The following is a 65,494-nucleotide window of genomic DNA, read 5'->3' on the forward strand; positions in this document are numbered from 1 at the left end:
GCATAGAGCAATAGGAGAACTACACTATCAAAGTAGATTTGAAACTCAATTAACTAAACAAGTGTCTTATTTTATGACCATTTTTATGAATTGTTGGCCAAAGAAAAGACTCATAGTGTGTTAAAGAAACAAGATCTTTTGTCATGGTATACTATAGACCAGTTAGTGCCTCATGGTAGTGTGACTGAGCAATACAGGGCCAAGCTATTTGCAAAAGTTTAACAATCTTTACGGCCAATCATAGTTTTTGTTGACATATCTAATAAGTATCCATTTAATGTATGCATGCCAATCACAGTTTTTATTGACCTATCTAACAAGTATCCATTTAAAGTGTGCAAACAATGCTCACCTACAAAGCAACTTGAAATGATGAGAACCTTGACTGCTTGGGATAGATCAACATCTAATAATGTCTACAGTGAAGTGGTGCAAAGTACAGTTACATTTAAATCTATGATTGTTTACAAGCCACAATTTTATATTTTCTTTCTACTATAAACGTAGCAAATTCATTGAGAACAAATTAGTTCCATTGAACCAAGACCTTAACTCCTTTGGTCTTGAAAATGAATAATTGGACGTCAAGGTTTATGAATATGGAGTGTTGCTTTTATATCAATAGGACAGTGCTGTGCACTTACACAATTGCGCCATGACATACATATGGAGATAGACAACAACATTTTGAAAGAGTTTTCATGAATTATCAACAACTAAAAGGTAAAATGTTTGACCATTAGTTTATTGTCTTCATTTGTGATAATAAGATTCATTGTATTTATTTGAGATGTAGATGACTAACAAAACATTGAAACAACTATTGCACAGGAGAGAAAGCAAAATATAATGCAAAAACATACTTGGAGGGCCTGTCTATATTACCCAAGCCTCATGATTTTGTGTATGTACAATATCTCAATAATACAAATGTGAGACGATGAGCAACAACCACCATCAAGTAAAAAGTACATGCATATCTACACTACTAATTGAAATCCATACATCATCATGAATGGACTAAAACCTGTAGCTGAATGTTTGGCAATGCTATATGCAAATTCTTCTATATGTAGATACTGTTCCCAATTAGTTTGCTCTTTACTTACATATGCTCGAAGCATATCCTCAATGATATGATTGACCCTTTCAGTTTGACCATCACTCTGTGGATGATCCGCAGTGCTCATATTCAATGAAGTTTCCAACCTCTTAAACATAGCCCTCCAAAAATGGCTGTTAAATTTGCTATCCGGATCACTAATAATACCGATTGGTAGCCCATCCAATCTATAGATATGCTCCATAAATAGCCTAGCTAATTCGGGAGTTTTAACATCATTGACAGGAATAAAATGAGCCATCTTGGTCAACCGATCCACAACTACCCACACAGAGTTATGCCCTCTCTGTGTCCTAGGTAACCCCACAATGAAATCCATGGAGATGCTTTCCCATGTGCCAAATGGAATCTCCAATGGGTGTAGGAGACCTCCTAACTTAAGGCATTCAGCCTTGTTGACCTGGCATTTTTGGCACTTCAATACATAATCTTGGATATCCTTACCTATTCCACGCCAAAAGAATTATCTTTTCAGAAGCACATATGTCTTCTATATTCCTAGGTGTCCAGCACTCGGACTATCATGACATTCAAAAAGGATTTGGCGCCTAATGTCATTATCTTCCGAGACACATACTCTACCCTTGTACAGCAGGTAGCAATCTTCTATAGTATATTTTTTCCACTTGAGTCCTTTATCAACATGTGTGGTGTGTCGCCATTTCCATGCGACTCCTCAGTGAAAGCCTCTCGATTTGTTGGATTCCTATTTTTAATTGCTTTCCATATTTCAGAGAAGTGAGAATCTCACATTTTCCCTTTAAGGACTCTAGGAAATCATTTTGAAATTGAGTAAAACTCAATTCATTAACAATTGGCATTCGGATAAGAGAGTCTGCTACCACATTGAACTTCCCTTTCCTGTATGTCAATTGTATATCAAACTCTTGCATTAACTCAGCCCATCTAGCTTTTCTACCTTTAAGCTATGGCTGATTACAAATCCACTTAATGCTCTCTTGATCAAAGATTATCTCAAATTTTGCACCAGCCTCCACTTTTTTAAAGCATACACTATAGCATATAGTTCCTTCTCATATAATGAGTAATTCTATTGGGCACGATCTAACCTTCTGCTTTCAAAAGCCACTAGTCGACCTTTTTGTATAAGTATCGCCCCAACAGCAAAATCATTGGCATGTCTCAACCATGAATGGTTCATTGGTATCCACTACTTTTAAGAAAGGAGCTGCCGCTATAGCTACCTTTAATTTTTCAAAACTTCTCTTTTGAGGTTCATCTCATATGAAGGTGCTTCCCTTCCCCTTAAGCTGGTCGGTCATCGGAACATCAATTTTAGCATAATCTTGGATGAATCTCCTATAGAATCCTGACAAACCTAAGAATATCTGTAATTCTTCTAGATTTGTAAGATGTGGCCATTCCAATATGGCCCTTACTTTGTCAGGGTCCATATGAACCCCTTCTTGGGATATTATATGTCCTAAGTATTTCGCTTCTTTTGCTAAGAAATGACATTTGGATTCTTTAGCAAAGAGTGAATTATCTCTAAGCAGTTGGAAAACTTTTTGCAAATGTTCCAAATGCTTTTTCCTGGTTTTACTATAAATAAGGATATCATCTAATACAACAAATTTTCCTAGATATGGCCTTAAGACACTGTTCATAAGTGTCATGAAACTTGCTGGAGCATTTGTTAATCCAAATGGCATTACTTTAAATTGATAATGCGCATACGTAGTATGAAATGATGTCTTAGGGACATCCTCTTCCCTAATTCGTACTTGGTGATATCCTGATCTTAAATCAATTTTAGTAAAGTATTTTGCCCCTTGTAATTGATCAAAGAGCTCATCAATGCGAGCAATAGGATACTTATTTTTTATGGTGATTTTATTTAGTGCTCCGTAATCTATGCATAAACGCATAGTACCATCTTTTTTCTCTAGTAAAACTGGTGTAGACCAAGGTGAGCTACTTGTTTGGATTTGGCCCTTCCTAAGATATTCCGTTAATTGTCTTTCGACCTCATGTTCCTCTGTTTGACTAAGCCTATATGGGGGTTTACAAACAGGGATAGATCCAAGAATTAAATCTATTTTATGATCTACTTCTCTCTCAGGAGGTAAACCATCAGGTAAATTAGACGGAAAAACATCTTTAAATTCAAACATTAAATTATTGAAAGAAGATTTATACTTTTTAAAATTATCTAAAACAACATTACTTCTTTTCGATGTAGAAGACATAAAATCACCAATAAAAGTAAGTTCACAAAAATATACCTTGCATTCTTCTTGGTGTAGTAGTTGTTCCAATTCCATTGAACAAATAAGAGGAGAGTTAGACACATCATGTTCTCCTTGAATCTGGAAGACTCTACCCTCTTTTTCAAACATAATGGAGTAATTAAGATAACTCCTTTGTAAGCTATGCCCAAGACTATACAACCATTCTTGACCAAACACTACATTTGTTCGGTCGAGATGCATGATTTGGAAATCCAAGGCATCCTGATAGCCTTGAATATCCACCTCTACACCATATATCATGGTGTCCCAAACTTCTTTATCACTGCCCTTCGCCAAAGAGACCACATATTTATGGGCACTGGGACTCTTAGGCAATTTTAATTTCTTAACTAACGAGTAGTTTAAGAAATTATGTGTTGCACTAACATTTGAAGCGAAGATTTCTTGCCTGGCTCTTTCATAATCCTCTTTCTTCAAGAGAGGATAATTTTGTGTTTGAGGTTTCTTAGGTGGTGCCTGAGGAACCTCCTTCTTAAAGTGCCCCTTCCTTTTCAAATTGGAAAATTTATTAAACTTTGGAACAAAACCTGTTTGCTCTGAAGTTACAACTTTGAATTTCCCTGTCGTATCATCATATATTTGGGCATACTTAATGGCTTCCTCAAAGGTTTTAGGAGAATTTATTTTCACCTCAACCTTATAAGTGTCTTTGAGACCTCTCATGAAACCCCTTATCTTTTGGAATTCATCAATTCCCTTCAGCTTAAGGACTGCCTCCCTATAGTTTGCTATGTACTGGACTAGAGTGTTTTTACCCATAGTGCAATTAACCCAAGCCTCCCACGCTCTTTCTAATTCATTTTCTGGTAAAAACTCTTTTAGGAAGGCTTGTTCAAACTCAATCCAATATCTAGGAATTCTATGACTCTCCCTGAGGCTCATCCACCATTTATAGGCTTTATTTCCAAGGAAAACACTTGTTTCCATGACTTGATTTTCAGGAAGTGTATTCCTGAGTCGGTGGAAGTCTTGCCACTTTTGCAAGAACGTATTAATCGAATCTTTATTATGCTCCTTTTCTTCCCCATTGAAAATTGGCGGTTTTAAGTCCTTAAGAATATTCAATGTTTCTCTAAGTCGAGGGGTAGCCCTCTCAACTTGATTAGGAGGAATTGGTGATTTTTTAGTAATAGATACCGATTGAGAATCGGTTATCTTAGTTATAGCTTCAACTAGGATTTTTAATGTTTCATTGATAACCCGTAGCTGTGTTTCTATATTTTGCATTCGAGTTTCAAGTTTAGTGAATTCCGTATATAGAATTCTATAATCATCGTAATCAATATCCTCAATTTCCACATTATCCTCTTGATTTTCGATTTGTACCTCCTCATGTGTTTCCTCTTTGACTAATGGTTTTCCCTTTCTAGCCCTTTCCTCGGCCTCCCTAATCTTACCATCCCTTTTTAGAGTGGTAATTATATGAGTCCCCAAACCTCGAGGGCTTCTCTCTGCTAGTCCACCTAGCCATGGATTCTCTCTGGAGCCCTTGAAACCTCCTCTCTTTTTTGGCTCCCTTTAGAATCCTCCCTCCTAGCCCACTGCATGCCATGTGGACTTCTAGATGCCAAGTGTCCTTCTAGGGGACCTTAGTCTTTACCTCTTCTTGATATCCCTTTCTAATGCTAGGCCCCACTTGTTCCTAGCCATACTTAATTACATCCACCGTTGCATTGTCAAGCCCTCTTGGTTTCCTGCCTCACCATAATCGCACCAGTCAACTCCGGGATTATGGCTGACGTAACAAGTCGGCACAATAGTCTAACAAATTAATATTTGAGAGATAATGATCCAATGCAGCATATAATCTCTCCAGACATTTGTGGTTTAGATACTCCTTGTAAGTAGTTAATAAAAGAAATCCTCTATAGAATTTCAAAGTATCATGTAAAAAAGATCATGTACAGGTCAATCTCTCTATGAGTCCCATTGATGGACTTAAAACAGAAGCACTATCTTTGCTGAATATCAATTGTTGCCAAACTCCAATGTTGATTGCAATAGAAAATGCACACATAGATTCAAATTAACAGCACTTGAAGCTTGTGTAAAGCGTAGTTAAATATGCACTTACTCTAAGTGGTATGGAAGGATCATTACATCCACTGAAGAAAAATGAAAATATATGAACCACTTAGCAATCTGACCAATTGGTTCCCTTGGAGTTCTTAGCTTGAAGCAAATTATAGGATCTACCATATGTATAGTGTGCTAAATTGACTCTAGCACTTTAACTTAAAAATGCTGGAAAAACAAGGAACTGGTAGGGCATGATAAAAGAAAAACATGGCTAGTTTATGTGTTTCAAAACAAGCAAAGACTTACTAGAGCTGCAAGGATGATGGAATCTATCACTTCTCTATTTCTTTGCCTTCATGCATGTATACAATCCTTGCCCAGGTCAAATTCTTTGATTCAATTAATAACATTTGTAAGGACCTTGGGTCACCAAGTTTATGTAAAGAATCAATTTTCTTTATCCATGTTCTCTCTCTCTCTCTCTCTCTCCCCCTGCAATATTTTGATAGAGATTGTTTTACTATCATGCAACTAAAATTAAATTTCTTAACCTTACTATGTTTTTTTCTACGTAGACCTTCTATATGAGAGGTTCACCCTTTGCTAATTGCTATTGTTATTTTAGCATGCCATCAAGATTTTGGATCTAAGTTGAAGAATGATTGCAATTTGAGTAGGCAACAACATGAATAAACTATAGTTTTCTCTCTCTCATGTCTTCTCTCTCTTTCTTCAAACAATGACACCCTTTTTATTTCGAATAATCTCTGGGGCTTTATCTTCTAAATTGATCAAAATGTTTGATCCTAGTTCCCTCAGTCTGTACAGAATCACCCCCTCTTGTGCTGGAGTCTCATTGTCAAGGACTATGGAGGTAGGCTCTCTCTCCTCTTAAGTGATTCTTCATATGCCACCTTGCTCTAGTGCCTACATTGTGTGTAACATCTTGTACTTTGATCCCTTCATGTACGGCCTCCTTTGAAAGTGGTATAAGTAGTATGTTCCTCATCTTAAGATATGTCCAATCTCTGAGGTTGAGTTGCTTGTCATACCTATAACGTACTCTTTTAAAAGTATCTGTTTCCTTGACCGTCATTGTAACCCTATGATAATAACTAGCATTGTGTCCTAAAAGAACTCAATATAAAAATCCTTTGTAGTCTCTTAAAGTGTGAGTATAGATATTCTTTGCCACGTCAGGCCCATGTTCCAATAGTCACAAACTTCCTTCACCAACCTCTAAAAGGGTGCCTTATGGATGGCAAAACTTATGGCTTTTTGAGCTTTCCTAATCTCTCTCAAAACTCTCACACTATGTTTAAATCTTCTTGTCTTTGCTTGTTGGAGGATGTGCATGGGCTTTTTGTTTCTAGCATGTCGAGCTCTTCCTTGTTGTATGGGGGGTGGTGCCAAAGGGTGTGTACATGGGATGCTAAGGGGTGTCCATTTGTGGCATGAAGGGATATGAGACTCTCTATGTATATGGGTTACATGCAATGCAACGAACACCCATGGTTATCCTTCTTCGTCTTGTCTTGTAACTCTTCTTACTGTTTTGAGAGTCGTGTATGTTTTCCCTGTTGGGCTCTAGCCCCAACACATGGCGACCACAAGTTGAAACGAGCCTGCTTCTTTTGGTGATGACACAGGTGTGAGTAGCGGACGCAATGTAGTGAGATCTGGCAACAACAGAGCGGAAGGTGATAAGCAATGGGCAAGGTTTCTTGGAGTCTCAGTGCAGTCGTTGTGGATGTGGATATTGTTGCGGGTGGTTGCCGCGAGATGGTTGTAGGTCATTTGTGGTCCTTTGCGCATGCAGTGGGTGGATTCCAACCTTGAGTTTCTGGTGGAAGGCACTGCTATTGAAGATATGATGAAGCCAGATCATGTTCTCATCGATGGCCGGGAGACGCCAGAGGGCCAGAAGACCGTCGCAGCCTTGGAGGCTATTTATGCTCACTGGGTGCTAGAAGATCACATTATATCACAGGAACCTTTGGTTTGCCGAGCTCTCTACGTTGGCCACTAATGCGATATTGGTGCAACGGATCTCGTCTGTCCATGCAATGTCCATGCTCTGTGAAGCTACGGGTGTAGATGTCTCAGAAGTTGCCTATGCTGTGGGCAAAGATTCAAGAATTGGTCCCCCTATTTTCTTTTCCTATTAGGTAGAGGGGATGGTGCTATTGTCAATCTTTTAATTCCTTGCCATAATTCTAGACAAACACCAAGATTGCATAAAGAAAATTTGGGCAATGAAACCAAAGGACCATCAAAACAAGGTAGAATAGGAAACTTGGAAGAAGAAAATATGCAAAACTCTCTTTAAGAAATTGTACAATAGAAAGTGATTTGGGCATTTTTAAATGTTTTTTTGTGCAAAAAAAGGGTTGTATATTAGTTACATATCAACTTTTTAACATCTTTGGAATCTTTAAAAGATTTGCGAAAAATAATCCTTCACAACTGAAGTAAGCATCCAGAGAAAAAGAGCTAATACAAAAGACTCTAGGCATCTTTTAGTCATCTTCATCTTTGACTTTTTGGTCAAATGCAACCTTTTTCTTGTTAGCATCAGGAACATGTGATCCTGTTCTTTTCTTTGGGGAGAGATCACGCAAGGAAAAATTGAGCGGAGCTTTGGAGGCATCAGCAGTACACTGACTAGTGTTGTCCTTCATAGTAGCATCGGGTTCCATGAAGTCAAGTCATTGAGCAGCGAGGGTGGGGGATCTTGTTGAGGGTTTTCTTAGAGAAGGGGGTCTGAAAAAAGGAACAGCACGGGGAGAACCCCCTATAGCCAGTGTCAAAGCATCAGGGACAGTAGTAGAGATCAAGGGAATCTCTTTGGATGTGATGTGTTGGTCAACTTAAATAGGTACTTTGACTACAATAGTGTGAGAATATTCAAGGCAGCTAAGTGCATGTAACTCAATCTCCATATTCAGCTAGGTATGTGCTTTGTTGTACAACTTGATTGCATTGCGGAGATGCTTTTGTTCCTATCCTACCATTCACCAAACAAAATGTTAGCAAACAAAATAGTGTTATTAAACTGAAAGTTGTTTTTGGCAATCCACATAAACCAAACAGCTAGTGCTCCAGTCACATGCCACGCATCCTTTTGACTTTGGTTGCATCCCCTACAAGAACAACCTTCCAGCTTAGAGGTTAACCCGTAAGCATGTGGACCAATTTCCAAACTTTCCAAGAATGAGGGCATGCCACAAAAAGGTGGAATATGTCTTGTCTCACTCCTTGGGCATCTTTTGCATTGACCACCCCTGTTCCCAATTCTTAGGCTCTTGGCATTTATCCAAACTGCCGTGCCATAACAAAGTATAAAATTTTCCCAGAATGCTCTTAGCCCAAATGCTATGAAATCTTCTCTTCCAAGTTACTACATTAACTCCAAGTTTCCAGCGTTTGTTGAGTTCTTTGTAAACGTCATCAGTGGTGGAAATTGGTGTAGGGATGGGAAAAAATAAAGAGCTACCCACCCAACTAAACTCTTTCATGTAGACTAGTTGAGTCCCCCCTTGCCAGAACAGCAGAGCAACCTAGTCTGTTCATGACTAGATCATGCTGATTATTGGTAAGAGAGAATTTCCTTTTGATATTTGGCAAGTTTCTCCACTTTAGGTTGCCTTTGTCTCAAAGCTAACCCCATCACTGCAAACCCTTTCTGAAAAGGAGGCTGGCTCTAATTGGGTCTCCATCATTCAAAGGTTTAAAATTTAAAAACAATGGAGACCCAAATGGAATCAAGAACCATAAAATCACCCTTTCTAGTGAATACAATATAGCTCTTAATTTGCTCAAAATCAGACCATAGAGACCTCCATAATGGACTCCCTTTAGTGTTACAGGGTTCGGGGAAACAAAGGGAAGAAAGAAGCGGATATGTTTTCCATTTAGGTGCCCTGATGGGATGGATATGGACTGCATTTTTGAGTAATAATTGAGCCCAATACTCAAGGAGATTAAGAATAGCTTTGACAATCCAGAAGGCTGAGAGCTTATGGGTAGCTTGTTCAATATCAACAATATCCAGACCTCCCTTACCCTTGGGTTTGTTGTAGAAAGACCACCTAACATTTGATAGTCTAGAGGACCTCCCCACAAGAAGGACCTACATAACTTGATAAAACTTTCTAGCCGAGCTCTTGAAGGTGACCAATACGAGAGGTAAAAGATGGCCATAGGGGAAAGGCAATGATTAAGAACTAGTTTCCTCCCAGCTAAGTTAGCTTGATACCCTCTCCATTTGTCAAGATTTTTCTTGAATTTGTAGAAAAATGAGTTCCATCTTTGCTTCATTAAAATCTAGAATCCCATTGGTATTCCTAAGAGATGAAATACTAAGCCATGTTATATTATCAAACATCCAAGATCTCTCAAGTCTTCCCATTCCTTACCACTTAGAGTTCCATATCCTACTTTTGAGTGATTGATGAGGGATCCCGAGGTCTCACAGAAAACATCAAGGCATTTTAGAACTTTTTGAATATCCTGTCGTTTGTTCTTTGGAGTGAAATTTGGGCAATTTGAGATTGCTCAATAGAGCAAATTGCTTTCTATTGTATGGTTTGTAAAAAACTCTCCATTCTACTATTCTTATCTCACTACACTGCCTTTTCTTCTTAGATTCTTGTAGTCAACAATTTTTAGTCTTCTTCAATGCATTGCCACGGGCCACATCTCTACTCTTTACATAGTTTGAGCCTGCAGTAAGCATTTGTTGCCCACCCATTCTTTCCATGTTGCCAACTTCATGCATAGTGTGCCATGTGTCTATTGTACATCCTGATGTCTACACCATAGCTTGGCCCGATTGTGTGTCACTTGTCATCGATGGTCCAACCACCTACCTTGACTTTATGCCATGTGGCACTCCTTTAACACACACGTGTTTTTCATGAGAATCTGAAAGTGACATTTTCATTTGCCTAGTCTTTATCTCACTGCAAAAGCCCTATGGCTTGATTATGGTGAGGCAGGAAACCAAAGGGCTCGACAACACTTGCAAAGCAAGGCCTAGAGGGCTTGGGATCTAGCGTCACACCTAGGCTTAGGAAATAAATGAGGACGTGCAAAAGAAGACCAAGAGAGGGTCATATGCTAAGGTCCTTTGGGGACACATGGCACCAATTTGGAAGGCCACATGGCACGTGTTGGGCTTGGGGGAGGATTCCAGAGGAAGAGCTCAAAGTGGAAGGAGGTTGACAAAGGAATTTCATGAGAAGAAGAGCAAGAATCCCTGGGCAAGGTGGACAACAATCTATAGACCGCTTTGTTGTCAAATGTATTAGAGCACAACACATACGTTCTGGGAAGAGAATTTGGTTGCTCAATTTAGTTTTCTTCACCACATCAAATTGACAAACGAAGAGATGATATGGAGGTCAAATAAATGAACCGTAATGAAGAATGGATAATCGTTTTAAAAGTTGGTTGATTGGGGGTCTTCCTCCACTCGTTCTGGGGGGGGTTCTCCAAAAATTCATTCTCTTTGAGCTGGCAGTACAAGCAAGGTTCTGAGAAAAGGGAGGGGTAAAAAGCCCTCAACCTCTTGTATTATTCCCTTGTAAGAGGAGGTAGTGTTTGTTCCAGATGTTTGGGCCCAAGGAGATGTACTTCCATCACTTTCTTTGGCATTTTTGTCATTTTCTCTATTGCTCCATCACCATGTCCCCCACTTATCTTTTGAGTTGGTAGGGGGGGGAAACGTGCAGCAAAAAAGGTTTCTTGGTCGAGGAAATCTTCGGGAAGTAGAGAGTCGCCATCCTATCATCATCATGTAGATGAGGTCTGATGAGGCTGTTAGTCCCATCAGTGAATCTACCCATTGGCAATACTTCACTGCTAGTTCTATCTCCAATATTAGGGTCTGCTAAGATAGAGGTATCTGTCACCGGTTGAGAGCTCCAATAGGGTCTATCTCCATCTCTCCTCTTTAGTCTCCTTGGGTTCATTCTAGTCATTCATCTATGCCACTGGATCTTGTGGCTAATAGTCACCTAGTATCTTAGGCTTGTATCACTATATAAGGGTCCTCCCTCATAGAAGAAAATATGCAGTTACTATATCATAGTACTCACCAGTATGGTCCGAGATGGTGCACTATGCATATCCTCCATCATAGTTGGTTGGGGAGGGCCCTGTAACTCCATCAACAATCTATTCTACCAAGCAAATGGATTCACCATATCTGCTAGGTTTGACAGCCAAATCTCCCTATCATCTTGGAAAAAGTCTCTCAAATTTGAGGTGCTATACCGAATGAGTGGGGGAATGAGATCAAACTAAGCTAGATTTAAGAGCCATAAAGGCTCAAAGATTTTGTTTTCACCCATCTCTCCATCAAACCTCATGGAGTCTTCCAAGCTAGAAATATCAGCATGGAATGGTCCATGTATGGAATGTGCGCTTAGTGTTGAATCCCATGATAGGATGGATGAGAATATAGGTAATTTTCTAGATAGGATATTGTTGGAGGCACTATCTTTAGGTTAGGCTTATTTGTTGCAAGCACCCTTCCAGACCTTAGGTGCATGTAGGTGGATCAGTGTAAATGAATATCTAGGGCAACCACTGGCAGTTCAGGTCAACTATTGTCAACTAGCAATCAATAGGCTAATCCAATATGCACTATATTAGGCTTATCCTTGGGGTGGCTGAATTGGCAATTTAGCATGGTGCAAATTAGGCTTAATTTAGTGAGGTGTACACTTGGCAATTTTAGGATTTTAAATTGATAGCTCCATGATTTTATGTTATATTATGTAATTTTCTTGATGTTAGTAGTTCTCAAAATCTCCCAATTTCATAATCTTCCTTTAATACAACTCGTTCAATTTCTTATCCCTTTTTTGCAATTGTTGAGTTCAAGTTCAATGTTTCAAGGGTGGATGTGAACAGTGAATAACTGACTAACCCAAATGGTCAAAGGTGTGCAGTTCAATTCTAGTTCAAGTCCTGACTTGTGCTGACCTACTAATTCATTATGTGTTGAATTAGCACTAATTCAACATGCATTGAACTTCTAAATTAATGGTTGACTTTTTCTTTGAGTGTGAATTGGCACATTCAATGTGCTAGCTACTAGTGGTCCTTGTCAACTAATTCAGCATGCTTGCCTAAGCTAATTTAGTGTGCACTGAATTAGTAATTTAGTGTGGCATGGAGTTAGATTTATAGTCCTATTCTTGCACAGTGTCACCAATGGAATTGTTAAGATTCTGTGATGGTTGATGATTTGTTTGTTGTCCTAGGGGGGTACTACACTACCTATTGCAAACAAGAATCAACCAAACAACAATTTAACATGCAAAATGGGGTCATTTTAAAAAAGGGGACACTTTGTCATTCCCAAGACCTTGGAACTCAAGATGTCTTTATAAAATTTGATAGCACACAAAGCTTAGCAATGATCTCAACTACCTTTTCCTAAGTTTGGACAACTAAAAACCTCAAACCCATCCAAAAAACAACTACTCTTTTCAAATCACACCTTTTCTATATGCCAAAACCAACCTCTTTTCACTAAGCTACTTAAGTGTTGGGAAACGAGAAAATCATGAGAGAAGCATGTGCAAGAAAAAGCGCAACTATAACTCCCCATCAATGGCGAGGATTACTTTCGACCTGGTGGTCTAACAAATAGAGAACATCACCAATGGCACATTACTTGATCCATTTAAGCACAAGCTATTGATATTTTTTTATGACCTAGCATTCTATCATCTCACATCATCAACACACTAGGTGCACACCAAGACATACCATATGAATTTCTTAGTATGTCATGCAGAAGAACTACCATTTGGCCTTCCTCCAATCCATTAGGCAAAGAAAGCCCATGGAACTAGTAACATGGTAGGTCTGACTATCGGAGTCACCCAACACAGACCCACCTATGACAAGCCCTTAAAGACATGGTCAAGAGGGCAATCAGAGCTCAGTTCGTGGTAAGGAGCTCAAGAAAGCAAACCAAATTCACGGTGTCTTAGTAAGAGGATCAGTGTTGCTTTCCTTTTTCGAGTTTGGAAGCAAATCTCTGCAGGTAGCATAGCAGGAAAGTGCAAGAGTGCACTAGTGAAATGACCTTGCTGATTTGCCCTTCCTCTCTAATTTACTTGCTGCTTGAAGCAATCCCTTGCAATATGGCCAATCTTCCCACAGTAATGGCATACCTTATCCTTATTGGGCTGATCCACATGGTGAGGTGGCTACCAAGCCCCTCTACCTCGTGATCTAGATCTCCCCCTGCCTCAGAGAGATCCTCCTTCTCTATGAGGCTGATTTTGATTGCTGCAATTATGGGCTTGAGCCTGTGATGTATATCTGACATCACCTCTACCATGAGAGGCACTCTTGCCTCTACCACCTCTACCTCTCTGATTAGAGTAAAAAACAACATCTCTATTTCTGGAGCTACTAGCACCAAGCTTCACTTCTTCATGTATCAAAAGAGCAATCGGTTCATTGAAATCTGGCATATCTGGCCTCGCCGAAATGGAAGTGTCAAAAGACTTATATTCAAGACCAAGTCCATTCAAAGTGACTGTAACCATGTCATCATCATTCACAAAAGCATCAATAAAAGCTAATTGATTAGCTATGGTTTTGATTTCAGTCACGTACTCCTATATTGTTCTACCCCGCCTTGACATATTGTTGAACTTTTGCTTCAGCTGAATTTTCCTGGCACTTGTAGTTGTGCCATTATATCTTGTCAAGATATCCCATGCATTCTTGGGAGACTTGTAGTTCAGAATTTGCATAACTATGGCATCTAAAATAGATATTGAAAACTAGTGAAGCATCCTCCGTGCTCTTTCCAGCCAAGCTTACTTGTTCTACAATAACATTTCTTTCTGGCAATTTAGGCTCTTTCTCAGCCATATTTGCGTTGTTGGTGGCCATGATGAAAACAGTTGCATCTTCAACATGTGCAACAACCTGCCTCTTGACCTTAGCAATACCAACCTGCACCCATGCCAGTGTACAGGCAACCAGCACTTCGAGGGTAAATCATGTTCCTATTCGGACACAAGTCCCACAATTACTCAAAAGTGTGGTTACCTATAGTGATGAGAGATTTTTCTTCACTGGTGAGTGGTTGTCTATGTCAACCCCATGAAAGCCCAAACCCTTCTCACACAGTTGAATTTGTGCCTATATCTTTTTGAGGGTCACCAGGCCGATGGGCTATGGCAATGCCTATATTGTAACCATCTATTTTTTCAATGCTTCCAACTAACAATAACAATTTAGCTATACTAGAAGCACCTTCTAGCCAAAGCAAAGCATTTATTTTTTCTTCGTGCATAACTTTTTCTATCCTTGAGGTCTCTTCGTTTCTAGCAAAGCTGAGTTTCACAGTCACAAGAATTTAATTTGCCTCCCTGAGCTCTACATGTTTAACCAAAGGTAGTTTAAGCTTCTTCTCTTTCACATGCAAAGGCTTGCATTCTAGACTCTCCTATGTGGGCATTGACCTCCTTGCACTAGAGTAAACTTTTACTAGCCCATTGGCCTTCCTACAATTTTCCATCTTCCTATTGAGGGCACCCACTTGGGCCATAACCATCTTTAAGACATTTTCACTAAAAATTATCGAGGCAATTTGGTGTCCTTCTCAATCATCTTTGGCTACTTTGCATTTTCAAATGCAAATCACTTTGCAAACTTGGTGGTGAGCTCATTGTTGGGTAAAATCCCTTGGTAAACTCTTTGATAAACTAGCCAATACTCATCCAAAAATTTAGCGTGAACCATGCTAAGGAAAATCTTGTGGCCCTTTATGTGGCTATTGGTGAACACCATCAACCACTGAGCTTCTTCAGAGAACACTCTGTGAAGCAACTCAAGCAATTTTGTCAAACTAGATTTGCCACTTCTTTTCTAGTTCTTGCTAGATTGTTGGAAGCACGTCAAGCTTTAGTCGAGACTATTGCTAATAGATGATGGGCAAATTGGCTTGAGAAGAAGATGTAGTACGCAATACCAGGCTCTTCCCTTGGAAATATTAAGTTGTTTGTAAATTTTGACTACAGAGGGCCAGGCTAACATATGCCAACTTCCCAAAACGTTTAGTAGCAGTGTGCTTTACCTTTCCAGGGAGAAAGGAGGGCATCTTTGTCCTGCTCCTCAAGCATGGATCACTTTGGATACCCTTTTTGGAGCCCGATCTAAAAACTCTAAGATTGCACTTATGATCTCATTCTTTGATCTACATATGCAGGAAGGAGCTACTATAGCCTCTCATGTCAATTATCTTCGCAGTCTTATGGTTCAGCTTGCGTCAGTCAAGTCTCCCATCTCCGAAGATATTGCTATTGCTGTGCTTCTCAAAAGCTTACCTGACACCTATGCTACTCTTGTCACTACCTTCAAGTATCATAATAATCCTTCTCTTGAGGGTATCATCAATGCTCTCCAAGAGGAAGAAAGAACTCAACAACGAAAGGTAACTGACACTGCATTTTTAGCAAAGAAAGGAAGTTCTAAGGTAAGAAATCCTTGCACCCATTGTGGCAAAACTAATCATATGGAGAATGACTGTTTCAAGGCTCATCCATGCACCATTTGTGGCCGTGATAATCACCGGGAGAGGGACTGCTACTCCAAAACCTCTACATCAGCCCCTGCATCTACCTCAGCCCATGTTGCTGCAACATCTCCATCAGCTGATCTTATTGTTCCTTCCTCACATGATGAGAAGTAGGCTTTCTGATTACTTCTATTTCTTGTCTACCACTTTGACCACCAATGATGTAGGTCAAGGGGTTCTAGTGTCTTGGTCTTTCTGTTTGTCTACAGTCAGTCTTCTGTCTTTCTAGTCTTGTTTGTCTCTCTATTTGTCTATCAATCTGACTGTGTTTAGCTTTAGATCCATCTTGTCCCTACCCTTGTGGACCCATATGAGGATATCACTTGAGGAGGGGTGTCTCAGGATCTTTTGTCTGTCATGTCTTCTGTCTTGTCTCTCAGTCTATCAGTCTTTATGTCTATTTTCTAGTCTTGTCTTTCTGTCTTACTCCTGGTGTCCACTTAAGGCGGGTGTTGGAGATAAGTGCACACTAAGTGTACTATTTCCTAGTCTCAAATTCAAAAATTTCCCCTTGAACAAGGCATTAAACAATAATCCATCTACCATGGCAATCATTGAGAGCCACAACAAGTTGAAGGTCATGCTTTACCAAAAAAGCCACACTAGAAAAGGAGTGCTCTCCAACATAGAAGATATCATAACCAGCAAAATAGCCTATCTGACCACCAGCATACGTATGCTGATTATGCTCTTGCAAAGCAACTATATCAGGTTGTAATTGCCTGATATACATCCAGACCAGTTTCCATTTGCGGCCATCACACATTCCCTGTACATTGAGAGTAACACACTTCAGATGATCAAGCATATTAATAGTTATGGGACACGTATGTACAGCAACTAACGGGCTGTCTACAATCGCATTTCCACCTCAATGTCCGAGCCTTTGCCCTGGGATGAAGCATCAGCCTGAGGAGAGGACAAAAGTGCAGAACTTTCTCTTCAGGAAACAAGGTACGATTTGCAGTCACAGCAGCCCAGGTCAAGCCAACACCAGAGTTCTCAGCAGGTGTTTTCTCATGAGAGGATGCACCACTCCAAGTCCAAGAAGGCAAAGGTCGCCTGGGGGAGATCACTTTGCGAGGAGTTTGCCATCCATTAGTCAAATTTTTATCCTTCCCCTGAGGTGGAGAGGACAAAGGCACAGGAAGAGAAGCATTACCATTTGAGACAGCTGTGGCTTTGCCTTTGTCTTGAGCAGAGAAAAACTGTTTGACCCCTTTGTTTTTTACCACAGAAGAGGCATTTGCATTCTTATTCAAAGGCTGAACCATTTCAGCTTGCACTGGCATCCATGGAGCTCGGGAAGGGCATTGTGAAGCCATGTGTCCAAATTGCTTGCATTCAAAGCAGCACCTGCAAACAACCCCCACTTGAGTTTGTAAAAGGTACTCCCCATGGAAACATTATTCACAATAATCGAATATGAAGCTAGAGTGGGATGATCTGTGTCCCACAAAATGCAGAAGCAATTGGGTCGCGGTGGACATACCACCTTACTAAGGGAAGCTGCAATTTTAGGTAGAAGAGAAGACAAGCATTGAGGAAAATCCACAACTTCTACCCAAACAGGGCAACGATGCCGAATCAATGCCTGATAATCCCCGGTGGGAGACCAGGGCAAGACATGTACCATCTACTAGCCATAGAAGAGAGGAGACTGCTCTAGCAAAACCTGATGGTGCTCTTCATCAGCCATGATGATCTCAAAAGAACCCCTCGCTGCATAATGAACTTTTTTGACATAAGAACCTCCCAGGGTTCGAGTCAACCGATTCCCAACATCCGTTGCAGCAGGCATCCATCCTGGGAAGAAAATTATAATGGCATGCTTTGCATACTCCTTAACTGGATCAAAGATATCATCCACTTTCACCATAATGCCAGTGGTGGGAAGTGGATCTTTCCAACCCTTGCGGGTGTCTTCAAACCCTTTATGCACAACCTCATAAACATTGAATTTGTCTATTTTAAAGGTAGCCATGAGAGGGTCTTACCTTTATAGTGTCTGCTCTCTTACAAATGGCTATAAATCTCAACCATACAAGTGCTTCCTTGTTTTTTACCACAGCCTTTTCAGTTTCAGCTTGGATGAGGACTAGCTGACCCATCACCAGATGCATATGAGTTTCTCCTTATGGAGATACACAGCATTCGTGTACGTGAGATGAAGCTAACTCGCTTCACACAGGAGCAAGCCCGCTTCACTCAGGAGCAGGCCCGCGTCAATCGAGAGCAGACCCGCGTCATTCAGGAGTAAGCTGGCTTTATCTAGGAGCTAAGACAGGACAGGCAGCCATCCATGCGATCCCAAGAAGTACCCCAGTGGTCGAGGCACAGATTACGAAGACATCAAGATGGGTAGATGTGGCCAAACGAGAACCTGCAAAGGCAACCCTTTCGGCCACCCTCATGGAGCGAGCCAGTAAGGCTCTCAACATCAAAGTCTGTGGCATTTCATGCACCGAGGCTATACTAATGAGCGATGCGATGAGCGATGCGACTGCATTTGTGGCCACTTCTCTTGGAATAGTTGAGCATAGGATTGAGAGGGCTTAGCGGATGGGGAGAGACCCCAATCGAGAGCAGCCCCTTATCATATGATTCCATGATGCTTATGCATGACTCTCAGCTCTACGATGCAGATCAGTCTAACGGGACCAGCCACCATTGATATCCATGGATAAGGATCTCACCCCTTTACAAGTTGAAGAGAGGCGCACTCTGATACAGCAGCAGGATCAGGTCAAGGGTCAGGTCCGCAAGGATGGAAAGTGGGCAATAGTTCGAGATGGATAGCTCCTTAGAGGCCCCTGTCGGGCATCTGCCCCTCCTCCCACATAGGGAGACAGGGTCTATGAGACTCAGCCTACCGGGACCATGTCCTGTACCATTTGGAACTGTAATGGTACCTTACATTCAAAACTAGAGAGCTTCTCAAAATCTTATACAGGTCATGACATAGTCTTTTATACAGAGAGACATCAGAGTCCAGAGCGCCCACTACTAGTACTTAGTGGATACACATGGGAGTTTGCTTATAGAGATGAAACGAGGGACACAAGGGGTACGAGGATCAAGAGGAGTAGCAATTCTTTATAGGTCCGCCCTTTTGTGGACCATTTTAGTAGAGTAGAGAGATACACACTCCAAATTTCTCTAGATCTAGCTCTGCTGCCGACACATAGATAGTCGAGATTTGTTTGTTGCAGTATGCTACTTCCCCCCCAAGACCTCCCACTTTGCTGGAGATGTCCGAGAGGAGACGGAGACATCACCATATGCAGCTCTCTACCAAGACATTGTCGACTTCTCGAGATGTGGGTCCTCTTAGTTGGGGACTTCAACGTGAGGACAAGGGTCCGTCGGGAACCACTTCTCGACTTCAGAGACGATTCCATTTACAGCCAGACATTGATCTTGAGGATGCAGGTATGATGCAAGTTTCAGCTGATAGACGAGCTCCGGCCACATCTTACGGGAAGGCTCTGCTAGATCTAGGCAGGATGCATGATCTTATTATTTATAATGGTGTTGATAGATGGCCCTCCTCAGGTGGTTTACGTGCTTCCCACATGGAGGGTGCTCTAGCGTTGTTGAGATTACATCATGGGATCCCCTGCCTTCTGTTGGAGGTAAGTGCACACTAAGTGTACTCTACATTTGTCTAAGTCTAGTCTAGTCTTTATGTCTTGAGTGTGTGCCATGTGGCACTTCTACAATTATCCCATAAGCACTCTTGCTTTATGTCTTGTACTTTGGCCCATATATTCATGGGTCACATCATTGCAATCTATCTGTCTAGCTTGTGTCTTGTCTACACTCTTCTCAAGGTATTTCTTGTCTTTCAATCTTGTTATTTCATTTCTAGTTTCTAGTTCTTGCTTCCATATTACAACATGGTATCAGAGCTAGGTTGATCCCTCCTCTCTCCCCTCAGTCTGCCTCTTCTCAGATCCCTCCCCTGCTGTAGATCTGCCCCTCTTCTCAGATTTCTCCCTCTTTCTGCCCCGTCATTGCGCGCCAGATCTGTATATTTCCGCCGCTCCAGATCTGCGCCAGATCTCCGCTCCAGATCTGCGCACCATTTCTGCCTGATCTGAGCGCCAGATCTGCGCAGTTCAGCCACAGATCTGAGCGCCTTTTTTGCCAGATCTGAGCGCCAGATCTGCCAGTCCTGCTGTCACTCCTGCACCCGCTCCTACTGTCGCTCCTGCATCAACGTACCTGCTGTCCGTACAGATCAGCACCGACCGTACGCCGTACTTCATACATTGTCGATCGTACGCCGTCCGTACTCTGCTGTCCGTACTCTGCTGTCCGTACAGTCCGTACGACTGTATGGAATCCGTACCTGCACAGGCCGACTTCTCCAGTTGCTGTTCGAGATATCTGCTCCATCTTCACAGAGATCTGTGCCATCTGTTCGACCTCCTGAACTGTGCCCTTTTTTTTGCACCTCTACCTCTGCCTGGGATTAAGGTACTGTGCTTTGCCTCTTTCAGTTTGCTGAGCAGTCTCTCTTTTTTACTGGTTCCTCCTGCTTCGATGGGCTGTCATATGCTATGGCCTTGACAAAGTGGTGAGAGAACTGGCTTCTTGGATCTCTCCTTTCATTTATTTCTGCAATATTGTAAGGGAATAGACACTGCCCTTGCATCCTAGCAAGAGGTAAGACCTTCCCACATGGCATCTTCCTCTCATTCTCTCATATCTATCGACAAATTCAATGGGTCCAACTTTCATACATGGCAAATCAAAATCAAGTGCCATCGACCCTGAAATTTATTTTATTTTAAAGAAATGGATGTACTCTCTTTAGATTTTGTTGGATTGGTGGGATGTAAGAGTGATTCATTGAGACAAGGATATTAAAATTGCTTATCACTTCCCATATTAGAATCATGCATGAACAATGAATGATAGAAACAACTTACCTTGCAAAAGGGATTTTGATGACAACACTTCTATTCCAATGTCATGAAGGCACAAATACTTGCTAGCACACTTTCTCAAAGGAGTTTTCATTTAGTACAGCTACCTCTTCAGGATGTCATGAGAGAGAGAGAGACTATTGGAACAACTATAGATGCTTGCCACATGAGAGAGAGAGAGAGAGAGAGAGAGAGAGAGAGAGAGAGAGAGAGAGAGAGAGAGAGAGAGATTTGCAGGTGAGGAAGAACAAGAACCACATTCAAAGTGAAAGAGAGAGACAGAGAGAAGCTCGAAGAGAGAGTAGAGTGAAGTGGAGGGTATAGTGAAGTGGATATTAGAGTGAAGTGCAAAGGCTAGTTGGGAGATTACTGTGTGTGTTTAAAATTAAAAGGTGCCATCATTGACTGAGTCATACAGTTAAATCCATCAATAGGATAATTTATTTAAAATAAGACAATGATAATCAAGACTCATCGTACAGTGAGACATGGAGCCTTAGAGACACTAAAGAAATATCCAAAAACATTTTTATTAATAATTCATGCCTTTGAGATAGTAATATAGGAATAACATCTTTTCGGAGTTCCAGGTACCTTGGTTAGGGTCCACTTACTTGCCACCATCCACAGAAAACCATTTGTTAGAACAAATTTGGCATCAGCTAGGAAGACAAGTAATGCATGTGTTCCCTAGCTTGTTATCACTTATACCAAAGATACTTTAGAACAACCAAAGATTCTAAATGTGTACAAGAAAAACAAAAAATGGATGCCATAAGTTATCTATTGTTTCTCACATTTTGCTTTTCGAAATAAAAATGGTATAGTTCTATTTTTTTGTCCAATAGTTTGCATTTCCTTTCATGCATCCTCCATCTTTTGAGAAATATAGGACATTTTGGCAGAGTCTGTGATTGTGGACATCCTAGTGGTCCTATAGAATTTGTTCGAGTTATTCACTAGAATTTCCTATCAAATTTAGTTGTCAACCAAATCAGGGGGGTTGTCCATCACATGGGTAAACAAGATAATAAAAAAGAGGGGGTTAATTCATAATCAAGATTAAGAGACCAAAAGATTAAGAGTGTGGGTAATCTGGGGGGGCTAAAGTAAATGAATTCAAAAAGGGGTCCATCCACACCCTTGTGAAAAAAAGAAACCATTAGACATTTTTCCTTTGTCCACCAATAGAAGAGGGGAGAGGCAACACCATTTTAGTGTTCTTGCTTCCTGCATAGCACGTTGTAAGGAATGTGCCCTCTCTACTATGCAAACACTATGCATCCTTGATGCCCTCCCCACCCTATTCTATTGGCAAAATAGGGGGAAAGACTTCATTATGATATGGGAGAGACCTTGTATCTCTAACATCCAAGCATGTTGAAGATCACTTGGATGGCCTCCCTACCACTAGATATGGGAGCGACCTTGTATCTCAAGTTGAGAAGCTTCACTAAAATATGGGAGAGACCTTGTATCTCATGGTTGCTCATATGCTTTACTCATGGCTGCCCACAATGCTAGATAGCCTCTCCCCCTATTTTGCTAGCAGAATATGGAAGGGAGGCCTTGATGAAAAAAAACAATGGCCTATTTGCTTAGCTCATGGATGCCCAAGATCATGGCTTCTTAGCTCAGGGATGGCTAGTTCATGCATGCACAAGCTCATCTATGCTTTAGCTCCAGGCTGCTTAGCTCATGGATCCCTAGCTCATGCATGTCCAAGTTTATCTATGATTTAGCTTATGGCTACTTCAGCTCATGGCTCATGGCTAAACAACCACAACAACAATACATGGGCAACCATAAGGTGATGCTAGAAAGCAATAAGAAACATTTGAGAGCATATAGAGCAACCATTAGCTAAAGTGTATAGGGCATTCATAAGGAGATGCTAGAAGGAATATGGAGTAGCAAAGAGCATATAGACCAGCCATGACATAAAGTAGCCCTTTCAGTGAACTTTAGTATGCTAAGTAGAATCTTCCTTGGTAGCTAGGTCAAAATACATTGTAGCTGGACTAGGATTGTGGAATAGCCAAGCTACAAGCTTGGGCATCCATGAGCTAAAGCATATAGGGCAAGTGATGTTAGAAACAAATATGTAGCATTTGAGAGCACATAGAGCAGCAATGAGTAGCCATTCTTGCTTTTCATGAGAGCACATAGAACACATGGAGTGTGCATAGAGAGTAGCATTTGAAAGAACATAGAGCAACCATTTTTTATTTCATGAAGGCCTCCCTATCATATTCCACTGGCAGAATAGGGGAAGGGGCTGCATTCAAAAGATTGTAGAGGCTACATTCCACTATCATTCTTAGTGTATCAGCCACATGGATATGTGCAAGTATATCCTTTTGTAGACATCTACAACTAGATGTAGACTGTTGTAACTTCCCATTGCTTCAAATGCTCCAACTGTAAAATCTTTACTTTCATAATTCTCTAGTTGCTATGCCAATAATTATTCCTAGCTTTACTTCAACCACTATATGCAGGTTGTCATTTTTGGGGGGAATGGGATAGAGGTCCTAGCTCCTTAGGAATTTCTCCTTTTGTAATTTCAATTTGGGTGGAATAGGGGGATTGTGCATTAGTTTTTTCTCACATTGTGGTTTCTCTTTGCTGTTCTTATGCTCCTATGTCAATACATGTTCTTGACTTTCTTGAATCTCTCTTTGTAGAGTGTTGGTTGGAATATTGGAAACTGAATTGTTTGTGGTATCAGCCCAAGGTCCAAGATCACTAGGTATTTCTCTTTTGTTCAGTTGCATTCTTTGATTCATTATTCACTCAATGGCTTGCTTTTCCTCAAAGTACAATAAAAAATGAATGGTGGCTGAGATCTAATATCCAATTTTCTTTTGTGTATGCTAGAAGTCATGACTAGGTCAAGAAAGAGAAAATCTCCAATAGGTGGATAGGTTGGTGGTAAGAAGAAAAAGACTACTAAAAAGAAAGAGCAAGCACCAACAACACCATCCCCCACATCTTCTGACACACAAGCCAAATCTCCAAATGCAGAGGAGGTTGAAGAGATGTCACTGGAGAAAGAGTATGCTAGCAAGAACGACAGTGGAAAGGCTAAGGGTGATATGAAAGGTGATGAATTTGTCCCTGAATCAATGGATAGTAATGTTGGAAGTGATTTCATTGAGTCCATAACTATCAATAGAGGAATGGTACCTCCTCGTATCCCTTTGTGCAGATTACTTATCAACCCTAAGGTGAGACAACTTAGGAATGACTTCTCCATTCTCAAGAGAGCATTTGAGATAGAGGAATATGTCCCCACAAAGGGGTCCTTTATTATTTCAGTTGGGATGTCTGATGGGACAACCAAAGAGGTGGATGATGAGATAAGAGCTTCATGGGATAAGCATTGGCATGCTGTGAATGATGAGATTGAGCATGAGCTTGTTGAGAGTTCACGCTCAACATCATGTGATCATGTGTGCATAGCACCATTACGTGATCATATGTGCATAGCACTAACCTTATAGAGTGCTATAAAGGAAAGGGTTAGCTCCCCTAACCCTAACCCTAAAAGGGTTTGTATATATTCTATTTTTTCAACTAATTCTAGTGTACAGTTAGTCATTTGTGGTGTGCTCTCTAGCTGTGCCCTCTCTCCTCATCTCCACTCTTCTCCTCTCCCCTCTTCATATTTTGTCATGGTATCAGAGCATGGTTCTGCCTTCCGTTGAGGCGCCATCCTTCTTGTGAGAGTGATTGAGAGATTGAGAGATTGAGTGTTCCATTCTCTTCCGTTGAGAGAAAATTCCGTCCATCGGAAGAAGATTTCCGTCATGTGTTCTTGAGAGATTTCCGTCATTTGAGAGAGTTTATTTGAGTGTGTCTTGAGTGGAGAGAAAAGAGAGTTTTCAGAGACTATTGAGATTTGTGAGAGTTTCTTGAAGAAGAGCCTCCTTCGAAGAACGCAGCTCCTGCAATACTTTGCATTGCATCTCCTACGGCTCTTCTATCGACCAACTCGCCATCTACGCAGCCACCGGCAACGACCAACGATCTCCTACGGCTCTTCTATCGACCAACTCGCCATCTACGCAGCCACCGGCGACGACCAACGCTTGAGGACCTAGCGGCCTCCTCAGCCTCAACGAAGCGACTCCTCCACGAAATCCATCTGCTTGACAACCTGATCAAATTGCAGCAGTAGCCGCCAGCTCCAACGACAGCTTCACCGAATTTGACGCCGTTCTTGGCCAAGAGCTCGGGAGTGACGCAGCCAAGAGCTCCGAGCATAGCCCATCGAGCGTGGATGACCTCCAACTCACGATTCTTGGCAAACGTCTCAGGGTCAGCAGAGAGGCCAGCCGTGTCCCAGCCGTAGTCACCCGGGAACTCGCCAGTGAGGTAAGACGGGGGAGATCCAGAGAATGGGCCAAGGTACAGTGGGCGGTCAGGGCCATACCAGATGCTGCCGGAGGGAGCGGCTTTCTTAGACGAAGTTTTCCTCATCGAGATGCGGGCATCACTGGAGCTGACCTTGCGAACGAGCTCATTGCTCAGCTTGAGTGAGGTTTGGCCGACCAAGGAGGAGGAGGACAGAGCTGCAAACTCCATCGCATCGACGACTTGAGGCTTTCAGCAAAGCGACGAACGACCGCTATCTACGAAGCTGCAACGAAGAAGAAGACGGAATCTTTGAGATTCCGTCAGAATCTCAAAGATTCCGATCGTCGTCATTGTGACACGTGGCATCTACCTTATCACCAACCCTATCCACCCAGGGTCACCACACACACAGGTGTGGTCAAGGATCAGCCACGTGGCATCCTTATCCACACTGCCACGTCACCGACTGCCACGTCAACTGCCACGTCACCGACTGCCACGTCACGTGCCACGTCATCAGTGACACGTCATCACTGCCACGTCATCACTGCCACGTCATCTGTGCCACGTCATCTGTGCCACGTCATTTGCCACGTCACTTGTGCCACATCATCTGTGCCACGTCATCAGTGCCACGTCATCAGTGACACCTCAGCACTGCCACCTCAGCACAGAGCTTCACTGGCACACCTCTTGCTAAGCACAGTGCCACATCATCACTGCATGTGACTCACAGTGACACATCATCATTGAGCACCATTTGCACTCCTTTTGCCCCTCCACCTAGATCAAGTCATATCTCTTGATCCAGGAAGAATTTGAGGGTGCTCCAAAAAGGAAAGTCGCTCGATTTTTCGTGCTCTACGCGCTCGTTACATCACGCGCACATTTCGGCGCAAGTTACACTCACATTTGAGCTTCGCCGACAAAACCACTTCCTTCACGCACATTTGCCTCTACATCGACGCATCTAACCCAGCACTTAAAAAGAACAAAGGAAAAGGAATTATTTGCTGCTCTTTCATCGATCGACGGTTGGTTTAGATCTAGATCAGAGTAGACTAGATCGCCATAGAGGGGACGCTTTGAATTCCCCAAGTTGCCAATCTAAGCCATGCCCGAAATTCCCGACTAGTACCTACTCGGAGTCAGTCCATACGCTCACATCCGATTTCACATCATTACATTACCTGAAATCTTACGTTCATCAGTTCAGTGAGCAGACTTCAGAGTTCAGAGGCATTGCAGATTGATTCAGTGGGCAGATAGCACTTGATTTCACACACACATGCCACCATTGTAAAGCCTATTTGGCTATCTCACGGCATCGTGCACATCATTTTTCAGCCTTGTAAAGCCTCTTGGCTATTCCCGGCATCATTGCCACAAGCCTTGTAATACAGGTCAGATCTTATTTATTGCAGTTCTATCTTCACCGACGGTACAGAGATTTCACTTGGCATCTTCAGTGTATTTGCAGTTGATTCATACAGAGTTTTCCAGGACACTTTTTGAGTACATTGTTTGCACCATGTCGACTAGCAACCTCAATCTGGAGGCATCTGCTAAGTTAGACAACTCCAATTACGGTACATGGAAATACCGAATGGAGACCATTCTTGTGCTTCAGGACAAATGGGAGTATGTCGATGGATCCATACCTAGACCATTGGCCGATCCAGCCACCAGTAGCTCTACTCCATCTGTTGTCACAGCACCAGCAACGGGATCTACATCGGGATCTACATCTACACAAACAGTTTCCGCACCAGTAGCAGATCCTGCCATTGCCCGAGCTCAAGCAGAATGGGATAAGAAAGACAAGTATGCCTATCACCTGATCAAGCAGAATGTGCAAGATGTCATGCTAGCACAGCTCAACACAGTCAAGACATCAAAAGAAGCATGGGATATGTTCGCAGCTCTCTACGAGTCCAAGAACACATCCAGGATTCTCACCTTGAGAAACCAGATCAACCAGAGTTTCCGCAACAGCAATGAAACCGGTCATGCTTATGTACTCCGCATCAAAGACTACAACAATCAACTTGCAGCAGCAGGAGAGACTATGAATCCCGCAGAAATGGTTCAAGTAATCCTGAATGGACTAGGAGAAGGATATGAGAATCTAGTCCAGAGTATTGCCATCCAACGCCAAATTCCAACACTTGAAGAACTTCAGTCAGTTCTACTTGGTGAAGAACTCAGGACTCAGGCCATTCAAGCACGTAAAGGTCATTCTAATGATCAGGCATTCACAGCTTCAGACAGAAGCAGAGGCAAAGGCAGAAACAGAGGTAGATCATATCAGAAAAGTGGTCAAAATCAAAGTCAGAATCAGCATCAGCATCAGCAGCATCCTCAGCAACATCAAAATCAGCAAAGAGGAAATCATTCCAACCGAGGAAGATTCCAAGGACGAGGGAATGCATCCACCAATGTGTCAAACATTCAATGCAACTATTGTCACAAGTTTGGACACTATGAAAGAGATTGCCGCAAGAAGCAGTATGACCAAGGCGGTCAATCCAGCAGTAATCGAGGGAATTCTCGAGGAAGAGGAAATCATCGTGGTGGACATTCTAGTCACAGTCATTTTGCAAATGAACATGGGAATATGTTTCTTGCAAGTGAGGAATTGCATCAGACTGATACAATGCACCAAGACACTGATTTCAATCCCAAAGAGGATTTCAGCTATCAAGTCGACCAAGTGGAACAGGATCCTTGGTACATCGACAGCGGTGCATCATCTCATATGACAAATCATCAGGAATGGTTCACAGAAATGAAGCCATTAGAAGGTCAAAAGAATGTCATCTATACAGCAGACAATACACCGAATCCGGTTCAAGGGACAGGTGTTATCCCTATGAATAATTTCACTGGTACAAAAGGATTAGTCAAAGATGTGCTCTATGTTCCGAAGCTCAGCAAGAACCTTTTGTCAGTAGGTCAAATGACGGAACACAACTACAAAGTCATCTTCGACGGTGATGAATGCACTATCAGAGACAAATCCAAAAGAGGTCAGCTAGTAGCAAAAGGTGTCAAGGAAGGACGCTTGTACAGGATGCTAGCTACAGTACCAGATAAGCATGCCATGTCAGCTCAAATGCAACAGATGCCACTATCTGCAAAATGGCATAAGAGATATGGTCATGTCAACTTCAAGTACTTGTTAGATCTAAGGAATCAAAATATGGCAATTGGGATTCCGAAGCTACAGTTTCTTGGAAAGGTTTGTGAAGCATGCTGCTTCGGCAAACAAAAGCGAACCAACTTTGTCAGAAGTACCTCTCGTGCACGAGGTATTCTTGATTTAATTCATACAGATGTATGGGGTTATGCCCAGACCCGCAGCATCAATGGTTCACTTTATTACTTGACCTTCATCGACGACTACAGCAGATATTGTTGGGTCTACTTTCTGAAAGAGAAATCTGAAGTGTTTGCCAGATTTCAAGAATTTAAGGCCATGGTAGAGAACCAAACAGGCAGAAAGATCAAGGTCATGAGATCAGACAGAGGAGGTGAATACATGTCTTCAGCCTTCATGAACTTTTGCAAAACTCACGGCATTCGAAGACAATTCACATGTGCAGATACTCCTCAGCAAAATGCAATAGCTGAAAGGAAGAATGGGACTTTAGCAGACAGTGCTAGAGCAATGCTTAGTGAAAAGCATCTTCCGAATCAGTATTGGGCAGAAGCAATAGCTACAGCTAACTACTTGCTTAATCGGCTTCCTACCGAACCGATACAAGGAATGACTCCTTATGAAGCATTCACTGGACACAAGCCACGCATTGGGCATCTCCGCATATTTGGTTGCATAGCATATGCCCACATACATGATGATCATCGCAGGAAATTGGATGCGAAGTCACGCAAATGCATCATGGTTGGCTACAGTGACGAGAGTAAAGCATACAAATTGTATGATCCCATCAACCGCAAAGTCATTATCTCCAGAGATGTAATCTTCGATGAGGAATCAGAATGGAAAACCTCACCTACACAGGAGATAGAAGCATCGACTTCACAGTCATCTACAGAACAGGTTGATGAAGAAGAGCAAGAATTGCCAGCAACACCCCAATCAGCGTCACAGCAGCTCAGACGGTCTACTAGGGAAAGCAGACCACCAGCCAGATTGACATATGCTCAGAAAGGCAAAGCAATTCAGGTGGAAACCACCAACTATGCTCTTATGACTACCATCATGGCTACAGAAGAGCCAGTGTACTTCGAAGACGCAGTAGATAAGCCCGAATGGCAAACTGCAATGAATGAGGAAATGGATGCTTTGTATAAAAATAACACTTGGGAATTATGCGACCTTCCACCAGGAAAGAAGGCCATAGCCAACAAATGGGTATACAAAGTGAAGTACAATCCAGATGGCAGTATTCAGAGATACAAAGCCAGATTAGTTGCAAAAGGATTTGCACAACAATATGGTCAAGATTATGATGAGACTTATGCTCCAGTAGCAAAGATGGATTCCATACGGTTCTTGATATCACTAGCGACACTCAGTAAATGGAATGTGTATCAGCTCGATGTCAAGAATGCATTTCTCAATGGTTATCTAAACTGTCTACATGCAACAACCAGCCGGTTATGTTGAACCAGGAAAAGAGAACCAGGTTTGCCATCTCAAGAAAAGTCTCTACGGCTTAAAGCAAGCACCCAGAAGTTGGTACAGCAGAATTGACAAGTATTTTGCTGATTTGGGATACATGAAGTCCAATGCAGATCATACTCTCTACTACAACGTTCAAGGGGAGGATATTACTATTGCACTTTTGTACGTAGATGATCTGATTGTGACAGGAAGCAAGGATAGCTTCATCAGAAAGCTAAAACAAGACTTATCTGCAGAGTTCGACATGAAAGATCTTGGACTTATGCACTATTGTCTTGGAATTGAGTTCTGGAGAGATTCAGATAGCACATTTATGAGTCAGCTCAAATATGTTGACAGTCTCCTGAAGAAGTTTCATATGGCAGATTGCAAGATTGCAGCCACTCCCATGGAACAGAGTTTGAAACTTACTAAAGATTCAGAAAAGCCTACAGTCAATGACAGATACTATAGGCAACTCATTGGATCTCTTATATATCTGACAATCACACGGCCAGATATTTGTTATGCAGTAAGCTCACTAGCACAGTTTATGGCAAATCCAAAACAGTCTCACTGGAATGCAGCCAAAAGAGTCTTGAGATACATCAGAGGTACAAGACAATTTGGGATAGAATACAGAGGAAGTCATCCACGGTTGCATGGATACTGTGATAGTGACTATGCTGGAGATCATGAGACCAGGAGATCGACACAGGGATATGCATTTTTCCTTAGTCAAGGTGCTATATCATGGTTGTCAAACAAACAGCCAACTGTTTCTTTGTCTTCGACTGAAGCAGAATATAGAGCACTCACTACAGGTGCATGTGAGGCTATATGGCTCAGAAGACTATTGTCAGAAACAGATTACTTTGATGAGTCAAAGCCAACAACAATATACTGTGATAATCAATCGGCTCAAGCATTGGCCAAAAATCCAGTATATCACTCCAGGACAAAGCACATTGATGTCAGAGAGCACTTCATCCGAGAAAGAGTGTTACTTGGTGACATCACACTGCAGCATTGTGATAGCAAAGAAAATGTTGCAGACATCTTTACCAAACCACTCGGTAAAGAGCTATTCGAGAAACACCGACTAGCTCTTGGTTTGATGCAGAGGAAAAACATTCCCATTAAAGGGGTGTGATGGAATGTAATGCTCAGTCCTTCTTCGATTCCCCAGAATCATCATCTTGAGGGAAGGCCTACTTCATGATGTTGATCTTGAGGGAAGGTGTTGAGAGTTCACGCTCAACATCATGTGATCATGTGTGCATAGCACCATTACGTGATCATATGTGCATAGCACTAACCTTATAGAGTGCTATAAAGGAAAGGGTTAGCTCCCCTAACCCTAACCCTAAAAGGGTTTGTATATATTCTATTTTTTCAACTAATTCTAGTGTACAGTTAGTCATTTGTGGTGTGCTCTCTAGCTGTGCCCTCTCTCCTCATCTCCACTCTTCTCCTCTCCCCTCTTCATATTTTGTCAGAGCTTCAACAAACTCTTGCATGGGAATTCCTATCTTGCAAGATGTTATATGTGTGGGAGGGAAACCATCGAACTACCTCATGGATGGAGAGCATTAGGGAGGTCTTTGTTAATAACAAGGCAAGGCATATCAGGATTCATGCACATATTATAGCTCCAAAGCTTGACAATGAGTTGAGGTTGATTGCAGCTTTACAAAGGTTTAACTTGTGAGTATCATCTTTCTTTCTTCCACTAGTTGTTTGAAGAACATATTTCTATTTTCTACTTTAATGCTAAAACAGATTCCATTGTCCAGATTGAATGAGGAGGCAATTGTCATAACAAATCTTAAAGATTACTTGTATCATACAAGTACACTTGTTAGTTGTGATGCACAAGTATTTCTAGAGGATTTCATGGAAGAAGAGAAGAAAAATATTGAGCTTGTATGGCAAAAGGAGATTGGTCAAGGAAGAAGGGTTTGGTATCCCCTCACACAGGCTATTCTTGGTCGCATGGTTTATGCTGTGAGTTCTTATAATTTCTACCTCATGCTTTCATTTTTTATGATTTGGCTTCATCACTTCCTCTATATAGTTTGAATTTATAGCTTTGCTGCATACTTGCTTTTGTAGGGCAAGTGGAAATCTGATTTTGAAGCAACTTGTAAGAAGCTACCTCTTGAAATGGATAAAGATGAAAGAATTGTTAAAATAGTTGGAATTAAAAGAACAGTCACTTAAACATACAGGAGAAAGGTGCACAAGGTGAGTTTGTGCATTTCCCTTTGTCTAGTATTACTATGCATTGCTTTCAAATGTCATGCTGAATTTCTTTGGTGTGGTTTTCACAGATTTTGTCAATAATAAATCCTACACATGGCAAAGATTGGTTTCACAAATTATGGTCCTTGCCATATGAAGACACAACCGCTAAAATTACACTAGACAAGTTGTATCAAGTGGCCATTGCTTCTTGTAGCAAGGCTAGGTAGCTTTCATTATTATCTTTACTTGGGTCTTATTTGAATTTGAAGAATAGTTATGGAATGCCAACAAGTGACCATGCCTTCATTGGGTGGCTTGCAAAGGAAGTTTTTATGGACCAGATTCTTGTCATAGGTTGTTGTCACAGGTTCCTCAGGCTTCCTTTGTTGGTGTTTCTTCTTTGGATTTGCCAGAGCATCCTACACTATGCAAATATTTTGAGGATATTGTGGCAAGACATCAGAGTGATTTGTATGAGCCTTTTGCATCCTTCATGTTTGTGGCTACTGTACTTGCAAAACAGGTTGACCTTGTGAATGCAAGTAGAAGAGTTGTTTTTAAGTAAGCATTCATCTTTCATTGCCTAATTCTTGAATTTCTATTTCATAGTGTTCTTATGCTTTCAACTATCTGGGTTTTGAATAGGTTTATTCTTTATTTGCGGGAAACAAAAAAGATACAGACCACTCCATCTATTTGCAAGGCATGGAAAGTGCTCAAGCCTCCCACATATTGCATGTACACACAAAGTCTTTCATGAGGACATGACTGCAAAAGGAACTATAAGGCTTTCAGAGTGGGAGAGAAAGCATTGTCCATGGTGGATAGAGATGAGTAGTGGAAAGTGTGTGGAGGAGGAGGCATTAATGCTAGAGTGGTATACTTTTCATGTTGGTTATTTATGTGCCTCTTGTTCTTAACTAGTTTTCTGTGATTGACTTGCTCCATGGGTTTCTTGATAAGGCATTCAAAAGGTCAATGTAAATTTGATTCTGGACCCTCTGGAGACATGGCCGAGGAGCAACATAAAAATCTAGAGGAGCAACAAAGATGTTGGTGAAGAAACAAAAGGAAAATATAGGGAATCTTGATCCTACAAAACCAAGGAGACGGAAGAATACTGACTTGGATGGAGATGGTAAGCTGAAACATATTTCTTAAAGTCTTCCAATTCCTTTTAGTCTAGTATTGTCATTTGATATGTATTATGTTTGTGAATACTCCGAAAGTTGATGACTCTAGGATCGTGAGAAAGCCTTTCTCCATTGAATTTATTTGTGTTCCAGTGTCTTTTTTGCCACACTGGAAATATCCCCTCATACCTAGGAGTTGGGCAAAGGTATGGGAGTTTGACTATATTAAATTGGGCAAAGAGATAATGCAATCACAACTTGTAGATGGATATCAAGAATTATGTGATTTTTTGCACTTCTACACCAACAAGGGAAGAAACTGAACTCTAAACAATGCACATGGAGTGTGGACTATTGCATTGTGGATCTTCCCATAGGGTATGCTACAGGTGGTGAAGGAGAGGTTCCACCTTGGAATGTTATGACAAAAGATCATATCTCCTCTTCCTTGGCCATTGCTAGCAGCTGTGGTGGATGATAATGGGTGGACTTTGGTTTTCTATTCTCCATCTACTCTGCCTACTGTGGAGCGCTATGTAGTAAGATTAAAAATGGAGGTGGCTTGCAGGTAAATTTATTTGTGTTGAACACTTCATGAAGTCTTGTGGGTTATAGGCTAGGGTCTGATTTTGGTATATTTTGATTTGTTTCAAGTAGATGGATAGTACAAAGCATGGAACCTCAAGGCATTTCAGACACACTTGGGATTGGTGTGAAGGTGAGTCTTTAGATGTATGTTTGCTTCTAATTCTATATCATAAATCACATAGAAATTGACTCATGCTTTTTTGAATAGTCTTATGTTTTCCATGCTATGGCTATGAGGAGGATAGGACAAAGACCCACATTTAACATGCAATCAGCAAAGGGTGTGGCCTCCATGATGAGAGGATGAGTTTAGATGGCAACTTGCTTCCACATTACTTGCCTTCAGTCCATCGTTCCAAAAGAGTTGGCAAGGGAGGTACATGGCGTGGTTTCTTGAGAAGAGTCCTGCATTCATACTTATGTTCTTGGAGATGTGTCCTCCAAATGGTTCCATTCTTGAGATGGGGGTAGGGACATGACTAGGATTGAGGGCTGCACTCCACTCTAGTCACCCTTGCTTGGCAATAGATAATGACCTAGAGATATGTAATGGACTACTTCCAGGAGTGGTGGATGCTATTTATGTAGGTGTGGGATCATCTACACAGTAGCATATGCTCATGGACATTGATGCTGAGGAGGAAGAAATCAATGTTGTTGTGCCATTGGACTAGCGAGAGTAAAAAATGTTGTTCTTTATTTTGAACGAATACCTTTCATTTACGCATGTAAGAGAGTTCTAGAGTTTTATTTTGAAGTGAATTGCCAACTTATGCAGAGAGTATGGCCATGCACATGGAAAGGAATGACAAATCATATAACTATGAGTTGAGGGAGAAGAGGAGATGATGGACTTTATTTGTGGATGACTCCATCAATGAGAATTAGTTTATGGTTATACTTTATGGTCTACTATACATTGGTGCTATCTCACATACACAATATTTATTTTTGGCTGTCATTTTGATTCTCAAATTTTGTGACATTATGCGTATGAGATGATAGTTTGGAAAACTTTTTTTAGGTGCACTCTAGTTTATTAATGCGCAAGTAAAATCTAAATTGAGGTACAAATTGTTTTGGCTTTTGGAAACAATCTTGAGCTTCTATTTTGTTGGTTGGCATTATTTAATGTAAGATTCTATGATATGCATTCCTTTTCCTTCATACGTTGTCACTCTTACTTGTTATATTACTTGCATCTGGTAAACTTGTTGCATGTGGTTTGTAAAATATCACTTGGCAGCTTACATATAGATGAGCAAGTTGAAGTGCACACGTAGATTTATTGGTCGGATTGGTTCATTGAAATTCAAAATGTAAATGACGCTTGTGGGTTATAATTTTTAGTGTGTAATCCTAGATTCATGATCTGGATTTAATGTTTTTTCGGTTAGGAATATACTAGGCAAAACCCCACATCTAGTAAAAGTTTTGTGCAATATGTTCAAACCTTGTTCATGGATGGAATCACATACATGAGAGGCCAACTTAGTTGAATTTGGGTGTGAGGAAAATAGAGAAAAAAAATAATGAATTTAAACATATGAATGTTTTGAAAGATAATGTATCATTCTAGTGGGGTTGCAAATGACCTTGGCTTGTTTTAACATTTTCTTTAAATACTATACATGGAAAGTTTGTATTGTTAAAATTGAATAATATAGTTGGTATTTAACATATGCCACCGTAATAGTGTTCCATCATGATTCCTGGAATGAATATGCATAGGAACATGTTGCAAAAAGGCTCGCTCAGACTTCTTCACTCATGGTTTTCCACTTGAATACATGTAAAACCCTATAAAAGGCAAAAGTTTGACTTTTGTCTTTAGTTTTTGTTTGCAAACTTTGGTAGAATACAAGCTCTCCTTTTTCTCATGAGTCGTGTCTTGTTTCCTTCATGCCCCTACCTCTTGTGAATGTCACTCACCTACCTTCATGTTATCTTGCCTCTTGACTTCCCCCTCTGCTTCCCCTTCCCTCTTTCCCTCTCCTCCCCCTCCCTTCTTCCCCTTCTTCTCTTGTGGATTCACAATTGCAAATTGCAACAACTCTTGTAGCCTCTTGCATGACACTTGCAACCACTTTCATGACACTTGTGGATTGTTCATTCTTCCATTTCTCTCACAATTAGTAGCTTGGAGTAGAAGACTTCATCGGCATTCTTCCAAGGTCCCCACAACATGTGAGTCACCACCAGAGACTACACGGCTTAGTTGTTTAGCCATCTTGCATAACTATAAATGTTGTGATTTTGAATTTAAATGTCCCCTTTGTACATGTATATGTAGTAATTATACTAGATAATTGTTGCTAGAATCCCATTCTATCCCATCAATGGCTTATAATTCTGCCAAGTTAAAAATTTCCCTTCCATTAATGAACCTACTAGATTATGCATTTATAAAGCTACTCCCTAGGATTATTGAGAATATAAATTGCACCATTGGTACTACATATGGAATATATGGGACCTTATCGCCTTATCCTCTTACTTGTACATACCTGCTTTGGGTTTAGTCCACTATGACATATGTGGAGTATTGTGGATGATGATGTATACATTCTATAGTAACTCTATGTGTCATGTTACCACTCATATTCTCTCTCTCTCTCTCTCTCTCTCCCTCCCTTGTACTTCAACATAGATAGCATATGTCATGCCATAGAGCTCCAATTTTCTCAATTTTCAGTCCTTTGCCTTGGTATCCTATGACCCAAGATGCCGCTAGATATAACTGCATGTATAAAGAAGATGTTCCTAATGTCATTAGAATTGGAAAGACTTGGATTACATATATCATGCGTTAAGCTCCAATTTCTCAATTTACACTCCTTTGCATTGATATTAAATGAACCAAGATGCACCTTCATTCTAGTTTTATGTCTAAAGCATACTGAATATTGTGAAGAGAGTGGGAGAGAAGTAAGGAGTCTCACTTGCAGCTTTCTCACATACAAAATGGGGGAATACATACAAAGGTGGAGGTTGAAAATAGTTTTCCTCTTCTTAGTTGTGAAAGCCAAAAGAACTCTCTCTCTTTGTAAAAAAGGAATAGATGAACCCTATATGTGGGTCTCAAACCAAACTCAGCTAACCTAGGTGGCATATTAACTGAGCCACTAACTAGAGTACATAAAGATAGTTGTCATCCAGCTATTTCTCATGGGCGGTGTACCAACCGCATCTGCAGCTAACAAGTCCGTGACATAAATGCACAACAGTCACCCTGGCATATCACGAGTGGAGCTCGATATCTCAACACTCACACCCTCATAGGGTGAGTTACTTGGAGCCCTTCTCTCAGCAATAACCTAGCCATCCACCCACCACCCATTTGCCATCAACAATCCTGTTACATCGAGAAGGATTTGGAGAGTGTTTAGGTGACCATCTCTTCCTTCCTTTGGATTTCCATCAAAGTTTTCCATCTGTCAAGTTTTCCCCTCCCCTCCACCCCCCCCCCCCTACACCACCACCCCCTCCATTCCCTCATCCACCCACCCCTCCCCATTCCCTCCTCCACCTCCCCCCTCCCCCCCCCCCCCCCCACCTGCCCTCTCCCCCCTCCATTCCACCCCCCCTCCTCCCCCCCCCCTCCTCTCTCTCTCTCTCTCTCTCTCTCTCTCTCTCTCTCCCCCTCTCTCTCTCTTCCCCCCCTCTCTCTCTCTCTCTTTCTTTTCTTCCCCCCCCCCTCTCTCTCTCTCCCCCCTCTCTCTCTCACTCTCTCTCTCTCTTCCTCCTCCTCTCTCCATGGCCGGAGGTTCTCTGCCGTTCAAAAGTTGCTTTACCCACTTTGGGAATGGCCGTTGCCATTGTGGTTCTGCAGGCTCTTCTTCATCTTCTTTATCTTGCATCCTCCCAAGCATTGTTGGGGGAGTTCGGTCTGCTGTTGGTGGTTGTACTGGATGGATATCCTGGTCCTAGTTGTCTGGGAAGGAAGCATCCTCCTCCATTTGATGCGGCTATTCTGAGAAGACCACATCGCGACTTACTATTACCTTCTTGGTAACAGGGTTATAGAGACAGTAACCCTTCGCCTCTTCACTATAGCCCAAGAAAATAAACACACAAGCGGCTCTCGGATTGTTGCAATGTGTTTCCACGAGAGAAAGAGGGAAGAGGAAGAGGGGAGAAAGAGAGAGAAGGGGAGAGGGAAGAATGGAGGGAGAGGGAGGAGAGAAGAAGAGAGTGAAGGGGGATGGAGTGGCAAACACCAAGGCACTACAAAGGAAACAAGAGAACACCCAAAGACACTCTTGGAAGAGAAGAGGAAGCTTGTATTCCAAAATTGTGTATACAACAATGAAGATCAAAGTCAACAATTTGGCCTTTTATACAAGTCACCTTTTGAAGGGAGGGCCAACCTTTTTCCTTATACCGCTCTCTCTCATCTCTCTTTTGTTACAACCACTTGGGCCCATATGGCACCAAGGCATTCTCTCAACCTCCACTTGTCTTCAAATGGCTCTGTTGTTATCCATATATGGGATCCAAATGGCTCTTGTGCTATCCTTGCCAATTTGGATGATCCCGACACCTACCTCTATCTTAAGCCATTTGAGGCTCAAAACCCACAAGACTAGGTCGATGTTGAGCCATTTGCAACTCAAACCCCATCAGCCCAGCTTGGTGTTGAGCCATTTGTGTCTCAAAACCCATATGGTCCCGTGCTCCCTGTTTGTGGCTATTAACATCCCCCCTTCCTGCTATGTTGAGTTGCCCTTAGATTAGCTACGCTAGAGTAGGTGGGTGGAGAGGACTATCTGGAGGACTGTGTAGCAGCCCAATTGGTGGGGGGTGATCCGTGTGAAGTACTAGCAAAACATCCAAAAGTGGTTGGCATGCATGTCCTCAAAGGTGCCAATGTGATGGCCATGGAAGTTGCAGACTTGAAGGTAGCGGCGGAGGTCATGGAATTGAGAGGGGCCGATGTCAGGGTTGAAGACAATCTGATAGTTGAGATTATGGAGCTTTTCATCAATGGGCCGACTGTGGGTGGGGAGATCACGTAGAAGCAAGAGGATGAGGCGGTTGAAGTGGACCACTGCAACCACCACAAGGTCTGGGATAGTGCCATAGGTGTCATTGAATGGCTGGAGGTGGAAGCAAAATCCCTCCTTAGTCATTTCCTTGGGAACATTGTACTTTGGGAAGTTGTAAAGAATATTTGGGTCCTTTTGTTGGAGCTCGCAGAAGTGGGCCCAAGTCCATCGTCATTCCATGAGCATGTAAAGGGGATGGATCCTATGTGCACTGCGATAGTAGCACAAAAATTGCTCCTTCAAAAAAGGATACACCAATGAGGTTGAAGGTAGGTGTCCGAGTCGGTGAGGGGAACAGGCATGTCAGGGGCTAGGTGGTAACTACCATGTGTGTGCTTTGGATGGGATCACTGCTAGTCATTGAAGGACTAGGTAATGAGCTGAGTGAGGGGGTTAACTTTCATAATTTGGAAGAGATGGACGGTAGAGCCTTTGAGCTGAGCCTTTTAGTGATTCATTAGGGCACTGTCAGGCAAGTCTTGGAAGGACACTATAGATTGAGTCACCATTGGACATCTTTGGGCGGGGATGAGGGGGTGTTGGAGGGACATCATTATCATCCATGGGCATAGGTTCCTCTCGAGTAGTCCCTGTGCATGATAGATCGATGGGCATAGGTTCCAAATTCGTCGACTTCAGGAGTGTGTTGAGCACCTCATCGGGAAGGTCGATAAGGGCATCAGAGGAGATGGACCAAGAGGTCATGTGCTGTGCAGAGCTTGTGTAGGAGGCATTGGAGGAGTACTCCACAAGGTTTTGCAAGGGAGAGGGGCCGAGACGAGATTGGGGGGGTCAGGTAGGATCTATAGGAGGTGGTTGTAGAATTGGGATGGTGGAGTTAAAGATAGCTATGGCTTCCTGCCCTTCCTCCTCAATGACATTAGGCTACATGAATAGTTTCAAAATTGCTAACGAGGGACTCGAGGGAGTCCTGGAAGCCTATAGCACCCGGTTATGTAAAATGATTATTTTGAGGTGATGGTAGGCGGTGGAGCACTAAGCAACTCGGTGCCCTTGCATTTGGATGACGAAGGCCCAGCCATAGGTCTGCATCTCGTTGATGTTATCTTAGAGGCTCTCGAGAGTGCAGACCCATGGGCTGAGTTTGTCATGCTTCGCTAGTTGCATCACTTCATCATCCTGTGGGTAGTTTGTGGACTCCTGATTACTGGGCACCACACCTAGAAGTTTAGAAGGATGGGTTGGGTAGCGAGGGTCTAAAGATCAAAAGGATGAAGGAGTGAGAGACTAGTAGGATGAAGGTCAAGGGAGAAATAAGACATGGCAAGGATGGGGTGGCAGTGGTTAGGATTGCAATAGAGGATGGTTTGGAGTGCATTGGGTTGAAGAGGGGTGGTGAGGTCTATCTGGAAGATCAGGTTCTGTGCACGGAGTGTGTTGAAGTGCATTTGGAGTGTTTGGGGGAAGGTGCATGGGGCAAGAGTGTAAGTGGCAAATTATGTGGAGAACTCCAGATACATTTGGAACTCCTACTACTCCCTGTCTTCCAATGTTGATTCCCCTGGGCGACCACAGGTGCATAGGCTCTCGTTCTTTGCTTGCATGGTGATGTGAGGGTGTGCTCCTATGCTAGGAGATCTATCTGTTGGATCCCTCCTTGAGTCTAGCTTGTTGTTCCTTGACTTGCATCCTATGTTCTTTCCCGACACGAAGGCTGAATTCTGCCTTATCCAATTGGTCCATGAGGTTTTAGACTAGGGATTCACTAGCAGAAAGCTCATCCTTGAGCTTGGTGAGGGACACTTTTAGCTCCTCGATCTTGGCATGATATTCCTTTGCTCTATTGAGGGCTATTTGCTTGATAGCTTGTGTGGTGACCATAAGTGTGTGGTTGTCGTGCACGCTGAGTTATGCTTGGAGGAGAGAGGATGACAGTTGGGAGGCATGATCTTGACTCCTCTGCAAAATTGTTTGCACCATCTGTGAGAGTTGGGTCATCGCATCCAGCAGTAGTAGTAGGCTGGAGCTCCATCTGATCGGCTTGGGAAGCCACTCTGCTAACATGGTGATGTAGCCGACCGAGGTCTCATACTAGGGTGCACTATAAAATTGGAGGGCTTCTATGAGCCCGGCCCATGGGGATGAAGAAGATGCAGTTGTGATGGAGGTGGTCTCTTGGGGTTGGGCAAAAGCTGAGGCCGAGACTTATGGAGCAGAGGTGGTGGCTTGAGTGCCTTGGGCTCCACAGTGGAGGCTAATGTGTACAGTATTGTCCCCAGGGAAATATTCAACATTGATGGGGCACTGGATGGTGGCCTTGCCTTTAGAGAGTGGAGCAAAATGCTTGAGATGGTGCTACCTTCTTAGGAATTTCCACACTTGGTGGCCTTTGTATTGAGCGTGCAGCTGTTGGCTATCAAGGGGGGGCTGAGCGAGATGGTTAAAGGGGGTGGTGCTCGGATCTATCATTGGTTTTTTGGGTATGACTATTGTCTCCTCTTCTTCTATTGGAACAAGTCCTGTGGCTACTTTGTAGGCCAACCCATATCCAATCGATGGTTGTTACTACAGCATGTGGCAGAGCACTAGCATATATAGCATGGGGTTGCCTAGGACCCTGTCGTGAGTCTTGAGGTCTTTCTGCATTGGGGTGTAGAATTAGTTCACCCAATTGGTCATCTGTGGCACTGCCAATCTTGTGAGGATGTTGGTCATGATTGATTGGTGGTGGTCTGTATGCTTTATCTGGGTTAGCCACCACTACTGTAGCATGCATGCCGATTTATCCACTTGGTCGTATTTCATAGAATTGGATGCAGCCCTTGCTCTTCTTTTGGTGATAATTGCAAATCTGGCCAAGGGCCTCATGCAACTTTTTCTTTTTGGAGTACCTTTTTGCAATGATGGGGAGGCCGAAGGCAACACACACCACGTCCACATTGAGGTGGTAGAAGTGGGGGGTGCCTGTTGCATTGCAAAGGATGCTAGCATTGGTGTTTGAGTTGTAGGCCTAGAGGAATTCCATGAGCAGCTTCATGTCAAGGTGACAAGGAAGGCGGCAGTTCGCAATGGGTCCAAGGCCTATCAAAGCTAGAGAGGCTTGTACCTTTGGCTCCTTGAGGGATTGGTACGCAGCCGTGTTGTGGTAGTGGAGGGTGTAATCATGCCCCTAATAGGCATACCTGGAGTGGATTGTGTAGCCATTGAGTTGTTGCAGCCAGCCTTCTCTGAGTGGCGAATGCATCTAGGACCTCACAATCTTGTACTCCCTTGCGTTGGAGTTGGGGTATGCTTCCTAAATGTCTGTGGTCATAGTCGTTGTTGTTGCTGATGGTTCCTAAGAGGCTTATTGTGTCGATTTTTCCTCCTTGTTTGTAGTTCCTCTGCTAGAATGTCAGAGGGCATTTGAATTATCCCTGAGGGTGTACTCTGGGATTTAGAAGGGCTGGTGGGCTGTGGATTTGGGGGGTGGAGGTAGAGTTATGTCTAGAGTTTGAAGAATTCATTGTTAGGGTCCATGGGGAAAAAGGAGGGCAATTGCATGAGAAGAGACTTGGTGGAGGAGGACAAGGCTGAGGACATTCAACTATTACTTTACACAATGTTAGCTGGAAGCAAACATGACGTTTGATATGTGTGTGCCCCGAACATACAGCCATGTTGACAGAGTTTTCCATAAACGTTCCTTGCCATAATTCATGACATGATTGTTGGTCATCCATATGTCGACATGGCCTAATGAACCTATGTATCCTTGTTTTGTGGAACAGATACACTATCCTCTATGCTTTGTGCAATTCAGAATCTTGCAACACCAAAGGTAGCCCTCTGTGGCAATCTCTTTGAAAGTACTTTGAAGCAAGAAAGAGCCAAATAGTCTTCTTTGGCAAGCCAAATTTCATGACTATTAATTCCATTTGGATTTCATTAATCTTAAAAGATAAACCACTCAGTGATAGTGTTTTAAAAAGGTCATGCTACTGCTCAAAAAGGGACTACAATGATGGGGACAGCTTTGGAACAAAGAAGAGATGAGGTGGAAAGTCTCTAGCCTAAGATTAGAAGGGAGTTTGGTCTCACAAATCATGCTCTAGAGTTAGTTATGGGTATATTGGGACTCTAGAATGGAAACATCTAGTGGGAAGGGGGGCCCACTTTCTTTTACAAAGGAGACTTCAATTGGATTGCTGCCTCCAATTCCCAACATCATATGCTAACATAGAGGAGGTATTTAGAGTACTGAACACTAGATGAAACTCTTCTCTATGATAGAAGCTTGTGCTGGAAGGCTGGGTTCTCCAAAATTTGGACCAAGCCATCCGAGAGAAGGGTAGACACCTTCTCTGGCCTATCCTCCACAAACTTGTGTGGACCAATGCCACAAGAAAGTCCATTGAAAAGGGAGATAGAAACTACAAGAGCTATCTTGGATACAAGGAATACATATTCCATATATTTGTGGCTTGCTGTGATGCTAAAAGGGTTTGGAAAATAGTGTAGAACTAGATAGGAGAGCCTATTAATTAGAGGAGGTCTTTAGAGTACTAAAAAATAGATGGAACTCTTCTCTGTGAGTGTAGCATCTGTTGGAATGTGAGGTTCTCCGAAAGTTGGACCAGACCACCATCCCAGAGAAAATGTTTACCCCTCTCTCGCTCATCCTCCACAAACTTGTGTGAACCAATGCTACAAGAAAGTCCATTGAAAAAGGAGATGGAAATTGCAAGAGCTAACTTGGCTACAAGGAATACATATTCCATATATTATGGCTTGCCCTAATGCTAGAAGGGTTTGGAAAGTAGTGTAAATCTAGATAGCAGAGCCTATTAATTAGCAATTAATACTCCTAAGGGGGTTTGCACCAAAAGTCAAACAAGTTTTATGGATTCAAATTAGGGCTCAAATCAGGGCTCATTCTTTGTGGTTCATTTAGATAACTAGAAACAGTTTACAATTCAATCACACTAAGGAGTTTTCCTTTTTGTGCATGAACAAGAACAAGAACAAGAACAAACTAACAAATAGCTTTTGAACTATAATGAAGCCCCCTCTTAACTTCAAAAGGAGCTACATGCTTGTGAGAAAGAATTCTAGAGCAACAGAGTGAATGACGATAAGGATTAAGTCAACCTTGCATCTTCACATGTCAAGATGGAGCCCTCTTGGGAATACAAAATGTGAACTTACTTCTTGTTGAGTTGTAAGTGGTTTCCCATAGTTTTTGTTATCACATGTTGAGCTACTCGCACTAGCCTAGTTTTGTTTTTTTCTAGGTTTGCCACTAGGAGTACAGAGTATTTTATGGTTTCTTCTCAATGAGGAGAATCTTGATTCTTGAATGAACTTCTAATTGTTGGTATTAGTACAAATCTACATATTTTTCTTATTAAAAAAAAACTTTTAAGTTGAGACTTTTATTCCTACATTATTCACCCAAAGCTCAACACTTTGGTGGTGTTTCAACATTATTTTCATAAAACTCATATATATGCTAAGAATATCAGAACTAACGTTAGATCTAAAAGTGAATAACTTTTTGGACAAATTGCTTATCATAGTGGTCATAGATCTAAGCTGTCTTAGGAGACTAAAATTTAAAAGTCAAAGTTAGGGTATATATTTGTAGACAAGTGCGAGTTAGAATTCAGAGTTTGGGTTGAATATTCCTTAGATCAGTGTGAGTGCCTTTTCACAACAAAAGTAAAGCATCTAACTTCAAACTAATTCGATAGATCCAAAACTAAATATATGCCTAGTTTTTGATACCCCTGCACTTCATTAAACAAGATATTCATTAATCGTCATTGTTGCATTTCAAGGACCTAGACACAACCCTTCAAAAATTAGTATGACTTTGCTTTTAGGAATATGTATGCTAACACTTAACTTCTGTCATATACTCATAATATATCGACTATGCCAACCCTCTTATATCATTGTTGGTAAACCCCCTTATATCATTGTTGGTACTTCATGTGCTAACCAACATCACATAGGATCGAGAATATTGGATCGAGCCACTTAAGTATTAGTGTGGCTTTTACAACATCGAGAAAATCCAAAGAAGGAAACATCATGCAACAACTCCATTCTAGAACAATAGCTACTATAGCATGCGGGACAGCTATAGGCTAAGAAGAGGTGTTGAAGCAAGCAAAGGGAATTCAAAACAATCTAGTATAGTACATGCCAGGTTCCAAATTAGATGGCCCTCTTAGAGTCTCATTGTGGCCCTCCATATCCCCTAAAAGCCACTCCATCATGATTTCAAGAGAAAGAGAATAAAAAAAGGCTCCAAGAGAAAGAAAGTCTACAAATATTATGAGAGCATGCATGTTCATTGATATCACTCCAAACATAGAGACCACGCATATCCTGCCTCTTCCACAAATGAGTTCCATTTTAGAGCAATAGCAATAAGGCCTGGGACATTTGTAGTCTAAGAAAAGGTGTCGAAATAAGGCCAAATTGCTTGAAAAAGGTCAGTCCAACATGTGACTAAATTGAATCGAAGTCTCACATCATCCCTCCATGTTATTTCTAAAAACTCCACAATGATTCAGGATGGTGTGTGTATCATACTTCAATAAGCCTGTTTGCAAGCAACTCTCGTAATATAAGGGCAAAGCATATCAAATAGATGCTAACACATGCAAGCATGAACTTTGTCTAAGAAAAAGATATACATAGCATAGAAGTGCTGCAAGCAAGCCAAGAAATGCTATCACATCTAGAAAACAGGGCTTATCCCAAAAGGAATGTGGATGTTGTCCATAAAGATGATCTCTTGTCCAACACCAACTTTGCTTCCATGGAGTAAAGAGTCTATGAAGCCCCAGGGTCCTTGCACAGCTCTCTAGCCTCGAAGTCAGGCATCTCTAAGGCCTTGGAAGTGTTGCTAATCCGTTCAAATATACCCATGTGCCCTTCGCTTTGTAGCTTCCTAGTTTGGCACCAAATTGTTGGGAGTTTTCCTTTATACTCCCATTTCCTTCTACTCTTCATCATCATGAATACCATGTTAGCTCCCAACTACCAGTTGTGACCATATCCCATCCACTGGATGGATCAAATACCAAAAAGTCTTCTAAAATGTTAGCACCTTTGCATTAAATATAATCTATCAATGGGATGGACTAAGTGGCCCATATACATGATTAGAGTACTCTCCATCTTATTCATATTGCTCCATTATGAAATCCATGCTAACATAAAGTGGTCTTTTGTAGTCATTACTCTCATTTTTATTAGGGGTTCAAGGCAATGAAATGTGTGTGTGTGTGTGTGTGTGTGTATGTTGCATGCATGCGTGCATGGCAGCACATGCACACATTTTTATGTGCATGCGTGAATGTGTGCATGCATATGAGTAGGGGTGTGTGTGTGTGTGTTGCGGAGGGCACGCATGTGCGTGCGTAGGCACGTGCATACACGCACGCGCACGTGTGAACACACGATATGTGTGTGTGCGCACGCGTGAGAGAGTGTGTGTGTGTACTGTGTGCATACACACATGAGAATGTGTGTGTGAGTGTGCATGTGTGTGCACACACATTCAAAATTGTGCACCTCGAAGTAGCCATAACCTACCTTAGAGAATAGTCATGGGATAGTGACCTTGGTATTGGTGACACAACCGTTGGGAGAAAGCCCATAGGATGCACACATACATGTGCAATTAGCCAATCACTAATGCTACCACATGGCATTCACTTCAAGCATGGGCTTGGATTCATGCTTCTACCCTACCATATTGCCACTTGTCGTTACTTTAAAGGTTGTGCCAAAGAGCTTATTTTTAAATTCCTCCCTTTTTGTATTAAAATATTACTATTGATCTCTCCTTGAAAGGCAAGGGTCTATGTAACATATATGCCCTGACAGCTACTTCAATGGCTTATGTAAGTTTTTTCTTATTGTATTAATATGCCTAGAGATATTGTACCCAAAAGATTCAACATTATATAATATATATTGATGTTCTAGGTAGGATTATGAGTCAACCCAATACGTTTTTTAGTGGCCTTCTAGGCAAGTTGGACAGTGCAACTGTCAAAGGTTTGATGGCAACTAAACATCATTGCTTAATAAAAAGGTTCACACATGAGTAAAAGAAGGAAATCTTATATGGTTGTTTTTCAAACATTAAAAGGCTGGCTATAAATTCTGGATCAATCAAATTCATTGAAAATCTGGTTGGTGTTAAGAAGAATGCTTGTAGCTTATTGAAGCCTTTTGTTTTTTGTTACTTAACAATATGCTTTAGCAATGGCACATGGAGATAAACGCATATGAAGTTCAAATAAGACGGGCACATTATTTTCACATCTCATGGAGGGACACAACTGAAACCCCAATTTATTTTTCCAAGTTCACCATTCTTATATGCCATCATACGTGTAATTTGCAAGTATGGTTATGACATAAAATTTGTTTTATATATGTAATGATTATGATTGATATTGACTTGTGGATCTTTTGTATGTGGATATGATCTACTTTGGTCTTGAGAGAAGTGCACAATACAACTTTTCCTTGAAGAGCCTTCCGAGTCATAACAAAATTTGACATAATTACCTCAACTAATTTCCATTTTTTGAAAAAATCATATTTTTAAAATGAAAAGGAGGGAGCAAGGTTGGCATTTGAGAAAGTGCATGGCAAGCACACAATTTGGATGTTGCATATGGTTTCTCTATTCTACTAGCAATACAAACACGACACATGGGAACACTTTCGTGTTGAAGAGAGAGAGAGAGAGAGAGAGAGAGAGAGAGAGAGAGAGAGAGAGAGACCCTCCACCACGTAACCATTATGTGGGGCAAAACAAATCAAAGGTATAGACATCCAAAAGAGAGAGAATAGCTTGAATGATCATTAACCAAACCACCTTTAAGGCATTTAAAGTATTTTGGAAAAAGATGAAAACAAGGGCAAAACACAAGTGGTCCTACCAATACATCTTAGACCCTTGTAGGTGAATTATTGTAGTATGTGCAAGGCCCTATCAGCATGGTCCTCTAAATCTACCTATAGCATGCACATAATACCCTATTAATGCTCCATAAAGCTAGGGGAGCTCCCATCTAGCTTTGTTGATTGAGCCCTTGCAAGCATTGGGTTAGTCTGGACTAGTGGTGGATGTGCTCCACGATGTCTATCTGCTTGATGCGTAGCTCATCTCCTTCACAAGGACACTCTCTAGTGTTAGCACGGTAGAGATGGGTTTTTTGGGTTCCTCAACACAATGCCATTAGTGGCAACACAATAGGATCCTTGTTCTTAAGGAGGCATTCTCAACAATTACTAGCGGAAAACTTTTTTGCAACAATAAAAACAAAGTCACTCTCCAAGTCAGCTAGTTTTGGCATCTCAAAACATACACATTTCCCAGTTTTCACACTGAATTCCTAATAAATATCTTAACCAATATTATGAAAACGGGGTGAAATCTGAGCCGATTGTAATCGTGCAAAAGAAGGGTTTTTCCTAGCATATGTGGAGATATGGTGGCGCAAGAGCAAGGGATGGCATGGTAGGTGCTTACCTCACCGCACGGAAGTGCATTGTGAGACCAGGCCAATTGGTGGCTCTATAAAAAAGGCCGAGGAAGGTGACGCCGTGGCAGGTGCTCACCTCATCGCACAGGAACGCATCGTGAGACTAGGCGCTTGCATCAAGAGAAGGTTGACCAAGCCAAATGTGTATGTGTGTGTGTGTGTGGTCTTCGGCCTGCAACCCATCATAACAACACTCTCCATGTTTATAGCCATAGACCCATTTTTGCCATTTAGCCATAGCCATAGCCATAGGCAAGGTTCTTTTGTTCCCTCTCAGTTTTTCTGGACCTGGTTTCCTCTCCAGAGCAGATCATTCTGTTGCCAATTTGTTTCTTGAACTTGATCCTCACAACGAAACTGTAATCTCTGCATCCTTCTGCCTTCGATCTGTTTCTTGGACTTGCCTCTCCTCAGTGGATTCTTCTTCCAGATTTGATTTCTTCTGCTATATATTGCTTCCTGCCTTTGTTTTTCGTCTCCTTTTCTTGCCCCCCCCCCGTCTCGGCAGCTGAGGCTCTGACCCTGGATCGAAAGCGTTTTTGATTCGCATACCAGCGGTGTCACGTATGGCTTATAGATCAGATGACGATTACGATTACCTCTTCAAAGTTGTGCTCATAGGGGACTCCGGCGTCGGAAAATCCAACCTGCTTTCGAGGTTTACGCGGAATGAATTCAGTTTGGAGTCCAAGTCGACTATTGGGGTGGAGTTTGCGACTAGGAGCATTAACGTCGATGGCAAGATGATCAAGGCTCAGATATGGGACACAGCGGGCCAAGAACGGTACGTTTTGTGTATTAATATTCAGCCTTTGCCGTTTGTGCTTCGTAAAGTTCGGATCGAGGTTATGCTTCTGTCAGTGTCAAGTTTAGATCGAGATTTGAAGCTTCTTGGAATTTCTGGCATTCGTCATAAAGGAGTTTCGGTATCTTGAATGAAAAATGACCAGATCTCTAGATGGGTGGTTCCTGGAACAAGAGGCATATTCTAATCTACTTTTCGAAAGCAGGGAACGGTTTTAATATGCAACGGCATGGATGCTGACTGACCGGTTGTTTTTCTTTCCCTTTTTGGGGGCTGAGAGTCGGATTAAACTGTATGTTGCTGGAATCAGGTATCGCGCAATTACAAGTGCGTACTATCGTGGAGCCGTTGGAGCGCTACTGGTTTATGATATGACTCGGCATGTCACATTTGAGAACGTTGAGAGATGGTTGAAGGAGCTGAAAGACCATACGGATTCAAATATTGTTGTCATGCTCGTAGGCAATAAGTCCGATCTGCGACATCTGAGAGCAGTTTCCACGGAGGATGGCCAGTCATTTGCCGAAAGGGAGGGTTTATACTTTCTGGAGACTTCAGCTTTAGAATCAACAAACGTGGAGAATTCATTCAAGCAAGTACTCACTCAAATTTACAGAGTGGTGAGTAAAAAGGCTTTGGACATCGGTGAAGATTCTTCAACTATTCCAGGCAAAGGCCAAAGTATAAGCGTTTCAAAGGATGATGTTACCGCCACTAAGAAAGTAGGGTGTTGCAACGCATAGTTTTCACCTTTTTTTGGGAGCCGATTGATTGCCTCTCACAGTGGATACAAAGGCAGCAACAGCAAGTCTCACAAATTTTGCAAAGGCCTTTTCAGTGAAGAAGCTAACTTGCAGGTCTTCTTTTACAATACTTTTATGTCTCAAACGTCTGGTCTTATTTAAATAGGCGGTGCCAGTGTCAATACACAGTTGGTTCACATGAGCTTGCTCTGTGCCTTCACTGTCAATGTTGTTGTTGGGGGGGGGGGGGAAGCTGTGACGAGATCAAGTTGTCAGAAGTGGTCCAATTGTTTTGGCAGCGAGGTTGGATTAAAGTCTCCTTTTTTTAACATGTCTTTTCTATCAAAAAATTATTCTTTTTTTACAAGCTAAAGTAGAGGCTGAGAAAGGGTAGGGGGTTTGACACGGGTTTAGGGGTTAAGCAGAAGGATGTTGAGAACGGACTGTAAATAGCTCTGTCTTTCAGGGTTGTGTAGAGCCTGAGAAAGGGCAAGAGGATTTCAGTGGTTAAGCACAAGGGATGGGAAGGTCATTAACCACAAGGGATGGGAAGGTCAATAGCACTGCCTCAGATACGGTGTAGGGCCAGTCAGTCGATGCACTTTTATTGTTTGTTGAGTTAGAGTCTATGCTTGGACACAGTCCAATCTGTAAACGAGAATATATGAATGGAACGATGGAGAAATTCAGGTGGTGTTTTTATTTACACGACGGTACTAGGTTTGACATAAATCACAAGCCTCGCGCACTTCACTATTTTTTTAAATTATTAAGTCGGAGATTTCTGCAGTCTATAAAAGGACCAGCAATCAATGGCAGTACAGCTTCACATCTTCCTCAACCTTCAGGATGATATAGAAATTAGTGGATGACTGAACATAGATAACTTTCTGAAATGGTGTTTCTTTGAAGGGTCATCTATGTCATCTCTCTAGCAACCATCCTGTATTCTGGTTTACGTGAAAAATGTAAAAAGCATTGATTGAGAAGCATGCTGACATGTCTATATGCATCCAGTAATATTAACTTGAGCTCTGGAGTTTGCTTGATTTCTCTCGGCGTTCATGTCTTGCTTGATAGCCTGTTATCTCATAGAACTGTTTGTTACAAGGTGCAAAAGAAAATGATTTTTTAAAAAACATGTTTTGTCTTTAGATAGGAGGGCATTTGCCTTAATAGGACTCTGCCATAGGCAGTCAACAAGCTGTAACCAGAAAATTTCTTAATACCCTAACCTTCAGCGCAAGAATATTCATCTTTCAATGAATTTCCGAGTGACCTTTGAGACTCTCTACATAGCCAGAAAAAAAGAACCATAGTTGATGGAAGTCTTAGAACATTCCCTTGCATTTGTCCTGCTTCCCCCTAAGCATATATATCAGTCCTGTTGATGTGTGCCAAGCTCAAGCAATGCCACAGCAAGCAGAGCATCATGTCTTTGGCACTATGGCAAAAATAGGTAGACATCCATAAGCTTAACTAACTTCAACTACTTAGAAACTATTGATGGAGAACTCTTCACATGTTTCATTTAGCAGCAACTAGCTGAAATATTGGAAAGCCTGGTTTGCCACCTGACACAATTGCATGGCTGCCTCACAGGTGTTTTGAGTCTGGCCAAACTTGACCTGTAGTTTGTACATCACACCCCCCTCCCCTTCCTTCCTAAAAATGCCACCATTTGAAGACAACGATCCCAATTTGCTAATAACCTTGCTAGAGGTCCGATGATCACCTGATGCAGCCTCAAGGATGTTCCTATCACGACTTTAGTTGAAGGCTTTGGTTAAGTTCATGAAAGCTTCTCAATCTGGAGGTTTTGGAGTCGTTAGTGTTGCCAATTTGAAAGACCTTGCGTAGGGTATATTGTGTACATGTGGAAATTATGTTTTTGAATCGTTACTATATGTGCACTCCCTATCTATTAATTCATCTACACTCCCCCTCGCATTTGCCAATTAACCTATGTACACTCCCGCCAATTAACGTTTTCTATTGCTTAATTAATCTGGTTTCTCCCTCCTGCTTTCTCCTTTGCGTCACGATCAGCTCTCTCCTCCCGCAGCCCTCCTTCGCTCCCTCCTCCTCCGTCGCTCCCCACTCCTCCTCCTTCGCTTTCTCCTTCTCCCCTCTCCCCACTCCCTCCTCCTCCTTCACTCCCTCCTTTTGCTTTCATTCTAAGTGTATATACGTCCCGCTTTCTCCTTCGCTCCCTCCTCCTCCTTCGCTCCCCACTCCTCCTTCGCTCCCTCCTCCTAGGATTGCTTTGTTCTACAAACTATTTGGTTCTGCCTTGTCTATTAACAAAGTTTCACCATAAGCATCCAACCCAAGGTGTTCCAATATTGATGAATGAAATGCTTGTAGTTGTGATGGAAAGGTGGTTCACACCTAGCGAGGTAAACCAAAGGAATCAACGGGTTTCTTTTGATGGGTATCTTGGACTTCGATCCTCTTCAATTAGTACACTAAAATAAATTAAAGACATTCTCATTCTAATGAAAGAATTGCATAATTAACATGATGCGCCATGGCAAGGAATGGTTTTGTCAAGGTGGACATGTTGGGCTTCTTGGTCTTCACAAAATGTATCCCAAACAAGGAGAAAACCACTTCCAATATGGTAGAGCAAAGTACCAACCCACCATTCCCTTGCTTTATGTTTAGTAGATTGAAACCAAGGAGAGATTAAAAATTGTCTCGCTCACATTTTATCCCAAAGAACGTTGGGTTTTTAAAAAATCTTTCATTTAAAAAATTGTGATTTTAATGTAATAAAGTCACTTTCAATGATGTGACTTTTGAACTAAGGAGTTATCGGTTGTTGATTGGACATATATGACATGATGAGAGCAAACACTGCATGGTATCTTGTGTGAAATATTGCAAGAGATATATCATCATCACATGGTCATTCCAAAGTCATTGCTCAATACAGGTACTACACCATGTTGTATTCACCTTTATTAGACCTAATAGATGTTAATGAGGAACTACGTCACACAATACCATGTCGTGTTACGTCCACGTGTCCTAAATCTAATGGTCTTCAAATATTACATTGTGTTTGTAGATACCTAGTGATGTGTACTAGTTTTCTTAGAAAATCTTGATAACCCTTTCAATTTCTCATGTCTACCCTCGCCTTTTGCTTGTGCTTATATTGCATCTTACTCCCTCTCTTACCTCCCTTTTCCATTTCAAGCTTTGCAAGCATCTCCCTAGTATACTCATGTCCTTTTATTTGTTTTATACTAGAGTTGTGAGTCCATCGTTGGGTGTGTCTGGCATGTATTAGCCTACATGACGTTGCTATGGATAGGTGCGTTTGGCTCATGACATTTGTTTTAGGATTGTGGAACCATTGGTAGATATTGCATATGTAGGCCATCATCACCTCACGATGGACATCTCACCATGGACTTTCACATCCACATTTACACATTTACAAAAGCTAAAAATTGAATTTAAGTATTATATTCATTGATCAAACTTTCCTAGCTTGATGTTACCATAGTTGCTACAATGCTATTCCTTTGCAGAATTGCAAAGCCATAGAATGCAAAATGAGGAGGCTTGAGGCATGCTTTTATATAGCTACTATACTCTGAGGAGACACGTCACAAACTTTGTGATAGAAAGAATATCGTAAGTACATTGAGTGGCATTTTTTCCATTGCCCTTACTATAGAATTAATTTTTTCCATGAAAAAGACTTTTATTAAGTATGGAAGAAATAGCCAAGGGCAAGACACTCAATAATACATCATGATGAGCATGAGAAACAGGTGGTAAAGTAGCACTGAAAACATCTAAGGATATGCAAAAGCCTAAAAGAAACCAAGATTGTGGTTGAAACTTCTACACTAGGGTAGTACGAGACTCAAAGAAGAAAGGAATACCTCTCCACTTTCAATGAAAAACATCCATTGAAAGGGGAAAAAAAAATTTGCGTGCAAAGAAGACAAACTTGTTATTAAAAAAAAAAGAAGGAATCATAACTGAGAGCTCAACTCAATAGAGGACCACATAGGCCAATATAAGGAGGTTTTTCAAAAGCTCGCTAATCAAACAAATTTCAAGGGCTCCCTCATATTGCTATGGATAGACAAATTAAGAAGAGCTACTAGGGGGGCTATGAGAGAAAAAAATCCATTAGAGCATGGTAAAAGAGCATGAAAGATGGGGGAGGGATAATGTGGCAAGTGTCCCCTGCTGGATCATTCTACACCGCCTTCTCAAGCATATAAATCCGCGAGATCTCCATAGCCTTCTCAAGCGTATAAACCCACGAGATCTCTCTTCAGTCGTCACTTTCCCACCTGCCGTCCTCACCACCTTTGCTGGCCCGAGGGAGGCTCGTTAGAAATAGGGAGGGAGGAAGGAGAGGCGTCGGGAGGGAGGGACTAAGGAGCAGGCAAGTAAGCCGCCACGGGGAGGGAGGAAAGGAGGAGCAGGGAAGGAAAGAGAGCCTTCGCATTTTTTCCAGGAGAACGATAGTGGTGATGTTTCCATTGCCATAGAGATAAAGGAGGTTGTGGTTTGATCTTAGGAAAGCATGAGCAGCCGCCATTGTTAAAACGAATTGATGGCAGCAGTGAACGAGATGGCTTGAGGAGGGAGTGGGAGGTAATTGGGTTGTGGATGAGGATGTTGCATGCAGAGAGGGAGTGGAAAAGGCCCAAGCAGCAAGCATCGAAGGGTGTTGAGTGGAGGGAAGGGAGGCGAGGGAGGGAAGGTTACTTAGGTTAGTTAAATTAATTACATTGGGTTAGATTACATTAATTAGATTAGGGAGTTAAACTTAGGCTAAGGTGTTAGATAGATTAGCAATTATTTTTTAAAGCAAAGTTTGCAAATCTAAGAAGCTTGGTAGATGCAATGCAATGTTCTAATGGACAGACAATTAAAACACAAAATACAAACCCACTGTAACAAATCCCATCAAAATTCGATGCTTCAATGCGTAGAGTAGGAATTTTGAAGATTAAGAGACCCTTTTTTTTTAGTAGTTTTAAAGACTAGTTAGAGTCACAAGTTCCCGATATTAGCTCAGATGGTAGAGCGGAGGACTGTAGTCGTACAAACTGTTATCCTTAGGTCGCTGGCAGATCGGAAATGATGTTTTGTCAAAAGTTCATACATGTTGCTGCTTTTAGGCGATTCTGCTCAGCGTCCAGTTTGTTAGTTTCCTCCGTCGTAGTGCTCCGTGATCGATACAATTTAGTGAAAATTGGCAGTCCTCTCGCACTAAATTTTGGCGTCCATATATAACGGCACTTTTCGATTTGTGTATATGCGTGAATGGCTTCTCGAATCTGCAGTGTATGGTTCTGTATGAGTATGTCCTTACCATTTAGGACTTCAGGTTTTTAACACTTTATCCGTCTTCCAAAATTCGTAATAGAGGAAGCATACATCGTTTTCACGTAGAATCAATTTTGTCACAGTGTTCCTAATGTTCGAAAGAAAATTCCCTCTCCTGCTTCACAGCCCCAACCCTACCTGAGGGAAAAGGGCGTGCAATCTCCTGAAGCAGAGGAACGGAGAGGTGTTGGAAGCACGGGAGGAGACAATGAGTGAGAGTGAGGAGAGAGGTAAAGGGATATAATATTGAATAGCATAATATTTGTCAATGACAATGCCACAAAATTGCTGGACAATGGTACAAAGGTGCTGGAGTGCCCTGGCAGCCACCAGAGGGAGATTTATACAAAAAGTAGGGCGATTAAGGAGACGAAGGCGCTAGACGGTTCCAGATTTGCCCCTCCCACTCCTAATGACTAATAGCATCGTGGGCACCTATTATTTATTGGGTACATAAACATAAAAATGGTTGTCGAAACTTAAACATTGCATAGGATTGTACCAAGGTTTGTTGCATTGAGCTTAGTCACAGTACTAAATTTGTGATGTCGTGATAACTATTACAAACTTTTTTTTTGGGGGGGGCAAAAATATTACAACCTTTTCGACTATGTATACTTCTAAAATTCTCATGCAATATGCAAATACTCAAACGTGATAGAGTGCGGAGAACAATTGCTTGCAAATTCAAGTCGTTTGAGCATAAACCTTATGTTTGCTACAGTTGAGAAAGCATATTAGGAGGATTGGCATAGAAGATTGTAACATGTAGATCATGGAAGCTATGAAGAAGAAATAATAGATGAATAGGATAACAAGGTCAAATAGATTGTTATTTTGGATTGTATAAGTTTACAACGGGAGCCTTTTTGAAGGAGCAACCATTGGAGCAAAAGAGATTTCGAAGAGCATTAACAGGACATCACGACTTAAATAATGAGCTTGGAAAGCACAAATGGCTAAAAATCAAAACACAAAAACAAAAGAGTAGTACTAGCCTTTACATTCCTCCAATCATAGAATCTCACTTTTACACTCCAATCATAGAATCTCACTTTACAATATGATTGTTGGCATTCTCTCTAAAAGCACATAGATGTGGTCGTGTGACCAAAGCTTGATCTTAATAATACTCTAATGTAGAGATTTGGTCTCATGGACCCAATTCATCTTCCTTGTTATAGTATCTCTTCATGTTCTTCAATACACCTTTCAATAGATCCCGTAGAGCCCATAGATTTGGTCATGTGAAAAACACTTTTGCCTTGCATAAAGACCTCCTTAGTCATGCTTTGGGTTATATGGAGACCCGTGATTCTAGCAGCCTCCTTCACATAATGGATTACTTACTTTTTTGAGCAAAAAGTTTGTCGACCCTAACAATTTTACAATATTGTTTCTTTTAAAATCAACCTCGCATAAGGGATATAGAGAAAAACTATAGACAAGCTATGATAATAGAGTAGTCTATCTTGCAAAAAGCAAGACGTCTAAAGTATCAAAACTTAGGCAAGTTCCTCCTTAACTTTGTTGCAGCTTGGATGGTTGCTCTGGTTAATGTCCACATTTTGATGCTTTGGTACTTCAATTCATGCTCATCAATCTCTCTTTGTAGTTGCAAGTGAGCCTCATACCACATCTACCCTCTTCATAATTGGTGTAAAACCAAATTCTCCTTTTGGCTCCTGCTTTCAATCTAGCCTCAAGATTCAAGTTTGTGATGTTAACTTCTTGGAGGGATAGAAAGGTTGGAGAGAGAGATTTTTCTCTAAACCACCAACTCAAGATTTCCTCCCCCTTTGGAGGGGTCAATGAGTCCATGCATGTTGAGAGTGAGGAAATGGGCTTACTTACCTTCCTCCCCCCTTTAATTAAGCCCTTGGGTTGGGTATTTTCACTTGTAAGACTCCCTCATTATTCTTTGGTAATGTTGTTTTGTTTTGCATAGTGTCCAAAGTTTTCCCTTAAATTGAGAAGTCCTTCTCACCTACACTTAAGTGAGATAATTCCTTAGAATCATCTTCAAGGAGTTCTGTCACCATTGCATTCCCATTATTTATTTGTCACCATTGCATCCCCATTATTTATTTGTCCTCAAAATCTTTTGACCATCTTGGCTTAACCTCTATGTCCTCAAAGTCATTTTTGTATTCCTATATCTACTCCTTCGTTTCTTGATTTGCTAGACCCTCAAAAACATTATTGGATAAAAAAGATAAGACATGTTTTCCCTTTCTTGTGAGGTCCCCAGAAACCATAGGGTTATTCTCCCCTCTCTTGGATGTTTTAGAACTAGAGGTATTATGGGCCTTTGTTGGATTTTGGGAAGTGCATACCCATTTGTCTTTTGGAACCTGGGGCAAAGTTGAAGATTCAACTAGAAATTTATCCTTGCCCTCTTTCTAACGACATTTCTTAACTATGTGGTTTGATAGATCACATAAAAATGTAAGAAAATAATACAATGTTTGTGCTATCATACACAAGAGAGAAAACAAGATAGTATGGAGAATAAAAAATTTGATCACTGTAGAACTGATACAATAGATGGCGCTGCCTCCCAACCGTGCGCTCCTGTGAAAGAAGCTTCGATGGCGTGTTGGAAACAGTAGAAGACGGAGGCTGGATGCTAAGGAATCAAGGTTGCTGTAGCCAGATAAAATGGGCTTCACGGGCTTGCTCTTATATAGCCACCAGTCGTAGTCGGTTAGGCTCAATTGGGTGGCCGACCCAGTCCGCCCAAAACGATCGACTGGGGGTCAGTCCTGAAATAGGCCACCGACCATACGATAGAACCGATGAACAGAGCAACTAACCTATGTTCTTTATTCGGCCCACAGCCATCCGGGATCATCTGAGGCTCCAAACGGGCCCCGCAACCCGAGAGTGGACTGCCCTGAAAAATGCTCTGTCTACCCTCAGTGCGGTTAGTCAAGGGATGCCTTCCCGCACTTGCATGTAGCCTAGTTGGCGGTGTGCCAACTCTATTTGAAGCCGTCCAGCCATCAGGCAACACATGGCTCCCATCTGGTGTCCAAACCAGGACCTACCGGATAACCGAGCTACTCAAATTCCTTCTCCTCATATGGGGGGCTTACAAGTAGAGTTAGCTAGTTCCTGCGTAGTTACACGAGTGGAGCATTGATATCTAACACCCCCCCTCAATGTCCACCCGAAATCCTCCTCAACCACACTGCTTCGCAAGAAGCAAAGCATGCAGATTTGTACTTAGCCTCGGTAGAAGAAAGAGCAATTGTGGGTTGGTTCTTGCTGACCCATGACACAACTCCATATCCAAGTGAGAAACAGTACCCTGTCACTGATCTCCTGCTGTCCACGTCTCCTACACAATCCGAGTCACAGAATCCGGTCAAGACGTTGCCCTTGGTATAGGTGTGCCTTTGATATATTTTAGCACCCACATCCCTACCCTCCAATGGTTCTCTTGGGGCTTATTGGAAAACCTGCTTAGTACACTAGTCGCAAAACTGATGTCCGGCCGTGTGTTGCATAGGTAAATCAAGCTGCCCACAAGCCTTCTATACTTCACTTCATCCACTAGTGGTGATGAATCCTCGTTTGAGAGCTTCGCGTCAACCTCCATAAGGGTACCAACTGTCTTGCACTCAGCCATGCCAAATGCCTTTAGTATCTTTCTAGCATACTTCAGCTGTGAAATGAAGATCTGTTTCGGCTCCTGCCAAACTTCAATCCCCAAACAGAAATGCATCAGTCCGAGGTCTGTCATTTCAAACTCTCTTCCTAGCAAATGCTTCGTTTGCGAGATCTTCTCTTCATGGTTCCCTATTATGACAAGGTTGTCCACATAAAGGACCACGATCATACACCTGCCTCCTTCTCTAAAGATATACATATTTACATCAAATGGGCTCCTCCTGAACCTGTTTTGCAGAAAGTAGGCATCAATTCGCTGGTACCACACTCGTGGGGCCTGTTTCAGCCCGTAAAGTGCCTTCTTCAGTTTGCAGACTTTACCTTCTGAACCGGGGATCTCAAAACCTAGTGGTTGTTCCACGTATACCTCCTCCTTGAGATCTCCATTCAGAAAGCTGGATTTCACATCCATCTAAAACACGGGCTAACTTCCCTGGGCAGCTAAAGCCAAAACACTGCGAATTGTGGTTAGTCGAGCTGTGGGAGCAAAAGTATCTTGATAATCAAAACCATGTACCCGTGCAAATCCTTTTGCCATGAGCCGAGCCTTGTACTTATCCAACGTGCCGTCAGACTTGTACTTGGTCTTGTACACCCACTTGGTTCCGATTACCTTGCGTTTTGGTGGTCGATCCACAAGGTCCCAAGTGTTGTTCTTCATTATGGAGCCATACTCCGACTGCATAGCCTCCATCCACCTATCATCACCCTGTGCCTCTTCAAGACACTTGGGTTCATCAGCACGGATCACTTCTATCATCAAAGCATAGTTGAACAAGTGTTCCTGTGCCCTTCTTTGCTCCTCTAATCTCTTGGACCGGCGGTGTTCGGATGGTTCCTCCTCAATGGCTGGAGGTTCTCTACCGTCCAAAAGCTGCTTTACCCACTTCGGGAATGGCCGTTGCCATTGTGGTTCTGCAGGCTCTTCTTCATCTTCTTTGTCTTGAATCCTCCCAAGCACCATTGGGGGAGTTCGGTCTGCTGTTGGTGGCGATACTGGATGGATATCCTGGCCCTGGTTGTCTAGGAAGGAAGCATCCTCCTCCAATTGATGCGGCTGTTCTGAGAAGACCACATCGCGACTTACAATTACCTTCTTGGTAACAGGGTTATAAAGACGGTAACCCTTCGCCTCTTCACTGTAGCCCAAGAAAATACACTTCCAGCTCTTTGGTTCCCATTTGGTCCTGGTAGCATCGAGGACATGCACAAAACAATCACATCCAAAAACTCTGAAATGCGCAGCTGAAGGTTTCTTACCAGAAAAGGCTTGCAGTGGGGTCATCTCATTCATAGCCTTCGTGTAGCTACGATTGAGGATGTAAACTGCAGTGTTGCATGCTTAAGCCCAAAAAGACTTTGGCAAATCTTTCCCTTTCATCATACTCCGGCCCATTTCGCAGATGACGCGCATCTTGCGTTCTGCTACTCCATTTTGCTGTGATGTATGTGGTGGGGGTTTTTGCCTCTTGATTCCATGACTTTTGCAGTAACTTTCGAATTCAGTCGATGTGAACTCTCCACCTCTGTCTGATCTCAGCTTCTTCACCTTCCTCCCCAATTCTTTCTCGACCATTACATGCCATTCCTTGAACCTACTGAGAGCCTCGTCTTTTGTCTTCAGGAAGTATATCCATATCCTTCTACTGTAGTCGTCAATCAGTGTCATGAAGTAGAAGGAACCACCCAAAGCTTCTGTCTCCATATTTCCGCAGAGGTCCATGTGAACAAGCTCTAGAGGAGCCTTTGCTCTGCTGGCCTCTTTTGGGAAGGGCTGCCGATGTTGCTTGCCCATCATGCAAGCTTCACATACATCGGGCAGATCTGAAATTTCTAGTAGGTCTGCAATCATTCCACTTTTATGCATCTCCTTCAAAGAACTAAGGTTTAGATGACCAAACCTCTCATGCCATAGCTTAGTGTTCTTCACATCCGCTCGAGCACTGAAGATGAGAGTTCATAAATGTTGTTGCGCCGTGTACCTTTACCAACGACCTTTCCTTGAAGATCCAGGATTTGTGCACCATTCTTATCGAATTGAACTTTGAGGTCGCGATCCGTGATCGTAGGAATGGACAACAAGTTCCTCTTGAATCTGGCACATAAAGAACATCGGACAACTATTTTACAACTCCATCTGACTTGAGAGCAATCGTACCTTTTCCTTTTGCTGGACATTTTGCATCATTGCCGACTGCTACCATGATGTCATTCCCTACCGGCTGTAGAGAGGTATACCAATCCTTCCAACTAGTCATGTGGCACGATGCACCACTGTCAATGATCCAAGGTTCATCCGTAGGTACATGAACTGCCTTCGTACAAATCTCCTCAATTGCTATGAACAGCTCTATTGGTACTGTCTGCGCACTGTTGCTGGACTCTTTCTTTACTCCGTTCTTCTCATGTGCAATCTTCTTGCGGCACTCATTCTGCTTGTGCCCTGCCTTGTTGCAATAGAAGCACTTGATCTTCTTCTTTCTCTTTTTATCATCAGAAGAAGATGGGTTACCAGAGTCCTTACCCTTACCTTTCTTTGATCCGGTCCAGAAAGTCGAATCTTCTCCAGTCCTCATCTTTTGACGCATCTCCTCCTCCATAAGCATCGCGCTGAAATCCTCAAAGTTGAGGGGCACATTTCTGGTCTGTGTAGTCAGCGCCGTAACAAGACCGTTGTACTTTGGTGGGAGAATCCGTATGCACCTTCGTGCTAGATTCTCGCTGGTGATGGTGATGCCAATTGCAGTCATCTGATCACGCAAATTCTTCACCTTGGTGATGAACTTCTCTGCCACTTCAGACTTAGACAACTTCTCGTTCGCGAGTTGAGTCTCCAGATTCTGAATCCAAGTTTGATTCGTAGTCTCGTACTGATTTTTCAAGACCGTTCATGCCTCCTTCGTTGTGGTGACATGTTGAATTAACGCCATGACGGAATCACTAACAGTGCAGACAATAGAACACATCGCATCTGCATTTCTTCTTGTCCATGCGAGAATCTCATCCGCAGTTGGTACTATCTGTTAACCTGCATTGGTTGGATTCAATCTCGGAACCGGCCTCACGTCCACCCTAGGAGCAGTGTCCCAAAGCTCATATGCGCTTCGGATGGTCTTCATCTTGAACTTCTAGAGAGGATAGTTAGAGCTGTCCAACTTTCCGCTTTCGCCGAATGGTGGGATTCACAATCTTGCGAGCTGAGCCATCTCTCACAATCAGCTCGCAAACAGAAACACACTACCAAATCTTCTTGCTAGAGTCCAAGCTCTGATACCATGTAAGAAAATAATACAACGTTCGAGCTCAACAGATAACAGGATCTCATACACAAGAGAGAAAACAAGATAGTATGGAGAATCAAAAATTTGATTACTGTAGAACTGATACAATAGATGGCGCTACCTCCCAACCGTGTGCTCCTGTGAAAGAAGCTTCGATGGCATGCTAGAAAAAGTAGAAGACGGAGGCTGGATGCTAAGGAATCAAGGTTGCTGTAGCCAATGATAAAATGGGCTTCATGGGCTTGCTCTTATATAGCCACCAGTCGTAGTATAGCCACCAGTCGTAGTCGGTTAGGCTCAATTGGGTGCCGACTCAATCTGCCCAAAACGGTCGATTGGGGGTCAGGCCGCTGACTTTACGATAGAACCGGTGCGCAAAACAGAGCAACTAACCTATGATCTCCATTTGGCCCATAGCCATCCGGGATCATTTGAGGCTCCAAACGGGCCTCACAACTCGAGAGTGGGCTGCCTCGGGAAATGCTCCATCTACCCTCAGTGCGGTCAGTCAAGGGATGCCTTCCCGCACTTGCATGTAGCCTAGTTGGCGGTGTGCCAACTCTATCTGAAGCCATCCAGCCATCAGGCCACACATGGCCCCCATCTGGTGTCCAAACTAGGACCTACCGGATAACCGAGCTACTCAAATGCCTTCTCCTCATATGGGGGGCTTACAAGTAGAGTTAGCTGGTTCCCGCATAGTTACACGAGAGTGGAGCATTGATATCTAACAAAAAAGAACTTTGGGAGGTTCCTTTAAACCAACTATTTTTCTTTATACACTTTCTCACTTCTATTTTCATTATATACTTTCTCAATTCTATTGAGAATGACTAGGGAGGTCATTGGCAAGGTCTAATTATACACACTCCTAGGATTACCCCTTAGGTTTATGAATTGCTCCCAAGTACCTCACTAAGCCTGCTACATAGTGTAATTGCTCTGTTCCATAGTGAAAGAAGTAAATCATGCTATGCAACCCACATTAGAGTTTTTGTTGACCTTTCCTTGTTTGTAGTAAATTGGAGGACCAACTCTCTAAGTAGAGAGGTTGGTTCCTTATAGTCCAAATTTCATGGTGGAGGACCTTGTTACCATGGCTTCTTTTTCAAAAGGAAAATATATTAACTTTTTCTCATGGAGCATACATTTGTCACTTTCAATCGCCTCCTAACGTAGTTGAACCTAACCGAGACCTAACCCAAAACTCAAAGAAATCAATTGTGGGATGGGAGCCTGGGAGAAAGCCTACTAAGGCAACCAATCCAGTAAGTCATTATGAACACCTTCATTGATGTTGACTGAGACATTAATACCTAGACAAGTAAAAGCCAATGTTTTTAAGGTTTTTCCCCCTCACCATGATATTCTCATGTACATTCATTATGAATAGCTTCAACGATGTTGATTGAGGCATAAATACCTAGATTAGTAAAGGTCAATGTTTTTGAAGATTTTTGTCCCTCAGCATGAAATCCTTGTGTATTCCTTTGTGTATAAATTTGTATAGAGATCTTGGACTTTTGGTGGCTACCTCCTCCTCCTCTTCTCCTCTCCTTCCACACCTCTTACTTCTCTCTACAATTTTGCCATTTGACTTGAAGCACAAGAATGGTTTCCATTCTATATTTTTGTGTTCCATATTTATTATTGTTGAGATTTGCTAAAGACTCCAAGTTGAGGTTTCTTGATGTTAACATGCTATTGGATGTCAATCCAATTTAATCTAGCTAAAAATATGAAGATTGTCCATACTATGTCTTCATAATTGTTATGTCAAAGGGGATGGTGATGACTACACACAATTTTGAGTAAAATAACCAAGTTATGATGCTCTTCCTATGGAAAGTGCCTAGAATTGGTGCATGAATTGACCTTTAAATGTTGCCTAAAAACTAGTCCATGGAAATTTTGTTTAAGAGTTGGCTTTTAGCATGTAAAAGTTAGGTTCAAACAGGGTTCAATATGGACCTATTTTGGAGGAGATATTGGCCTTCAAAAATAGGGTGAAAATTAGTCTTTTTGGCTTTAGGGGTAGCTAGAGCTAACAATGTGTTAACCATTTGAGGGTCTAGTGAGTGTTTGATTCTTAGTCTGACAAAGCATGCATACTTCATTAGGTTGGTATCGCTTCAACTCAATTAACCTAATGTAGGATAGACCCTAGGTTAGGTTGACCTAAGTAGAGACAAATTGACCCAAACAAAGTTAAAGAAGTAATGATGGTTATTTCTTATCATGTCGTGTGTTGCATGCATATGTGAGTGTTTTATGTGTCTACTTTTTTGTTCCTATTTTTTTGTTAAGTGAGTTGTGCATAGCAAGTGCTAGTAGAGCCATGGGGTTTTCCTATTTTTGTGATAAGTGAGTTGTGCATAACATGTGTTGCTAGCCATGGGGGTGTGATTTTGCTTGCTTGCATGTGTATTTCCTATATTGCATGTGCTTGTATCTGGTTGTCATTTTGTGAGCTTTGTGGTTGTTTCATGTTTTGTGTCATCTATTACGTGCTTTATATGTTGTTTTGCAAGTATGTATTTTGATTTGCATTGTTTTTTGTTTGAGTGCTTTGAGCTTGTGTGTTGAGTGCACTATTTGTGTGCCACAATGGTGTGTGAGTTGTGTCTATTATGTATTTTTTGTTAATGTGCCATGTTACAATTTCTTATTGTGTTGCTTTATGAGTTATGTATATCTATTTGTAGGTGTGTGTTGCAATTTCTTGTTTTACTTGTGGCTGAGTTTAGCTTAGTAGTTATTGGCTTGTAGATATAGTGGTAGGCTATTCAAGCACTAAAGATGTACTTTGTAATGCAAGCTCCAATGGACCTAGAAGACTTTGTCATGTCAATTTGAGTTTTGTGAACATAGGTTGTATGAAGACTCTATGAGAACACGCACATTGTTCCCCAACGATCATCATCACATTTGGTGAAGATGTTAGTTTCTAAGAACTCCATAAATTTGATTATGAAAAATTATATATCTAATAGAAGTTCTGATGTATTATTCTTATGTGGATGAACATACAAGTTGAGGTTAGTGCAAGAATCCATGAGATCTAAGCAACCAAGGCTTTATATGTGAATGAAGCATCTCAGAGAGATTGATGCTCTCCTACCTCCTC

At 41.9% G+C, this 65,494-nt stretch overlaps 2 protein-coding genes across 2 annotated transcripts; one reads left to right on the forward strand and one right to left on the reverse strand.

Moving 5' to 3' along the window:
- Positions 1 to 25,014: 25,014 nt before the first annotated feature.
- On the reverse strand, positions 25,015 to 25,557 carry LOC147886743 (chlorophyll a-b binding protein, chloroplastic-like). Its single transcript, XM_087395313.1, has one exon. The coding sequence runs from the start codon at positions 25,555 to 25,557 to the stop codon at positions 25,015 to 25,017; it is 543 nt and encodes a 180-aa protein (XP_087251439.1).
- Positions 25,558 to 48,676: 23,119 nt separating this feature from the next.
- LOC147886744 (ras-related protein RABA1f-like) lies at positions 48,677 to 50,444 on the forward strand. The gene is made up of 2 exons (XM_087395536.1): positions 48,677 to 49,280; positions 49,612 to 50,444. The coding sequence occupies exons 1-2, from the start codon at positions 49,063 to 49,065 to the stop codon at positions 50,042 to 50,044; spliced, it is 651 nt and encodes a 216-aa protein (XP_087251662.1). The 5' UTR covers positions 48,677 to 49,062; the 3' UTR covers positions 50,045 to 50,444.
- The last annotated feature ends 15,050 nt before the right edge of the window (positions 50,445 to 65,494 follow it).

Source organism: Dipteris shenzhenensis, chromosome 24 (genome assembly GCF_047967505.1).
Source record: "Dipteris shenzhenensis isolate YYH24624 ecotype China chromosome 24, Dip_SZ_1.0, whole genome shotgun sequence".
In the NCBI taxonomy this organism is placed as follows: Eukaryota; Viridiplantae; Streptophyta; class Polypodiopsida; order Gleicheniales; family Dipteridaceae; genus Dipteris; species Dipteris shenzhenensis.

Excerpts from the sequence above, each read along its gene's own strand:
- LOC147886744 (XM_087395536.1), top strand. The coding sequence starts at position 49,063 with ATGGCTTATAGATCAGATGACGATTACGATTACCTCTTCAAAGTTGTG. Across the intron at positions 49,281-49,611 it reads GACACAGCGGGCCAAGAACG|GTATCGCGCAATTACAAGTG; the intron begins GTACGTTTTGTG and ends TGCTGGAATCAG.
- LOC147886743 (XM_087395313.1), bottom strand. The coding sequence starts at position 25,557 with ATGGAGTTTGCAGCTCTGTCCTCCTCCTCCTTGGTCGGCCAAACCTCA.